At 33.1% G+C, this 61,014-nt stretch overlaps 1 protein-coding gene and 1 pseudogene across 1 annotated transcript; both read left to right on the top strand.

The window, feature by feature from the left end:
- Positions 1–21,641: 21,641 nt before the first annotated feature.
- LOC111988873 ((E,E)-alpha-farnesene synthase) lies at positions 21,642–27,280 on the top strand. The gene is made up of 7 exons (XM_024020681.2): positions 21,642–21,853; positions 23,305–23,569; positions 23,726–24,095; positions 24,230–24,448; positions 25,955–26,099; positions 26,252–26,500; positions 26,770–27,280. The coding sequence occupies exons 1-7, from the start codon at positions 21,698–21,700 to the stop codon at positions 27,079–27,081; spliced, it is 1,716 nt and encodes a 571-aa protein (XP_023876449.1). The 5' UTR covers positions 21,642–21,697; the 3' UTR covers positions 27,082–27,280.
- Positions 27,281–38,240: 10,960 nt separating this feature from the next.
- Positions 38,241–51,039, top strand: LOC111988866 ((E,E)-alpha-farnesene synthase-like; annotated as a pseudogene).
- The last annotated feature ends 9,975 nt before the right edge of the window (positions 51,040–61,014 follow it).

Below are 61,014 nucleotides of genomic sequence, written 5' to 3'. Positions count from 1 at the left end.
AAAAAAAAAATCTTAAAACCAAAACAAATTTGCATTTTGTACACTGAAAAACCTCAAAATGAAAAAAAATGAAAAAAAAAAAAGAAATAAACAAAGGTACTTGTACAATAAACTATAAGTTCATTTGAAATATTAATAAAATTATTAATTATTATTGTTTAGTTATTTCAAAAATTTGTTTACCTTTTATAAACTATTAGCCTCATCACACGTGCTTCGCGCGTGCGATGAGTTTTTTTTTTTTTTAAGTGGTCCTATTTTGTAAAAAAAAACTATGTTTTTTTTTTTTTTTTTTATATATAATTTTTATTTTGAAAATCTAATTTATAAGTGAATAAATTAATCTGAAAATTAATAAGAGAATAGTCTTATTTTTTAGGCAATATTTTATTAGGAGTTAAAGTTGCATTTTTACCGGATTGTCCTTTAGTTTTATCTCTACTTAAACATAGGGGTGTAGAGGCATTTTTGAACTAAAAAAAATGAGAAATCCAAATAGGGGAAGCCCCTTAAATAATAGTATAGATAATTTGTTGTATTGTTATTTCATTAATTATTAAATTATTAATTATTGTTTAGCTTAACATAATTTAATTTGTTTGTCTTTTATAATATATTAGTTAATTAAATTATTAATTATTGATGTTTAGTTGCTTCATTAATTTTTTTACTAACTACTAGCAGTCTAACTAGCATACACCCCCATAATTTAAATTTTTTTTTTTAATAATGTATAAAGACAATTAATTAAGCACTTGCAAAAAAAAAAAAAAAAAAAAAAAAAAAAAAAAAAAAAGACAATTAATTACGTCTCACGCCTAATGCCCTTGCCAATTAGAAAATTTCACAATCACACGTTACACTAAAACACACACCAACACCAACGGATGAGATAAACTGATAAAGCCAAATTCAAAAAGTAAAAAAAAAACAAAAAAAATTAATAAAGCTAAAGTTCAGTTCGGCCAATCATAGACAAAAAAAATTAATAAAGCTAAAGTTCATTCATTTCCTAAGAGAGAGAGTTTCATAATTTTCATTCATTTTAGTTCAGAGAGAGAGAGAGAGAGAGAGAGAGTCAGAGAGAAAAATGAAATAACTTGAGGGAGGGAGCACTGGAGCAGTCAAGTAGGGAGCGAGCGATCCGATCTCAAGCGGCGTTGACGACGATGACGCGGAGGGGCGAGCGAAGACGGGTGGGGGGGAGAGCGAGCGATCCGATGAACCTTGAGATCTCCATTGTTGCTCGGAGTGAGTGAGCGAGCGATCAGATTTGGCGATCTCAAGTGGCGTTGCAGCAAGCGAGCAAGCAAGCGAGCGATCCGATCTCAAGCGATGACGGCGTTGAAAAGAACCCGTTGCTCTGTCTTTAGGTTTGGATTGGATTTTAGTGATTTCTTTTTTTTTGATACTTTAGTGATTTATGAAATACGGCGTTGAAATGAAATACTTTAGTGTTTTCTGATTTAGACCTTTAGGACTGAGGCGTTGCTCTTTTTTTTTTTTTTTTTAATAAATTTGAGGTTATTCCTAATTCTGTGATTGAGGGTATTCCTATTACAGAGGAAATATAAAAAGTTTAAAAAAAAAAAATTCAAGATTTTTTTCAGGTCAGGGTGTTCCTAGAAACACCCTGAGTTGTAAGTGGCATCGCCACTAAGTCATAAGTGTATGGTCTTGTCCTTACCATGCAAAATAAGTATGATGGGTTTGTAAAACATCTTACATAATGTAATGAAAGTGTCTTATCTTGTATGTGGAATTCCCCTCCTTTTAAACAAATATATTTGGTGTTTCGTTTTATATATGTTTAAGTGTACGTATCCACTATGATTTTCGTACTGTTGACTTGGAACTCTAAAGTCGTGGGCCTTGTGGCTGAAAAATAAATGGCTTGAATCTTGGCTAAAACAATGAATTTCTCACAGACACCATAACAATTGGCCCTTTAATTTATATTTAAATTAATCTTATATATAGTTTAATAAATTTATACATATTTTATTTATATAGGGCTTAAAAACGTCACTATAGGGATAAAAAACGCCGCTATAGGGCCACTGAAACCTGGTATAAATTTTTTTTTTCAGAAAAACACCACTATAGGGATTAAAAAACGCTGCTATAGGGCCACTGAAACCTGGTATAAAAATTTTTCCAGAAAAACGCCACTATAGGGCTTAAAAACGTCACTATAGGGCTTAAAAACGCCGCTATAGGTCTCCCTGAATATTGGGCGATCACACTTGTAAAATTTTTTTGCATGGAACTCGATTTCCCTAAGCTCGAGTTACATGCAATTTTTTTTTTTTTTTAAGTTTGATCGGGCATAACTCGATTTTCTACAAATCAAGTATTTGATTGTAACTCGATTTTAGGGTAATCGAGTATTGAAACAGGGGCATATTCCTATATAATTTCGAAATAGGGGCAAATTGCTAAATAAAAAAACAATTAGGAGCGAAAGACTAGAATGTCCGTACTATCCCTTGGGTTTTTGAAACCATGTCAGCTAAGTCACTTTCTTTTTTTTCTTTTTTGGATAAAAGTTAAGTCACTTTCAAATTTCAATCACCACATTTCTGTACTTTTCTCTGCTTGCCACCTTGATTCAGCCACTACAGGCGGGAATTTGTTTCAGCCACACCAAGTCTCTCTAACACACACATGAGATGGACTTAGGGGTGTTTGGTGGAATAGTTTGAGTAATATTGTTTGTAGTTTTTTGAAATATGTATAGGTGAAAAAGTATGTGAAAATGTGTGTAATGTTGTTTAAAATGTGAAAATGTAAGTTTAAGCTTGCCTACCAAACAGGCCCTATCCCACAGTTATCCAATAAATAATAATAATAATAATAATAATAATAATAATAATAATCTAACAATGAATGTCACGTACACAACATACATGCAGTATAATGGAAATATTAAACAATTAAGTAACATATTTCACAAGACTCCTTTTTTTTTTTTTGGTTAGAAATACTATATAAATACTTCACCACTCTCTTTGAGGTTCAAACTAAGTCCCTCACGTTCCCTATTTGATTAGGGCATGAGGAGGTACCATCGAGTTTAATTAATGAGGCAAATCTAAAGGGACAAAGTCTAACTCTATGATCAATAAATAAAAAAAAGATGATATATGTCTCTGTCAGATTTGTAATGCACATAATTCACTTAAAATAATTGTGTAAAATGTCTTAAATCTGCTTTAACAACCATATACATTGCATCTATCTGTGCATGATTTTGAGTTATCAGTGTAGGGTTTTTTTTTGTATTGTGCGTTGGGCTGGGCTGTCTCCTGAGGTGATGGGCTCGAGTATTCTGAGTAGGAGAGTTGAGACCGGCCCAACTGTAACTCACTTTGGGCCGGCTTGTGCACAAACTTGGCCTCGTCTGCCAGGAGAGTACTTATGGCAGGCAGAGCTATTTTTTAATAAGTCACGACAGGAAGATATAATAACAACCGAAAAACAGAATATAGTGATCTTTCCTCGATGGAAAAATAAGCAAGTAATCTCTATTTTTATGACAATCACAGTAATGATAATAGCTTTATGAAAGAAGTGAAAGATTAAGTGACGATATGAATTAATCAAAGAAATAACATCAAGTCAAGTTTGGGTTCGTAGTGACAAAGACAATGAATCAAATCTCCTAGGAAAATATCCTACCGTGGGGATTAATAATTTTGAGGGAACCAGACCTAAATGATTAATGCCCAAAGGAATCCCTGTTGTTTAATCGTCTCCAAGAGAGTGGAATTTCGAGGGGGAGAGAAGGGAACTGACTTACTGGTGCATGCCCATTATATTATCTTTTCCTTTCTGTTTTCTATTTTCTCTCTTATCTTTTCTTCTTTCCTTTCTTTTTCTTTTGTTTTCCTTTCACTTCGTGAAACCTCTGTTTTTTGATCCATTTTACAGGGCACAGCAAGGGTCCTTTTATAGAGCTTGCCGTGATCGGATTTTACCACTTTACCCCCTTAACCGCCTTTGTCTGGTGTGGGTGTACTTGCCGACCACCCAGAGGCTTGTCTGTGTACCACTTACTCTCACCAGACAAAGGCAGGTTTGTGTTGTTTGTTAGTCCGTCGTGGCACTCTCTCCTGCCATGGCATAAATGCTTTTTTTCTCTCTCCATGGCATGCACCCAACGGTTCCTCCCTCAACGTTACCTCTTTTGGGCGGTCTGTCATACCAGCAGGACGTACCTCCCAAAAGGGTTTGGGCAGGAACCGTAGAATAGATCTTTTCCCCTCTCCCCACCACCAAACCACACCCCCCTTACCTCTTACCTCTGACCCATGGCCCCACCACGTCCCATATTGGCTGGGTACAGGCTGGTGGTGCTTGGGCCTTGCACGTGCCTTCCTGATATGTATGTTCAAAATCTGCCTGCTGCTCATGCGTTTGCTGCGATCTGGAGCTTTGTTTGCACAGTCTGCCGTACTTCTTTGTTTTTTTACATGGGCTGTTTGCATAATTCACTGTTCTCTATTGGGCTTCGTTCAATACTGAGTTTTACATTTCTCTTAGCCCATTTCTTGATTGCCATTATGTCCAGCCATATTATTCTGTCATTTCTGCCGTAATGACTTGGTCCTGTTGGTCTTCTTTTAGACCTGTCGTTTACTCTCTTCCCCAAATGGCTTTGCAAGGTCATGGGCTTTCTTTCTTAGGAGCTCCTGTGTCCCCTTGGGCATCCTTGGCCCATTTACTTGTTTTGGGCATCCTTGGCCCATTTACTAACTTTGTGTTCCCATGGGCTTTTACTTACTTCATTGGGTTTCCCCGGCCCAATTACGTCATACTCATCCTTAGGGTTTATGGGCCTGCCAACAATCCCCTACTCTTTTTGCTTACATTATTTTGAGCCTGCCGCGGCTCATTCTTACTTTTTCACATCATATACAGCCCATGGGTTTGTTATTCTCTCTTTCTAGGCCTTTCGAGCCCACTTACTTCCTCAAGGCCCATCTATTTATTTTGTGGACCTGCGACTCATTATTCCTGCCGCTTGGGCTTAATGGTTTTATTCTTTGCTTGCCACTTCTATTTGCTGCCTGCGTTGCTGAGTTGGGCTTTCTTCTTGTTTTACAAAAATGACCCTCAACAATCAGAAACATATAAAACGTGTATTTGGATATCGCTTATTTTGCTGAAAACTGAAAACAATAAAAAAAATAATTTCCGGTTATTATTCACACTAAAAAATATTGTTCATATGTCTTGATGCACTGTTCATGTCCCATAAACAATGCACTAGGCGCTGGTCTAAAAAAAAAAGGGGGTTGAAATGCAAAATGTCCAAATGTGGACGTGATCCAAATGCTCACAAAGTACTGACTTTATTACATCTTTGTTCAATCAGAGGAATTAAATTTCGTTCAAAATAGAATGACACATATATAAGAGTTTGCAGGGCCTACTGTTTCATGCGCACATGTATGATATTGGCATGGTCCATGTCTGTACTTGATACATGATAGGAACATCACCGGTGAATACAATACGACTTATTTAATAATTATATCAATTTTTTATTAATTCTTTTGTGAAAGGACAATACTCAAAATCCATCAACCTAGAAGCTCATTTGGAATTTGATTATAACATTTTGGAAGTTTTTGAACCAACGAACCATATTTCCTCAACCCACTGAAGATGATGTTCTTATATAGCTACTAATAAACCCGGACCAACATTTCATTAACCATGATAATGACATTTCATTAACCATGATAATGACACAGGGGCGGTGGCACTCTGTTTTCATCACCCATAACTTAAAACTGGAGGGTCCCACAGCTGTTTGGTTTTTTTGGGATTTGTTTTCAGTTTTTGTTTCCATCACTCAATTATCTGATTTTTGAGTGATGAGTTATAGAAACTGAAAACAATTTTTAAGTGTTTTTGAGTTATGGAAACAGAGTTATGATGACATTTTGGTAAATACATACATATTTGAGGGAGCCATAGTCAGAGAGTAGTCAAATCTGGTCTGGTCTTTTTTTTTTTTTTTTTTTTTAATCCATTCCTTTTCACTGGGTTTAGTGAGTTTGGGTATTGGGGATTGAAGGAAAAAAAAAGAAAAAAAGAAAAAAGAAGTAAAAGTTGAACCAAGTTAATCTGTGGGTCCCACAAAAAGTAAATTTTTTTGAGTTATCAAAATTGGAAACAAGTGCCAAACATGCCACCTTAGGAAGTTATGGTATTTTCAATGATAAATGATGAGTTATAGAGTGACGAGTGATGAACATTGAGTAAGGAGTGATGAGTGATGGTTTTTTAAAAACCAAACAACCCCTTATTTCTTGAATTTGAGTTTTAGTTGGTTAGGACAAGTGTCACTCTTTGTTGTTAACACATCATAGTTTGGAGACTCACGTGTTTGTTCAATCAGAGGAATTAAATTTCGTTCACAATAGAATGACACGTATATAAGAGTTTGCAGGGCCTACTGTTTCATATGCACACATACCAGATTGATATGGTTCGTGACTGTACTTGATACATGATAGGAACATCATCGGTGAATACAATATGACTTATTTAATAATTACATCAATTTTTTATTAATTCTTTTATGAAAGGACAATACTCAAAATCCATCTACCTAGAAGCTCATTTGGAATTTGATTATAACATTTTGGAAGTTTTTGAACCAATGAACCATACTTCCTCAACCCACTGAAGATGACGTTCTTAAATAGCTACTAATAGACCCAGACCAACATTTCATTAACCATGATAATGACACAGGGGCGGCTACACTAATGAACCCCGACTTGAAAAAAAAAAAAATTATATTTATAACTTACTTTTTTTATTAATTTAATTACCCTTAAAAATATATTTGCACAACTTGGCTTAAATCTTGCACACCCTGATCACAAATCAATGCCCAAAATCAAACAACATTGATAAGCTCAACCCAAAACTAATTAACAACACAAATCACTCTCCCTTTCTCTCGTGAATCTCATCTCATCTCTATTCTCTATCTGACTTTCTATGTATCTCTGACTTTAAGAGTAAAATGTGAGTGTTAAGAATAAAATGTGAGTGTTTGTAAGTTTTATATGTCTCTCTTTATTATAAATTTATATTATATATATGTGAGAGTGTGTGTGTTTGATACTAATTGTGTGCATTATTTTTTATTTTTTTATTTTTGATATAATGTTATTTGTGTGAATTGTGAAGTGTGTGAATGTGTACATGGTATAAATATAATATAACTTTATATAATTTAATAACCAAGAAATACAGAGGATTTGTTACATATGTATATTGTTATCATGTTATAATAACTTTTTGTTATAAAACTAGTGATTCAAAGAAAAAAATAGTAAAGTTAGTGATTTTTCTTTTAGTAAATAGTAATACTTATTAGAACACACATGAAAAAGTAATACTGGTGTTTTTATAAATATGTGTGATTATGTGAGTCAATAATTTATAAAAAAACAATAACAAATAAATAATGACAATTACATAAAAATAAAAATGTTATACAGACTTAACAAAATAAAATGGTCACATCTACATTGACAATAGATAATCACAATTGATAATAAACTATCATGTAATGATTTCAAAATATGAAAACTTGTAAAAAGAAATTATAAAATTTCATGTATTTGTGTGTGTGTGTCTTTTTTTTTTGGTTTTTTGTTTTTGTTTTTGTTGTTGTTGTTGTTGTTGTCGTCGTCGTCAATAACACAATATATTCAAGTTCTTTTTTTATTAAAATTTGTTTAATTTAAGTTTCTTAACGACCCTCTTCAAAAAATTTTCTGGAGCCGCCACTGCATGACAAAAGGGGAAAATTTTATTTTCTTAATACTGTGTCTTTCATTCAACTCGATTATTTAGGATATACTAAAATGGAACTCTATGTTCTTTTAAATTCTAGAAATCATCAATGATTGATGTTATATGAAATCTTGCAACAATTTTGTTTTAATGGACAATATCAAAAAGTTTATCAGAATATCATCTATTATTTTGTTGTGAGATCTAGTTTTGATTTTATATATATATATATATATATATATTATATTCATGACTGAAAATTTCCATTTCAAAGTTATGATAGAAATTGAAAGAGTGAGAATAATCTCTCTATAAATAAATTGCTAGACTATTGATTTTTTATTCATTACTGGCCATATTGGCATGATCATGATGCTAGAGATTTCTCAATAGAAGTTCTCAATGAAAGCAGTCCTAATTTAGATTGTGACCTTGTCATCACCTATTCACCTTGCTGAACAATGAGCTTCCATCACAGTGGAGAGTGCAGTGGTTTGACATCAAATGGTACATCGACGCATATGAGAAAGACACAATTATGAATGCTATCTTAAGGACCATGCCATGGATTATTCTTTGAACTTGCTAAACTTCATTTCAACATATATAGCTCAAGCCCAACTTCAAAAAAGATCTAAGGGAATCATTCAAGGTAGCTACCAAAGAAAGTGATACGTCATACGTCATACTATATTATATTCATGACTGAAAATTTCCATTTCAAAGTTATGATAGAAATTGAAAGAGTGAGAATAATCTCTCTATAAATAAATTGCTAGACTATTGATTTTTTATTCATTACTGGCCATATTGGCATGATCATGATGCTAGAGATTTCTCAACAGAAGTTCTCAATGAAAGCAGTCCTAATTTAGATTGTGACCTTGTCATCACCTATTCACCTTGCTGAACAATGAGCTTCCATCACAGTGGAGAGTGCAGTGGTTTGACATCAAATGGTACATCGACGCATATGAGAAAGACACAATTATGAATGCTATCTTAAGGACCATGCCATGGATTATTCTTTGCACTTGCTAAACTTCATTTCAACATATATAGCTCAAGCCCAACTTCAAAAAAGATCTAAGGGAATCATTCAAGGTAGCTACCAAAGAAAGTGATACGTCATACGTCATACATCACAAAAGAAAAGAACTCACTTGTACTTTTATGTCATTTAGGTGCTGGTGGAGTAATCTGGACCTCACAAAAAACTTGAGCAAGAGACAGATTGAGATCTGTATAAATAACTAAGGCTATTGCAGCATACAATAGCAATGGTTAATTGCACGGCGCAATAGTATATTGCTATCGCATCGGATCTCAATCAACAATAGACTAGCCAAATGTAATGTGTGCACTCAGTAGACGACTAGATGTTGCTTTCAAGCCTAAGTACACACGAATTAATAAATGGCTTACAAAAGTCACATACTAGTAATTGATGATATTTACTGTTTAGTTCATTAACATCTGATGTTCTAAAAAAAATCAATTTTTACAAATCAAAAAGTTATTTTTACTATTTTAGCACAGCATTTAAATTAAAGATGTACACATTATATCCAATATGCTATTTTAGCATACAACCCATTAAAATAACCTAAGATAACTTGTATAGCATATACATACATACATATATATATATATATATATAGATGTACATGGGTTAGATTGAGTGGGGTGGAAAATTTTTTAACAAATCCACCATTGGTATGTTGGAGAATTCCAAACCACTGCCCAACCTGCTTGGAACATATCATATCCATGCGGAGCATGCGGTGTGGAGCGGAACAGAACAGGGACATTGAGTAGGTTGTTGCAAACACATAAAGTTGCCACCAATATAAATTTGTCACCGTCGCACATGAGAGAGAGAGAGAGAGAGAGGAAAAAATAGTATTGTTACAGTGATCTACTACTAGCAAACGCTAAAAAAATTGGCAAATATCACATTAAATGGAAGTCATTTTTTTGGTATTTGGTAAACCAAAATAGCATTTTGGATGTTTTGGCACACCCAATTCTAGTGCTCTTATGGTACAATGGAAGAACTAAAGCATTTCACAAATGCCATAAACAATAAATAGGTTTGTGTTGCAACATAACCCCCTTGAAAATGTTTGAGGCATTTGGGCTCATGTTAAGGTTGCATTATGGGTTCGTTTGATTAGGCATTTTGAGAGTTTAAAAAAGCATTTTTAAAATCCAAAATTTTGTTTTGTCACCCTAACTTCTCATAACGTTTTTACAAATGCTCATTTTAAACTCAAAATATAGTTTTCCAACAATTTATACGAACACACCCTAACCAATGAATTTGTGTGTTATAAATAACTATGCTACACACCTAATATCACAACTTAACAAGGTGGTCAATTGTGAATGGTAGAGAAAAAATATTAACCCCTTGAAAAAATTGGTGGATAGAAAATTTTCATAATTAACAATATCAACATGTGAAAATGAGTGTGAAATTTGTGTTATAAAAGCATAGTCGAAAAGGGACTGCAGGATGATTCTAGCACGCTCTATTAAGTACTTCTTTATCCATTGCCTTGGGACACCCATTAACCGACCCAATTATCAATATAAAATATGCACATGTTTGTTTTAGAGTAGCAAGAATTCTAACAATATTATTTAATTCAAGTCGGGTGTAAGTGAAACTCAACAACTTCTAGAGTGTATGGAGATTCGCTTCGTAGCTAGTACTCTACAATACGTCTAATGAAATTCAACAACTTCTAGGGTGTAAGTGAAACTCAATAACTTCTGGTGTATGGAGATTTGCTTCCTAGTACTGTACTACGTCTAATGAAACTCAACAACTTCTAGAGTGTAAGTTTCACTCAACAACTTCTAGAGTGTACGGAGATTTGCATCCTAGTACTCTTCAATACGTCTAATGAAATCGCTAATGAAATTCGAAAGGAGATTCGGGTTGGAACCAATTATTACCTTATCTTAAAAAAGCGCTATGCTCACTGTTCATTTTTCATCATGTGAAATATAAAATATAGGTAAAGATTATTGTTATTAGAACTTCTAATGAAAATCTTTTTATTTTTTGGTTAATAGTGGACAAATTTCTGTAATACATTATTTATGGAGGCAAAGTGGTAAAATAGATTAGGATCCTCTAGAATTTTTAGGATAACTATGTAGAGTTTTTAAAATTTTGATATCCATTAATTTTAAAAAAGTAGATTATATTTAACTTCAAAGATTAAATGATAGACACATTAAAAGCTTTAAAGACTATTTCAAAACACAAGCCAAACATTTAGGAACATAATAGTAATTAACCCACAAAACAAAATAAAAACAATCCAACGAATTTCAGAGAACTTCTACGTTCATAATATTTTCATAATACTTTCATAACAAATCTTAAATGACATATCTTTCTTAGAAAAAAAAATTCACAATTGAAATTACTTTTTTTGCCTTCCTATAACAACAAATAACAAGTTAACAACCTGCTACATAACACTTATTGTAAAAATGTTGTGAAAATACTATAAATATAGCATTTTTCATTAATTTTACTTACACAGCACACATGGTGACCAAGCATTTAATATCACGTGGACGGTTAAAAAGCAGGTGTATGATTTTGAGATTTGGGAAACATTGTATGTTTTACTTACTTCTTGTTCAATCAGAATTAGATGTACTGCGAGCGTGACTGTTTGTTTCACGTACCCATGCAAGTACGCACTAGACATAAAATTAGCAATTTCAATTGCTCCTGTAATTAATGTGCTCCTATTTCACGTGAGTTCTAGTTAACTTAACTGATAAAGTCTCTGATGGTAAAATAAAATATTTGAGATTTAATTATCTCCTACACTAAAAATCGATTGGTATCTTAGTCTGATGATAAAGAACTATTATCATGAGTGGATGCTATAGGTTAAAACTATCTCAAAAAAAAAAAAAAAAAAAAAACCTTGCCAATATTGCACTTGGTACTGTCAACTGTCGTACATGCGTATATGACACAACTATTTCATGTGTCAAACTTGTCAATTTCGTACTCATACGTGCATGTTGTTACTCGTACATGCATACTTTTATGGAAAAAACAATGTGCCACACCCATGTGCTCAAAAAATTAATGAATGCTCTCGAAACTAGTGGCGACGCCATGTTCAGGCCAGGGTGTTCCTGGAAAAAAAAAGATTTATATATAATAATTAAAAAAAATTTATTTGTTTACCCTTAAAAAAAAAAAAAATTAGGAACACCCTCAACCAAAAATAGATTTCGGGCCTAAACAAAAACTCTTGATTTCCCATACAAAATAATGAAAATATAAACTTATAATCCAAACAAAGCAGATATAGATCAGTAATGGAGGTGAGAAAAAGTTGTGCTGGGTAGAGGCAGCTTGAGAGAGGAGCGTGGAGGTGTTATTAGGGATGAACGATGCTTGTTGAAAGAAGCATGGTGGCGGCGTAAAATGATGCTTGAGGAGAACATTGAGAGAGAAGAAAAGCTATAACTAAAAAAAAAAAAAAAAAGTTGTGACTAAGAAATAAGGACGAAGAAAGAATAGAAGAAAGAAAAGAAAAGAGGAAAGTGATCTGAAGAAAAATCTAGAAGAGATAGGCACGTGAGAAAGGAGAGGAAAAAGGTTAAAGGAAAAATGCACATAAGTTAAAAAAAGAAGAAGAAAAGCTTTGGGGGTTTCTGGAACTATAGGTCCAACGTTTTCTCTGGGCCGAGTTTCTTTTTGTTTTTTCTTTTGTTTGTTTGTTTTTTTTTTTTTTTTTTTCCCATCTAATTAATATACTTCAACCATTTCAGTATAAGAACAAAAAAAAAAAAAAAAAAAGAGACCTGACGTAGAAAACAAAGGAATAGAGAAAAAAAGTTATTAAAAATTAAATTAAATTAAAGGGAGGGCCTTGGTTTATGGTTTGGGTTATGACATGGGTATAATTTAAGGCTTAGGTTTATCACTTGATTGACTCACTCGACTTTTAATTACGTTATATATATTAATTATACACATAACAAATTATAGAAGACAATTGATAAACAAATTAAACAACTAAATTATGTTAGACTAAACAATAATGAAACAATACATTATAAAAGACAAACAAATTAAATTATGTTAGGCTAAATAATAATTAATAATTTTATAATTAATGAAACAATAATATAACAAATTATTGTTTATAAAAGACAAACAAATTAATAAAACAACAATAATTAATAATTTTATTTATATTTCAATGAACTTATAGTTTATTATTTATTCTTTTGCTAAAATTATGGACAAATATTTGATAAGAAAATCACGTAGAAGGCAATTATAAACTTTATGTATTTGCATGTTTTTTTATTGTTGTTGTTGTTAATATACAAATTTTTTTTTATTAGATTGTATAATTTATGTTTATTGAGGAACACCCTGAAAAAAATTTCTGAAGTCACCACTCCTTGAAACATGATGATGCAGTAGTTCTTTATCTCACATTTATAATAAACCTCACCCATTTGTGAGATTCTTTATAAAATGTAAAAGGAGCGTGTCACTATGCTCCGTAGCACGTAATAATTACTCAATTCATTTTCAGGAGTCAGGACAGCCAATTTATCCATCAGTTGACAGGCCCACAAACACAAAAAACTCAAAATGTGATTGGCAACATTGACACTAATTAATTTTCATGCATCTTTTCTTCCTTTTTCTAAAACAAAAAAAATAAACAAAAAAACAAAAACAAACAAACCAAAACAAAACAAAAATTGCATGTGTATTCGACTTACCTCTCTATATGATGGGAAAACCACCCGTGAATATATAGTTCATGACTCATTTAATAATTATGTCAAAACTCATTATTATTACTATTATTGTTGTTGTTTTGTGGATAAATGGTCAAAATCCATCAACCTACAACCTCATTTGGAAGTTGATAATATTTTGGAAGTTTTGAACCCATATAACCACACTTCCTCAACCCGCTAAAGATGATGTTGTTCTTAATTTTAAACAACTACAATAGACCCAATTCAACATCTTCTTACAGGGATCACTTATGACCTCCTATGCACATCGTCAATCTCTACTCAAGCTACTAATCTAGATCCAAATTTCCATTATTGAGGGACAAAATTGCCCTTTGCCCTTTTTGGGCAAATTAAATAGCTTTATACTCTCCATTCCCAAACTAATTAGGGAAATGCCTCATTTTTAGAACTCAATTTATGATAAATCGAGTTAAAAAAAAATAATTTGAAGCCCTATAGTGGTGTTTTAAGGAGCTTATAGTGATGTTTTAAGGACCTATAGTGATGTTTTTTAACTCGATTTCAATGAAATCGAGTTATAGGTAAAAAAACGCTACTATTGGTCAATTTCATTGCCTATAACTCGATTTCATTGAAGTCGAGTTAAAAAACGTCACTCTAGGTCCTTAAAATGTCACTATAGGCTCCTTAAAAACGCCACTATAGGGCTTAACTTGATTTATCATAAATCGAGTTTTAAAAGAGGGGCATTTCTCTAATTAGTTTGGGAAGAGGGGCATAAAACTATTTAATTTTTCCAAAAAGGGCAAAGGGCAATTTTGTCCCATTATTGAGTCTTTGAGTTATGAAGCCTCCTTTGTGTTTTTCGTCAAGGATTTACCACACAATGAGTATAAGTATATAGGTCATGTTAACGGGTGCTCTTAGAACAATTGTTAATAAACTATATTAGAAAATTTTTAATATCAATTTTATGAAAAATATAAAAAGCCGTAAACAAAATTGCTTTATCATTTTCCCATTAAATATTTCTAAAAATAGTTCCTAAACCAATGCCCTTAGGGTATTCTTTAACATTTCTCTAAGTATCTTAAGCTTTACACATCTCCATTGTTTCAAAAGGCAGGAGTGCCCCCATGGTTATTGACAATGAATGTGCTCTCAATATTTGCCCTGGAAAACAAATTGTTTGAGCATTGGAGTGGAAGAATTGGCACCATCTAGCCAAAGTGTAAGGGAGTAAAGGTGTATGACAATACTAAGAGTCCATTTAGTTGGGAGAATTAAAAAGAGATAGGATAGAAAAGTGGAAGAATAAAAAATCTTTAGTTTTTTCTCACATTATTTTATTTGGTCGGGGGGTGTAAAAATGAAAAGAAAGAAAATGTGATCTTAATAAATTTACTATTATACCCTTATTACATAAGAAGATGATATTTTAAATTGTAAGTAATATGGGTAAAATAGTAAATCACATGTAAAAATACATTTTCTATCCACTTTTCCTCTCAATTTGGGAGGATGGTTTTTGGTGGGTCAAGTAAAAAATCCATTCTCCCTCTTTTCTATCCCCTTTTTTCACTATATAAAATAAGGGAAAACTCCACCGTTTTCCATCATTCCCATTTTCCATCCAACCAAACAGACCATAAGAGAGAATCTTTGGGAATAGTATTATTGACATAACAATTCGGGTAGTTGTACAAAAGATATAATTTCAAGTAATGCACATCCCTGCTTGCTACAGCATGCTTTTAGGCTGACCTCGGATTCATGAGCATAAATTAAGTAGTTCCATCATTGTTAAACCAGAAAGTAAAATTTCCTTACAAGAATTATGTGGTGACAATCCATGGAGGTACTCAAATAAGTAATTATATGTCCATTCATATAGGATATATTTTAATTTCTATAAAATTCACATAATGAGCCTATTTGATGTTTTAGCAAGATAATTGTAGGTATCCCATTTTGAAATCGGGCATTCTCTCAAGGCAACATTGTAATTTTAAAACAGTCTTGGTGTTAGAATGTCATTGTGACCATTCAATGAACAAAAATTCTATTCCAAAATACATATGAGTTCACAACGATAAAAATGACATGCTGAATATGATGATCAGATCATTTGATCAAAAGATCAAGCCATATCAAGTTTCAACGTTTGATATGCATTCTAACATTAAAGGCTAAAACCATGTAATTATGATTAATTTATCATGATTGGTCTTTAATTGGATTAAATAAAATGAATTATATATTAAAATCCCATTGAATTAATTTTTTTTAATCTATTTAAGACCCATTGAACATTCATTGTTATTGCATTCGGTCAAATAAAAAACTTTCCATTCTCTATGTTGGACAAAAGGGGCTTCTGCCCTTTTCAAGAAAATTAAATAGGAAAATGCCCCCCTTCTCAAACTAATTAGGGAAATGCCCCTATTTTGAAAATCGAGTTTTTAAAAATCGAATTAGGCCCTATAGCGACGTTTTTAGAGAGCCTATAGTGATGTTTTAAAGATCTATAGTGACGTTTTTTAACTCAACTTCAATAAAATCGAGTTATAGGCAATGAAATCAACCTATAGTGGCCTCTTTTTTTACCTATAACTAGATTTCTTTAAAATCGAGTTAAAAAACGTCACTATAGGTCCTTAAAATGTCACTATAGGCTCTCTAAAAAACGCCGCTATAGAGTTTTAGAATTTTTTTTTTCTAACTCGATTTTCAAAAGAGGGGCATTTCCCTATTTAGTTTGAGAAGGGGGGAATTTTCCTATTTAATTTTCCCAAAAAGGGCAGAAGCCCCTTTTGTCCCTCTATGTTTGGGGTAATTCACAATTTCCTCACCTATCTTTGAAAACAATTAATTTTCCCTTTATCTACATTGGTAAAAATATAGTTGTTACACTTTAACAACATGGGTCCTTCTATTTCCACTGTCTCTATCATTTTACTAAATCAATTTTATTTCCTTAATTACTTTAGTTTCAACATATGTTCTTTTGGGTTGGTGAAATATATATCTCCAAGTACATTGGGTGAAAGCATCCTTATGTAAAACCTTTACCAGCAAACATTTTGTTATTTTTGTAAAAGTGGAAGCTTTAATACCAATTTGTTGAGAATGGTAGAAGTGTAATTAAATATCTATTTGTTGCATATATAACCAAATAACAATGGGTAGTTTTACTCACTTTTACATGGTTCAGCTTTTGGGCTACACGGTGTTGAGAAGAAAATTTCACTAACAAAAGAAGGGGATTACAAAGCCAAAAGGCTTTCAATCACCAAAATCAGGTGACTAGAGAAACCTTAAAATCTCAAGATAAAAGTCACCACTTAGAAGTTTATACAAAAATACCGGCCAAAATGAGGATATACCCATTTCGCTGAAACTTTCCAGTAAAATGCCCCATGTTTGAAACTTGATTTTCTAAAAATTGAGTTTCAATGAAATACTCGACTTGGCAAAAATCAAGTTATAGGCAATCAAACTTTAAAATATATATATATATATATATATTAAAAAAAAAAACTAGCATGGAACTCGAGTTCCATTCAAGGAACTAAGTTATAGGCAATCAAACTTTAAAATATATATATATATATATTAAAAAAAAAACTAGCATGGAACTCGAGTTCCATTCAAGGAACTTAAGTTCCATGCTGGTTTTTTCAAGAGACTCGATTTTTTCCAAATTGAGTTTTTCATTGAAACTCGATTTTCCAAAAATCAAGTTTCAAAACAGGGGCATATTCCTAAATAGTTTCAGACATGGGTATTTTGCTGGAAAGTTTCGGCAAAAGGGGTATTTTGCCATTTTGGCCCCAAAATACCAAAGAATAGAGAAGCATACTCTAATACTGCAACACTAATATAATTGAAAAAATATATATGTGTGTGTGTGTGTGTGTAAAGTTGTGATTTACAACTATGTTTTATATTGGCTTTATTCCATGACAAAATGTGTTGTAATTACTACAATTTTGTTCCTTGTATTTTGTGGGATTTTAGTGTATTGGGTTTAGTATGAAGTTGGTGAAGACGCAAGCTTAAATGAAGAATCAGTGGATTTCGCGAGAAGCTAACCCGCGAAAGAGCCATGTGAGGAGTATATGACTGAAAGCTGAAGAGTCATGCCAAGCTATTGTTTTTGTGAGTGTCTGGCGGGTAAGGCCTTCCCGTGAGGTAGTTGCGAAACTCTCTGCCTAGAGGATTTTTAAGAGTGACTTTCTTACCCTTCATCCATACTATATATACCCTAATTAGCCATAAATGTATGAGAGGCCATTCAGAGATAAAAACCCTAGATAGGTTTTCAACAACATGCATCCATCCTTTTAGAGAGAGAGATACTCATCCTTAGTGAGAAATCATTGTAGCATCTTCTCCTTCTCTCTCTCATTGTCATACCTTGAGAGGAGATTTGTACCCAAACACAACCCACACTTTTTTAGAGTGTAGAGAGTGTTTTGGAACTTGGGAGGCTTTGGGGAATTGCCAAAAGAAGTCGCTGAGGCTTGGCGAATGCAATCGGGCATATTGCGGGATCCGGAAAGTTAGACAAGACACGGTTCCGAGAAGCTTTGTTAGAGTAGGAGCTTGAAGGGTTTAGGCACATTGGGTAGATTAGGCTTTGAGAGTCTATTGCTAACCCATATATCCCAACTGATTATTTAGTAGATCGATTATCGCTTGAAGGGCGGCAGAGAGGTTTTTTGCCGAGTTCTTCGGTTTCCTCTTTGATAACACATCGGCGTGTATCTTGTGTTTGCATTCTCTCTTCCCTTACTCTTGTGCTTTACTTTTAATGCTTATTGTTCATACTTATGCACTAGAGTAGTTTTATCAGTTTATTGCGCTTCATTTACTTTTGTTTCGCACTTAGATAAGTCAGATTACAAGCAATCTAGTCGTAATCTTTTAATTAGGAGTCTAAATAAGCTCTTGTGTTTTAACACAATTTCAAGCTTTCAATATATGTATGTATGTATGTATTAGGTCTTGCTGAAGTACGTACAAGTGCCCTATAAGGAATAATATTCCTTAAGTCATTTAAGGCGTAATGCCTATTCAATTGGAGTCCATTACATGCCCAACATAAAACCTATGTGGCACAAGTTGATGCACCTCAAATTTAAGCCACTAGTTATAACAATTATTATCATTATTTCCCAAAAAAAAAAAAAAAATTCCAAGTTTGAAAATCCTCAAAATCTCTCACCATACACTAATTAAAGTATTTCCCAACAAATACCTTAATTTCGAATAGTTTTGGGTCGAACATGTCTGTAAAAGCATTCCAACAAATGCCAAATTAAATTTTCCAGGAAAGTTAGGTTAAAGTTTGTTAGGTTCTAAGACTTTAGGAACTAAATGTATTAGAACGTTATTATATATTATGTTAGCAAACCATGATGAAAACATTGAGTTTAGGTTTAGGCTTGCTCAAAAAGTGTTTATTTGTAAAGTTGGAATTAAGTAATTGCAGGATTTGTTGGTTTAAATCTGCAAGGCTCGATCGATCGAATCTCGTGCAAATTATTTTTTTTAGAATTTCCAACTCAGCTCAAGCCCGTTTGATGTGTAGGATTTTATGTTTTACTCCAAGTATAAAAGGAAAAACCCTAGCTACATTTTAGAAGACTTTGATGTGCCGTGTGTTGAATCTCTTGTGAGATTTAGAGGTGTTTACCTTTATACACACTTAGGTTATCAAGATCAAGATTCATGTCAAAAACTTGGTGATCTCTTCAGTTGTTGCATAGAAAACTTAAAGAAGATTTGAAACCTTTGAGTAGAGTCTCAAAGTCATAAGTGGGAGTACTTGTAATTGCAATGGATCAAGGAAAGAAATAGTTCGTGAACTCAGAGCTGTCACATGGTCGTGGTAGTAAGTTTTCTATTCGAGGTAGCAATAAGATGTTAGTGGTCAAAGTCTTATTGTACAAACTTCAATTTTTTTCCATAGTGGATCTGTTTTACATTGAGAATAGCTAGGTTAAATCCTCCCCAAGTTTTTTACCAGTTTGGTTTTCCTAAGTTATCATATCGTGTGTTCTTTATATTTCTACATTGCTTACATGATATGATTTGAATGTGTTAACCTAAATTTGAATAATTTATCCAAGTAATCACTTGGCTAAATAACTAGGTTAAACAACTTATATTTTAAGGGGTCTAAAAACGTATAAAGTTTCCTCCCCAAATGGATTTAAAATGTTTTCCTTTTAGTAAACTACAGTTGCAGGACGCTTAGGAACTTAAAGAGATCTCTCAAGATTCACTAGTCAACTAAATTGGGACAACATATAGAATTAATACATACTAGGGAAGTATTACGTTCATAGCATTTTCACAATACTTTTGCAACAAATCATAGGTGGTTAGTTGTTATTGTTTCTCATTTGAACTTACAACTAAAATAACTTTTTTACTCCACCAATAAGAACCCGTAACAATCTGTTACTTAGAATTTGTCACGAAAGTATCATAATACACGCCACTCACAATGAGTGGAGAGAGGGGGAAGGGACAAATGTTGAGTAAGTAACAAGTTTTTTGTCAATTTATCCCTGTTTCTCTCTCTTGTTTGACTGGTGAGAACATTTAGATTTTTTTTTTTTTTTGGGACCACTTTTACAAAATATAAAAGCAAAAGATGTGTCTTTTGTTTTTATTTTGAGAATAGAGATAATACGTGTCCCTTAATTTGTTGGCTTTAAGTGAGGAGGTCATATTCCATCCCATTGAACATTGAAGTAAGAATTGCGTTTCCAACTTTGACAACTATTTTTTCCTCAAAAAAAACTTGACAACTATTTACTCCTTCCTTTCTTTTTCATCTACTTCAAGGAGACCACGGCTCTGTGCTGACTGGAACATAAGTCTTACAACTTTGGTCTTTTATATATGTAAACATCTATGGTTTAGCTAGAGAATTAAGAATTTTTATTTTTATTTTTTATTTTTTTTTATACAAAATAGAAATTCTACTCTAACTTAATCTAAATATTTATGAGAGTGTATAAGCAGAATCAGTAATACACATACAATAACTACATAAAACTTAGCTAAGTTCTACAAGAACTTGGAGTTCATAAACAAAAGAATAGAGAAAACCTTGCAAATTTAACTTTTATTGATAACAATTTAATAAATCACCACCTCCATGTAATTAAGGAGCAATTATTGAAAAAGTTCTCCTAACTCCTTTAAGAAAAAGAAATAATAAAGTGCTATTCTCTACTAGAGAAAAGAAAGCAACTTAATTAGGGAAATAAAAATAAATAAAATCCTAATTCAACTAGGAAGAGAGAAAAAAAATGTCATAACTGATTTGCATCATCTTCCCTTGGGTTGGAAAAAAACTCGTTCTCGAGTTTTGAGTCTTCATTAGAATTTAAATGTCAGATGTATAGATATGACATTGCAAGCTTCAAAAGGTAGGTATTAGAATTAAATTTATATAAAATTTCCAAAGGATAATTTTTTGAAAAGCTAGCTTGTTTTACTCTCCCATGAGAAAGCTATGAAAATTGCCCAAACAAAAATGTTAGAAATATGTGTTTAATGATTAAATTTACCAAAATTTTTTGCTATTTATTTTCAATTATTACTGAAATAAACTTATAATTTTTTGCTACACACAACAAATACATATCGATCAATAGTACCAGTATCTCAACAGGATCCTTATTTAAAAAATAATATTAAAAGAAACTCACAATTGTTTTTTTTTTTTTGAGAATAAAAAATCTCATAATTGATAGCACAAAATTTATTTAAAAGGTGGTATAACAAGATCCAAAATTCTCCATAATTTGAATATACCATGCCTTTTTCAAATTTGAGTGGGTGCATTGCACCCACTCAACTCAACAGTATGTGGTTCCGCCACTTCCTTCTAAGATAGAAGGTCTTCCGTAGTTATTAGTTATGGCCTTTTCTTATTTTTGTCATTTTGTACGCCTCATTGCCTATATAAAGCAGTCCAAAATAGGTTTCGAAAATCCATCAACCCTGCATTCCTCAACTCAAACTTTCTTAAATTTTCCTTTAGCTTTTCCTTTTAGGTGATTCCATCACTATGGATAGTAAGAAACAATTGCAATCTGTGCAGAAAACTTCATCATCCGAGATGAAGCCTCAAGCCAATGATATCGTACATGAACGACGATCTGCCAATTATAAGCCAAACATATGGAACTATGATTGCCTACAGTCTCTTTCTAGTATATACGACGTAAGAATCCTTTCTAAATATCTTATATGAGAATATTATTGTAATTAGAGTTCTTGCGCCACAACTTTTACAACTTTTATATGGTCAATATTTAGTAAACGTTTGTCCCTTTCATAAAGACTTACTATTTTTTTTTTTTTTCACAACTTTGATGTTGTGTCAACAGGTCCTCTCATCTTCTATTTCGAAAAATAATTATGGCTTCTTTTTCTGTTCTATTTCATACTCTACCATAGAGAAATGATAATAACTTCTTATGCAATTAGTTTCTATAGTGTAAAATATGACTCTTAACACGTTATTGTATTTGTTTCTCGAATTGTAACTCATCAATAGGGAATATAGGTGCGCAGGGGCGGAGTTAGAAATTTTCGTTTGGAGGGCCAAGTTGCAACTCTAATATATTTATTAAGACAATCCTCACATACACTTATACACACGCTTTTTTATTATATAAACACGCTTTTTTATTTGATAAGTTATATATACACACACCAAACAAAAACAAAAAGAGCTTAGTAATTTTAATCAAAATTATATTTGATGGCGATCTTTCATAAAATAAAATTCATTTTTACTATTTTTATATAGTGAAATTCTTAAAAAAATTTCATTTTCGATACAAATTATCAAATTTTATACTAAAGTAAAAAATATTTCAATTGAACTAATGAAATTTTTAAAAACATAAATGATCCAAAACTTGGAGGAATAAGTTAAGTTTTAAACATATTTGATGCTATCTTGCTCTAACCCATTATGTAGTAACTAAAAAGACATTTCATATATAGTTTTAGCGACATTATTTTTTTAATGAGTCAATAACTTGTTAATTGTCACATAACTGGTTGAAAAAGATATAGATTCAAATATGTTTAGTGCAAAACTTTATCAAATATTTAACAGATATAAGAACATATTTTACAATAAAAAAATAGAATTGTGAAAAATAATGTTATGTCTCTATAATTATTAGACTAATTTTTTTTTAAGAGCATCATTGGACTAAATCAAATATTTGGGGGGGCCAACTCTTATTTTTGTAGACTAAATTTTGAAAAAATTAAAATAATTATATATATATTTAAAAAAAAATTCAAAATTTTGGGGGGGCCACCACCCTTACACGTAGCTACGCCCCTGTAGGTGCGTGTAAATAAATCCCAAATATTCAAGTTATTTCATTATAGATAGAGTATTTTTCCAAATCAGTTTAAATGAATTTTTTCTTACTTATTATATGACGATCCGTAAGATCATTCACATGTCATATTTTAAAACTTTATGACTTACTAAATCAATGGAATGACTAAAAATGAATGTGGAGGTAATTGGAATTTTGTTTCCTAAACTCTATTCTTTAATTATTGTCCATTTTCATCTTCAGAGAGCCCCTCTGCACGTAATTTTCACTAACACGATTAAGTTTTGGGACGATGGTGTTTTTGCAGGGCCAAGAATACGAAAGACGGGTACAGAAATTTAAAGAAGATGTAAGGATAATATTTGCGAATGCAGTGGACTCTGTGCCAACGTTTGAGTTGATCGACAGCGTAAACAAGTTAGGCCTAGCAAGCCACTTTGATATGGAAATCAAAGAGGCTCTAGACACCATTGCATCCACTAAGAAGAAAATGTCTAGTCCAGAAGAGGATCTCTACACTACTGCACTATGCTTTAGGCTTTTTAGGCTGCATGGTTACGAAGTTTCTCAAGGTAAAATAATCTTCGAATTTAAATCATGTCATTTATGTAACCAATCCTAACTAATCTGTTGAAAATCCATAACTGACCCCAAAAAACTTAGAAATTAAAACTTGGTTGTTGTTTGAAGTCCTAATATCTAACAACAGTACATTCTGTGCAATTCAGATATGTTTAGAGGCTTCATGGATGAAAAAACTGGTTTGTTCAAAGAAAACACAAATATCAAAGAAATGCTTGAGCTTTTGGAGGCTTCACACTTGGGTTTAGAAGGTGAAAACATTCTGGATGTGGCTAGAGATTTCTCAACTGCAACTCTCAAAGAAAGCATTTCCAGTTTAGATAGTGACCTTGCCAAGCAAGTGGTTCATGTTTTGGAACTTCCATCACAAAGGAGAGTACAGTGGTTTGACGTCAAATGGCACATCAATTCATTTGAGAAAGACAGTCACATGAACTCTAGCTTACTTGAACTTGCTAAACTTCATTTTAACATAGTTCAAGCCATACTTCAAAAAGATCTAAGGGAATCATCCAGGTAGCTTCCAAAGAATAATGTGATTTGTGAATATATATACATATATCTTATACACCAAACTACTTTGCATTGCACAAAATATTAATTAGCATGAAGAAAAAGAACTTAATTACTTGTACCTTTGTGTTATTTAGGTGGTGGAGAAATCTGGGGCTCACAGAGAACTTGAGTTTTGCAAGAGACAGACTAGCCGAAAGTTTTATGTGCTCAGTCGGCCTTGCTTTCGAGCCTGAGTACACATGTTTTAGAAAATGGCTTACGAAAGTCATTATTCTGATGCTGATAATTGATGATGTTTATGATGTTTATGGCACATTGGAAGAACTAAAGCACTTCACAAATGCCGTAAATAGGTCAACATTGCAAAATATCACTTCTGAAAACTTTCAATATAAAATAGGGTTAAATATACTTTTAGTCCTAAACTTTTGGGCTAGTTTCATTTTGGTCCTCACACAGTTTTTTGTTTTACTTTGGTCCTTACTAAGTTTACTCTAAAAATAATTAAATGAAAATGAAAGTAATTTTCTTTTCTTTTTCTTCATCCCTCCCCCCTCTTAGTTTCTTTGCAACCAGACCGCCGGGGAGCGGGGTGTGGTAAAATAAACAAAGGTCATGCGAGTAATTATTGTCAATTAGGTGTTGGCAAGGATAACAATGAAGCACACAAGTAAGAAAATGAGACAAAAAATTGTGTGAGGACCCAAATGAAATCATCCCTAAAAATTGAGGACCAAAAATACTTTAAGGCCCTGTTTATTTCATTGTAAAAACATTTAAAGGAAAATTATTTGTTTTCCAATGTTTAGTTATTTTCCTGAAAATGCTCAAAAAATATTTGTAGGAGTTGGTCTCATATGAAAAATCATAAATTTTATATTTATATTTAATATAAATATAAAAATAAAAACTTTGATTTCCCACTTTAACATATTAATAAAATAACTTAAATCAACCTGCACAATCAGAATAAAATTTTTAAAAATTACACTAATAAGCATATTCAAAATAAGAGTGTAACAACAAAAGTAAATAAAAATAATAATTAACAAAAGCTATCAACTGAACTAGCATTCACAAGGATAATTACATACGTACAAACAATTGAAACCTCTAAGTGATACTTATAATGTTTTTGTTGAGAAACTATTAAATGTTTGGAGTTGATTCCCATAATTTTGAGGCTTATGTGGTTATTTAGGAGGTGTTATAAGGTATTTTCATCATTTTAATGGTTTTTTAGGGGGTATATTTATTATTTTATTTTTTTAGAGGGTATTTCAATCATATTAGATTTGAAAATATTTGGGTCGACTTTTAGATTCAAGGCTATTTCAGTCATTTTGAAGGTTTAATGGATAATTTGGTTGTTTTAAAGGATTTAGAGGTATTTCAGTGGTATTTTGGTTAATTTGGAGATATTATGAGTATTTTTGCCATTTTAGATTTTTTTTTATGGTATTTTTGTCATTTTAGATGTTTTAGAGGCATTTTTGTGGTTAGTCGTTATTTTGATATTTTGAATGTTTCAATGGTGTTTTGGAGGTTTAAGGGTATATTTTTCATTTTGAAAAATCTGGTTATTAATTTTTATCTTATTTTTAGTTTTCTATTCTTTTAATTAAGATTGAAATGAGTCAAAATGTTTACTCATCCCCTAAAATGAGTAATATATTTTCAATTGAAGAAAATATTTTTTTTGTTCAAGGGAAAATGATTTCGATTTTAAAAGCTTGAAAAAAAAAACATTTTTCAAAAGATATTTTATGCCAAAACAAAAAAGGGCCTAAATCTATAAAAATTGGCAAATAATTGTTTTACAATATTAAGAATTATTCTTACCAAAATATTTAATTCAGGTGGGATGTTAGTGAAACTCAACAGCTTCCAGAGTGCATGAAGACTTGCTTCCTAGCTCTCTACAATACTACTAATGAAATTGCTAATGAAATTCAAAAGGAGAAGGGTGCTTGGAACCAAGTTTTACCTCATCTTAAAAAAGGGGTACTCATCTGTTCATTCTCCATAATAATTGGAATTTACTCATTTGGTCATTTTTCATCATGTTTAATTGGAATACATATATACACAATAGGTAAAGATCATCGTTATTGAAATTATAGTGAATATGTTTTTCTTTTTTTCTTTTTTGATAGTGGACAGATTTTTGTAATGCATTATTTGTGGAAGCAAAGTGGTACAACATGGGCTACACTCCATCCCTGCAAGAATATCTAAGTAATGGATGGATTTCATCGACCGCCCCATTACTTTTGGTCCACGAATTCTTTTCCATGGGACATGAGGTAACAAACGGGATGGAAGATTTTCTGGAGAAAAACCAAGAAATTGTGTATAATATATCTATAATAATTCGACTCTGCAATGATTTGGGGACTTCAGTGGTAATTACTCTTTTCATATACAACATTTTTACAAACTACTGATGTAGCTTTAGTATTTTCTAAATAATTATTGGTAGATAAAAATGTGATGTCATTGGCAAGTCTAGATTAGAACTAGTAAGAATTTGTCACATCAATAATTTGTAAAAATATTATAAAATAGTCTAGGGCTGTAGTAGTATTACTCATTCTTTATTGGTTATAGAGAACATTGATTAATTATTATGTCCATATTAGAACAAACTAATTGGAATAGTGACTTGAAACAGGCTGAGAGAGCAAGAGGTGATGTTCCCTCATCAATCCTATGTTATATGAGAGAAGCTGATGTTTCAGAAGAAATTGCACAGAAGCACATCAAAGACATGATAAACAAGAGTTGGAAGAAAATAAATGGGCAATGCTTCAACCAATTGCCAATGCTGCAATCATTTGTCAATATTGCAACAAATAATGCTCGTGTGGCACATAGCCTTTACCAATATGGAGATGGGTTTGGGGTTCAAGACCGAGACACTCGGAAAAATATCGTGTCCTTACTGGTCGAACCTCTCTCGTGCTCTACTGAATTGAAATGTTAAATTATGGAAAATGGGTCAATTTGTCAGCTATGAATCTATGATGTTAGAACTTAGAACTTAGAATTTGCAATAACTCACAGGATGGTGAATTTTTTTTTTTTTGGAGAATGACACAGGATGGTGACTTGAATGGCTAGGTTAAGTGCATGGCTTTGTCTCTACAATAATGTGATGAACGAGTGCTTGGATTGTAACGTGTAATCAATATCCGGTTCATAATTAAATAAAAGTGCTTTTTGAGTGTCTGTGACCACTACTTTTTCCTCAATCTTGTTGATGTTTGTTGGGAAATTTAGACCCCAGTTGATAGAATTAATAAGTTTTAAACCCAAGTTGTTAATTAGATTTATTACGAATAAACTTTGTTAAAACAATCAAACATCAATATCATTTCAAAATCATACAGCGGAAAAAATAAATAAGACAAGATATGATGACCTAGGAAAACCACTGAAACCAACCAGTTTCACAGTAAAAAACCTAGGGGGAAACTTTCCCGAAAAGCAATCCACTATAGTAAAGAAAAGTTTCAGATCTAGTACAAAACCTTTGTCCCTAGACTCTACAATCCCCGTAGATGAACTCACAGCAGAAAATTTCTACTGTTTCAGAACCTCTAAACTCTTTAATATATGAACGCCACCCTTTTATGATGCACGGATCTCAATACGTGACTAACTCCTTTGCATGAATCTCAGTATGTGACTCACTCACCAACTTAAGGAAGAAGAATGTTGGTTGCAAAGTTCTTTACTTCATCAACAATGAAGATCAAGAAGCATTTGGTTACAAAACCCTAAGGCGCAAAGACGCAGTAGCTTCTTTCAGAGAGAATAAGGCATCGGTCACCTTTTGCATATGTTCTCCTTGTATTCTCTTATGTGACGGCCTTTAAAATAAGCCTTATATAGGTCTAGGGTTGTGAGAAAAGAAACCCTACACAAATACATAAGCCTGGCCCAAAAACAGAAATCTGAATTCCCGTAACCTCGACAGATAGTAGCTATCGAGGAGGTGTCGAGAAGGTATTGAAGTTTAATGAATCTCAACAGATACAACTATCGAGAAGGTGTCGAGAAGGTGTCGAGGGGATAGAAGCTTTCTCAATCGATCGACCAGCTATCGAGAAGCTATCAAGATTGCGATAAGAATCAGCTGAAGAGCTCGACAGATAGCCAGATGTCGAGCAACTATCGAGTTTTAAAATTCAGCACTTTCTTACTTGATTCTTGGACAGACTTGCATGGCTTTAATACTTGAACTTAAAATAAGGTTTCTTGAAGTATTAAAAACACCTAGTACTACTCAATTACAAGTAGAGTGCGTTTTGTCAAAGGATTAGCCAATTTACATAAATAAGTGACATATGTTCTTAACAAGTGAAAACACATATGTCCTAACAATCTCCCTCTTTGGCAATCCGTGACAAAACCACAATAAACAAATAAACATATGAGAGAAGTCATAAATCACTCAACTCATACTCACTTGTTGAATACAATAAAATCTATCCTAACACAAACTCTTGAAAATTTTTGCAAGAAGAGAGTTTATGACAAGTAGACTTTGACAACCTGTATTTCTGAAATACTTTAAACAAAACTCATTAAGGCATCTTTGTATGAAACAGAAATAATAGATTGCATACAGATATAGAAAACATGTGTATAAAGATAGAACAGAAACAACACATGTAAAGGTAGGTGAAAGAAAACATACATCATCATATATATATCAAAGATAAGCACAATGTATGTAAACATGGTCACAAGACCCAAGGTACAAGAAGAAGGAGGTAAGCACTCCCCTTAACAAGATGAAACACAACTCCCCCTTATAAAGGAATGTATTTCTCCCCCTAACATGTAGAACCTTAAAAAGAAACCACATATTCTCCACAATTTCTCCCCCTTTTTGTCATGATTGACAAAAGGTACAAGAAGCTAGAAAGCTTCACTTGAGAAATATAAAGATGGTCAAGGATGATCAAGGGGGCACAAAAAATCCATATAAATGCATGAATGTAATGAAACAAGATGCTATGGATGACAAGATAACAGAAAGATGCAAAACATGTGAAAGACAAAACTCTTAATAAAAATATTAAGCACATAGATCCCAAAACACACACACACACACACAACAAGTCTAACCAATTTTATATTTCAAAAACAAGTCAAGACAGTTTAGTGAGCATACATTAGCACATGTAAAACCTTTGTGATTGCCAAATCACATTGTACCTGCACATGTATTAAGAGTAGCAAAGAATATTACGTGTTGTGTGTGAAAAACATCGCAAGATTGCATATGTGTATACATGTTATGACGATCTGAGATATGAGAAAATAACTTTAACTCACACATAATCATAACTGTTTGATGGGGACTATCACCTTTGAGGTACATCCTATAACTCCCACATCTCCTAGAATACACGCTTGCAACCATATTTAAAGCATTTTTGATCTTTTTGCTTTTTATTTTCTTTGCATGTTTTCTTTTATTTTTGCATATCATACATGGGCATATAAAAGAGAGAAAAGAAATACCCAAGATGTTAAGCATTTGACATCGCACTTTTGCTATGCCGAAGCATACGAATGTCTTTGACACTGCACTTTTGCTATGCCGAAGCATACAGGTGTCATATTATGATTGGCGGGCAACAGTGGTGAGATGGTTATTTATGCCTTTCTCTTAGGATTTTCTAGTCCTACCCGTCAAAAAGAGTGATATGAGTGTTAAGTTTTAAGAGATAACCTAATCTTACTCATCACAAACAAGAGCCACAAAGCTCACTTGCTTAGTTGTGCATAGAGATGCTCATCTAAGCTACAAGAGATACAAAGTTTAGAAAACTTTGTTTCATTGGCCATCCAAGGTACACAAGTACCAAAGTACACAAACACACACTGTTTTTGTATTTTTCTGATTTTTCCATTTTATTTTTATTTTGAAAAGAAAACCAAATAAAAACTAAACAACCAAACAAAAACAGATAAACAACATGTATGCATGAAAGAAAGATGCATATGCATGAAAACATGATAGAAATATGCAGATGCATGAAAGCATGATTCCAAAAGCAGATAAGAAATCAAGCAAAAAGTCCTACTTTAGATAGAAAGAATCAAAGCAGAGGACAAACAGAAAAGACAATTAAGTCTTAGGCTCCTTTCTCACCCACACAGCACGAGTCTTTGGCCGTGAAGATGAAAAGGCACGTGTCCTAGTATGTCTACTAAAGGACATAGAAGAATTAGAATTCTCTTGAAATTGAGTTAAAAAGCTCAAGACTTTTAATAACTCTCCAAACAAAGGTGTAGGTCCTTGAGAGGAAACCTGTGACCGTTTGGACAATTGCTTATGAGGATACAACTTAAAGCAATTAGGACGAATGTGTCCAGAAACACCACAATGGTGACAAACATGAGGTTTAACAAAGGATTTAGAATTAGACAAATCAGTTTTGGATTTCATACCTTTATTACCTTTCTCAGATTGTGGCACAAAGATAGTCCTTGATCCAGAAGCCGTGGATGAGGAGGGGCTGGAGGAAACAGCATATCCTAAGCCAGTCTTATCAGAACTAGGCTTTTGAGCACTCAAGACCTCATCAAGCTTTGCACTAGACATCCTCTCTATTTGAGTTCTAGCTTGACTAAGCTCAACCTCAAGATTCTTGACCTTCTCTTCTAATGAGGCGTTCTCCACAATAAGAGTCTCAATTAACCTTGTAGTCTCATCCAGTTGGACTAACATATTAGCTTTTTCAGTTTTTACCTCATTAAGCTCTTTTCTACAAAGATGAGAAGTCTTTTCAGATTTTATGAATTCAGTGCATAGCTTATCATAGGCTTCTTGAAGGGTCATCTTCTTAGGTACTTCATCATCAGAAGAATCCTCACTGTCACTAGCACTCTCCACAATCACCTTATCGGTTGTGGCAGCAAAGGCCATAACTTGACGACATTCATCCACAAACTCATCAGAAGAGTCATCCTCAGTATCACTCCAGGTAGCAACCAACCCTTTATCTTTTGACTTCTTGGTCTTTTCCTTCATGAGGTAGTTTGGACACTCTATCCTCATATGACCAAAACCTTTGCACTCATGGCATTGGATGAGGGGTTTCTCATTCTTGCCCTTCCTAGAGGATTTAGGTTTCCTAGGAGGTTTGCCCTTATCCTTTTTCCTAAACTGAAGAAGCTTGATAATCTCATCAGTTATGAAGGATAGATCCTCATCCTCATCTTCACTTTCATCTTCATCTTCAGAGTCCTCAATCTCTTCCTCTATACCCTTGAGAGCCAAGTTTTTACTCTTTCCACCTTTTCCCATTGAGCCTAATCCCATCTCATAGGTTTGAAGGTTCCCTACAAGCTCAGTCAAAGGAATTTGATCAATGTCCTTTGCTTCTTCAATGGCAGTGATCTTGGCATGGAATCTTTCAGGTAAGGACCTAAGGATTTTCCTAACAATTTTGGATTCTGCAATACATTCTCCAAGGTTGAAAGCAGAATTCACAATATCCTTGAGTTTGGCATAGAACTCATCAAAGGTCTCATCCTCCTCCATCCTTATTTCTTCAAAACTACTAGTGAGTTGTTGAAGCTTCACAGTCTTTACTGCCTTGGTACCTTCATAGGTGGTCTCAAGAATGGTCCATGCTTCCTTGGCAACTTCCGTGGATGATATTTTCTTGAATTCTTCATTAGTCACCCCACAGAACAAAGCATTCAAGGCCCTACTATTGAAATTTGCAGCTACAATTGTTGCATCATCCCAATCCACAGGTGCTTCCTTCGGCTTAATCCAGCCAACTTCAACAGCTTGCCATACCTGTTCACCTAGAGCCTGCAAGAACACTTTCATACGAACTTTCCAGTACGCATAATTAGTTCCATCAAATAAAGGAGGTATAAATAAAGATTGTCCTCTATCCATGACAACAGGGGTCAATGGATCACACTCAGGAAATTAATCCAATCAGAGTGAACCCGCTCTGATACCACTTGTTGGGAAATTTAGACCCCGATTGATAGAATTAACAAGTTTTAAACCCAAGTTGTTAATTAGATTTATTATGAATCAAACTTGTTAAAACAAACAAACATCAATATCATGTCAAAATCATGCAGCGGAAAAAATAAATAAGACAAGATATGATGACCCAGGAAAACCAATGAAACCAACCAGTTTCACAGTAAAAAACCTGGGGGGAAACCTTCCCGAAAAGCAATCCACTATAGTAAAGAGAAGTTTCAGATCTAATACAAAAATTTTGTCCTTAGACTCTACAATCCCCGTAGATGAACTCACAGTAGACACTTTCTACCGCTTCAGAACCTCTAAACTCTTCAATATATGACTGCTACCCTTTTATGATACACAGATCCCAGTACGTGACTAACTCCTTTGCACGAATCCCAGTACGTGACTCACTCACCAACTTAAGTAAGAAGAATGTTGGCTGCAAAATTCTTCACTTCATTAACAATGAAGATCAAGAAGCATTTGGTTACAAAACCCTAAAGCGCAAAGACGCAGTAGCTTCTTTCAGAGATAATAAGGCATCGGTCACCTTTTGCATATGTTCTCCTTGTATTCTCTTATGTGACGGCCTTTAAAATAAGCCTTATATAGGTCTAGGGTTGTGAGAAAAGAAAACCTACACAAATACATAACCCTGACCCAAAAATAGAAATCTGAATTCCCGTAACCTCGACAGATAGCAGCTATCGAGGAGATGTCGAGAAGGTATCGAGGTTTAATGAATCTCAACAGATACAGCTATCGAGAAGGTGCCGAGAAGGTATCGAGGGAACAGAAGCTTTCTCGATCGATCGATCAGCTATCGAGAAGCTATCGAGATTGCGATAAGAATCAGTTGAAGAGCTCGATAGAAAGCCAGGTGTCGAGGAGGTGTCGAGCAGCTATCGAGCTTTAAAATTCAGCACTTTCTCACTTAATTCTTGGACAGACTTGCATGGCTTTAATACCTGAACTTGAAACAAGGTTTCTTGAAGTATTAAAAACACCTAAAACTACCAATTACAAGTAGAGTGTGTTTTGTCAAAGGATTAGCCAATTTACATAAATAAGTGACATATGTTCTTAACAAGTGAAAACACATATATCCTAACAATGTTGACTAGGAACTCTAAAGTTATGGTTGTGAAAAAAAGATAAGAATCTCTGTAGTAATCTCGTACTACAATAACCACCAAAAGTATCATATTTGATTCCTTGGATCCTTAAAGAATAAAGATAGGCTGGCCTTTCTCTCCAAAAAATAAAAAAAAGGTAGGCAGGCCGTAGTTGATTTGTGTTTTCAAACAACAATTTTCAATTTTTTAACAACATTATACGTATTTTTACACACTTTTTCACTCACACGTATTTTTACAAATATTTTCAAACAACAATTTTCAGTTTTTAAACAGATGTACAAAACAGGCAATCTCTCACACACACACACACACACACACACACACACACACACACACACACACACACACACACACACACACACACACACACACACACACACACACACACACACACACACAGAGAAGAAGAAGAAGAAGAAGAAGAAGAAGATAACCACTGATGTGGCAATGTGAAACCGACTTTGGTTTTTTCTTTAAGGATCAAAGGAATCAAATATGATACTTTTGGTGGTTAACCACTGATGTGGCAATGTGAACTCGACTTTGGTTTTTTCTTTAAGGATCAAAGGAATCAAATATGATACTTTTGGTGGTTATTGTAGTAGGCAGGCCTAATTGTTAGAAAATGCCTATTTTGCTAAAAGTTTGGTTTTTGTGAATTATATTGCTAAAAAACCTAATTTCCAAGTTATTTAATTATATAATCTCTTTTGGAACTCGATTTAACCAAAGTCGAGGTATATGCAGTAACCACTGATGTGGCAATGTGAACTCGACTTTGATAAAATTGAGTGCATAGTATTTAACATTTATTTGGTCTTCATTAATATGTAATGTGTATTCACTATTCACAAAGTAGTACTCATGACTAATACTTTGTACGATATCGCCAAGATATATATAATCTCTTTATTGAAAATTTTCTTTTTATTTATTTATTTATTTATTTATTTTTCAGTTTCTTCAGTTTTTTAGTTAGAGCTAATTTAGCTAAAATTGGGTCTAAAAAATTGAGTCAACATTGGCCTTACTTTTAGTTAGCATAAACAATTACTGATGGTGGCTATGGGTGGCAGCAGTGGTTGGTACTTGGTGGTGGCTTTGGATTTGTATGGTTATCATTGATGGTTGTGGCGGTTAGCGAGGTCAGTGAAGAAGAGTGAGAGAGGCAAGAGATGAAGAAGTAGAGAGAAAAATAATAACTAAAAAGAAAGAATAATTAGAACATTTAATTACAAATATAGAAAATAAGAGAGTTTGATGCAGGACCACTTGACAATGTGCCAAATAAAATAGAAATCATAAATGCTCCTAATTTCAAAGGGCTGGCCAGGCAAAGGGGACCACGAGGACCATGGCCATTGCATTAATATTAAGAATGGCAACAGGCCGAGTTTGGGCTGGGCTTTTTCATACCCGAACCCACTCCCCAAGCCCAGACCTGTTACTCGAATCCAGCCCATTTAATAAATGAGTTTTTTATACAAGGCCTAGACCAGCCTCGTCAAGCCCCGTGGGTCCTACGGGCCCCGTTTAGCCCAACCAAAGTTGGACCCATTCCACGGCCCAAATCGTGGCTCAACCAAAAAATAAATTTTAAAAATTGAATTGAAGCCCAAATTCATTTTTGCCTAGATTCAAGCCCTATGATGTGTAGCTTCAAGCCCATATAACGTGGCCCAAATGTTAAATTAGTCCAAATCATAGGCTATTCATCATAAATCAATAAATCACTGTTAATTATAAATCTATAAATCAATAAATCATAACTAAATCATACATCAGTTAATCACCTATTAATTATAAATCTATAATCAATAAATCATAGCTAAGATTATAAATAAATAAATCACCTAGCTAAGATAACTATTTAATCATAAATCAATAAATCATAGCTAAAGTCACCTGCTAAATATAAAAAAAAACAAATAGTATCACAAGTCCAACAAATTTGTAGCATTATTGACTCAGCGGCTGAGAGTGAGAATGAGAGTACGGTTGTGTGAGTGTGAAGAGTGAGGGAGAGGCAAACAGAGAAGCGAGACTAGGGTTTGAGAGAAATAAGGTATTTATACTAGGATCTTAGGGTTCAAAAAATATATACATATTAATATATATATATATATATATATATACAAGTTGGGTTTGGGTCGAATATGCCTAATACCCGAACCTACTTCGGGTTTTTTAATGAAAATCCAAACCCAACCCTAATGTTAAACGGGCCAAGTAAAACCCGACCCATTAGGGTCGAGTTGAACCGGGTACTTGCGGGTTGGGTACATTTTGCCATCCCTAATTAATATTGAAAAAGGAGTCTCATTTGGTCACTATGAAATTGACTACAATCTTTTTCTATTTGTAGGGATCTCTGAGTTGTTCTTTGGCCTTGTCATTTTGGCAAATAAAATTTTCTACAAGTATATTTAAGGTTCATTCCAAATTTGGGCCCAATAAAATTAAACTTGGCCCGCCAAACAAAATTCTTGGCCCCTTATATCAAAAAATATCCCAAATAACAACAAACAATCATCTAAAACATCCAAACATTTAACAAGAAGCCGTAGTTTTTAGCCTTTCAAAAACAAAAACAAAAACAATAAGTTTAAAAGAAAAAAAAAATAATGCTAAGCTACAAATTTGTTCCCTATTTTTTACACCATATTTTAATTTGGTCCCTAACCTTTTAATTGTGTCAATTTGGTCACTAATCTTCCAATATTGTGTCAATTTAGTCTCTACTGTTATCTCCTAAATAGAAATTGCTAAAGTGGCTAGTGACCAAAATAAAAAATTAGTTTATTACCACATCAACGAAAACTAGTTTTTTTTTTTTTTTTTTTTAAATTTTATTTTGGTCGTTAGTCACGTCAGTAATTTTCACTAGAAAAATAACGGTATTGATTAAATTGATATGGTACCGAAAGGTTAGAGACCAAATTAACACAATTAAAAAGTTAGGAATCAAATCGAAATATGACGTAAAAAATATAGACCAGTTTACCCCAAAAAGACAATCTTTTAAATGGAGTTGCTGAAGAGAGAGGGTGAGCTTGAGTGTGTATTGGACACCACGCCGTTGCTATCAACTAGCCGATCATATGCTTGGTATCATCTATTTTCTCGCTTCTTTGATCTTGCCCTCTTTCTACTCATGTCTGCGTATCTTACTATTGTCTGAATGTATGGAAGCAAATTATCGCTCAAAGGGCTTTGTGGAAAAAATATTAAAAATAAATAATGAAAAAAGGAATTACATTCATTATCAAAAATCAAAGCAAAGAAAACCTCAAAGGTCATGTTTTGGAGGTGTGTTAACATAAAATTAATTTGTTTATCTCTTAATTTTACTTTACTAGTTCTGTTAATTAGTCTCATATTTCCACATCATTTTTAACCTACTTTCTCAATGGTATATGTTAAGATAAAATAATTTATAATTATGACATTTTAATTTGAATATAACACATTTTTAGTATGAATTAGAATGTTATTTTTATAAAATTTCTTAAAAAAAGACTTTGCTTATACATATGTTTATAAAATTATTTTATTTTATGTTTATAATAACATATAAATTAAATAAAAAAAATAATATATAAAATAAAGTGTAAACCTATTGGATCCATTTTACTATTCTAGTGCAAAAACTTTGATGACAAAAAATTATGAAAAGTTCATGTACTAAAAATATGACCATTTGTGAAAATTGAATTATTTTTATAAACTCAGATCGAATAATTTGATTATCAAATTGTAGATAGTGATCGCCTAGTTTGCGTTGTTGCTCTAATGCCTTCTTTTCTTCGTTGCTAGCAGGGAGGATAAACAATTTTGGAGGGAGATGGCTGAAAAACCAAATGAGAGTTGTGGAGTAATACATGTTTAAGTTTAACTAGATAGTACAAGTTAACCACCATCAAAGTTTTAATTTTGTTTTCAACTATAAGAAATTTCTTCAGGAATACATTTTTTTTTCCTTTTCCAAATTTAAATATAATCCTCCCTTCCTTTTTCTCTCCCACTTTTTTTTCCTCCATTTTAGTGATAAACAAAAGGGTTTGCAGCCGAAACAACTGCCAGACTGGCAAATCAATACTAGCAAGTGCAAAAAATTTTAACTCCACTTAAATATGTCGTTTAAATCCTCTCGTTCACTTCCTTTCTCACGACTATTTTTGGTGTTAATTATTGTCTTCTCCTTCCCAAAATTAAATTTTATTGCAAATTGCTTTTTTCTTTTTCTCAAGGGGGGTCCAACTTGAGTTAGCCCCCTCCATATGGTTTTCATATATAAATTTAAATTCATATAATTATATATATATATATATATATAGGGTTTTGTATTGTACATTTATATTACTTTATAAATTTAAAATGAAATTTTATAGGAATTATATTATGTTATATTAACATAAAAGAATACATGTGCTTAAAACATATGTACATAATATACTTTCTCAAGGGCATATGTTAACATAAAATAAATTATAATGTTAATTATGACATTTTAATTAGAATTAAGCACATTTTTAACAAAATTAGAATGCTATATTTATAAATTTTCTTAAAAAATACTTTCCTTATAACATATGTTTATTAATTTATTCTATTTTATGTTAATAATAACATATAAATCATATAATACTATGTTATAGCAGAATGAATTATAATTATAATACTATGTTAATTCCCAAGGGTGTAAAGAATATAGACCAGTTTACTCAAAAAAGAAAATCATTTAAACAAAGCTGTTGAAGAGAGAGGATGAGCTTGAGCATGTACCGTACACCACGCGGCTGCTGCCAACTAGCCGATCATATCGTGCAAAGTCAAGGATAGCAATATATACAGATAGACTACTTCCTAAAGGTGCCATAGTTCAAGGATAGCAATATTTGTACCATGTCTGCTTCACATTTTCATAAATTATTCTTATTGTAAACCAAGGCCGTCAATGGACTTCAATTGAGGTTTGTGACCATGGTGATTTTGCAGGGGCAGGAATACGAAAGACAGGCACAGAAGCCGATAGTGAATGTAAAGGATTGCGGAAGCAGTTGACAAAGTGGCAAAGTTAGAGCTGATTGACAGCGTTAAAAAGTTAGGCCTAGACAGCCATTTTGATGCGGAAATCAAGGAGGCTCTAGACATCATATCATCCACTAAGAATAAAAATCCTAGTCCAAAAGAGGATCTCTACACTACTGCACTATGCTTTAAGCTTCTTAGGCAGCTTGGCTATGAAGTTTCACAAGGTAAAATAATCTTAGCATTTAAAAAATCCTGTTATTCTTATTCAAGTTCATCTCCAATTATACTTTGCTTTCTAAATCCAGTACATCATGTGGAATGCAGACATGTTTAGAGGCTTCCTGGATGAAAAGGCCGGTTTGTTCAAGAAAAGCACACGCACAATATCAAAGAAATGCTTGAACTTTTGGAGGCCTCATACTTGGCCTTAGAAGGTGAAGATCTCATGGATGCTGCTAGAGATTTCTCAACAGAAACTCTCAAAGATTGCATTCCTAATTTAGACTGTGACCTTGCTGAACAAGTGTCCCATGTTTTTGAGCTCCCATCACAAAGGAGAGTGCAGTGGTTTGACGTCAAATGGCACATCAACGCATATGAGAAAGACAGACATATGAATGCTATGTTACCTGAACTTGCTAAACTTCATTTCAACATATATAGCTCAAGCCACACTTCAGAAAGAGTTGAGGGAATCATCCAGGTAAGTATAGCGACAAACAAATAGTAATCTGTGAATATCTTAAACATGGAACTCACCATGCACAACATATATAATATAGCAGGAGAGAAATTGAGAAAAGTAGTTGTTCCTTTTGTGTCATTTAGGTGGTGGAGGAATCTGGGCCTCTCAAAGGATTTGAGTTTCGCTAGAGAAAGACTGGCTGAAAGTTTTATGTGCTCGGCGGGCTTTACTTTCGAGCCTAAGTACACATATCTTAGAAAATAGCTAACAAAAGTCACTAATCTGATAGCGATAATCGATGATGTTTATGGCACACTGGAAGAACTAAAACTGTTCACCAATGCCGTAAATAGGTTAGTATTGCAGCATATAAAATAGGCACATGTGGTTGTTTTAATTCTGACCAAAATATTAAAATAGGCACATATGTGTGTATAACAACATGTGAATAATTGCTTTTATCCTTCTAATAACGCACGACATTCTGATCTAGGTTAAGTCATAAGCGATGGTCTTGTCCTTACCATGCAAAATAAATATAATGGGTTTGTAAAACATTTTACATAATGTAATAAAAGTATCTTATCTTGTGTGTGGAATTCCCCTCCTTTTAAACAAATATATTTGATGTTTCGTTTTATATGTTTAAGTGTATGTATCCACTATGATTTTCGTTCTGTTGACTTGGAACTCTAAAGTTGTAAGCCTTGTGGCTGAAAAATAAAATGGCTTGAATCTTGGCTAAAACAATGAATTTCTCACGGGCACCATAACAATTAGCCCTTTAATTTATATTTAACTTATTTTTATATATAGTTTAATAAATTTTTACATATTTTGTTTACATATATACACACCCAGGGATAATGAGGCTAGCTCAATACAATTTGAATCCTAAATCAAAAAAATTAAATGGGCCGTTATATATTTGAATATCACTTAAATAATATTTAATTTTTTTCATCAATTTAGTTAATGTTCTATATTATTATTTTTATTTAAAATGCATTATTCTCATGATTTAATATAATTAATTCATTTGAATGATACTAAGGATTCTATAAATTTTACTACATAGGCATTATTTAATGTGTCAATCTTATCTAGTTTGATATATATATAACCCACTAGAAAGGAGGCTAAAAAGAGGCCTTCTTCCCCGATAATGGGCTAAATTGAAAACTAAACCTACATTTAAGTTTCCTTTTACAACATTTAACTAAGCTAAGGATTTTCTCAAAAAAAAAAAAAAAATGAAAACCAAAAAACAAAAACAAACAAAAACAAAACAAGACAAAAAAACTAAGCTAAGGATCCTAGGTATCTAGTTTGGCCATGCCACCATGCCCATGCTAGGTTTTTCTTAAGAATAAGGTAATCCTAAATCCTAAACCTGCCTTCCCCACATCTTCATGAGACAAATAATAAATTAATTCATGTGAACCAGCCTCACTTGTTGTCACCACTAAACCCAATGTGAGATTTGTTACTGCCATTACCATTGGCCCATTGCCAATTCTTGTAGCCAATCTAATCCTATTGCATGGATAGCCCATCAACAAAGAGGCCTAAGTTGTGAAACAAGATTGACCCATTTGATGTAGTTCAAGGCCTACATATAATCGATTTTAACTTTAAGGCCCCTCGACCTCTTGGCCTAGACAAAACTAGGTTGTAAGAAAAACCAAGATAAGACAAGGATATCATGTACAATCCCTTCAACTATCCATTGAGTCACTTTCCATCACCACATTTCTATACTTTTCTCTAATTGTCACCTTGATTTCCAATCTAATTAATAGATAATGCTTAAGCTACACCAAGTCTCTAACATGCACATGAGATGGACTTAATATCCAACGGTTTCAATTAATCTAGTTGTCTGAACGCAAATTTAGAGGGACAAAGTCTAACTCTACGACCAATAAAAAAAGATGACATATATTTTTGTCAGATTTGTAATACACATAATTTACTTAAAATAACTGTGTAAAATATTTAAAACCTACTTTAACAAGCCATATGCATTGCATAAATTTACTGACTTTATTACGTCTTTATTACGTCTCTATTTGTTCAATCAGAGGAATTAAATTTCGTTCACAATATAATTATACATAGATAAGATTTTGCGGGGCCTACTGTTTGACATGCATGCACTAGATTGGCGTGGTCCGTGTGGAAGACAAATTTTTAGAAATTTCCATTTCTTGTGTTTCACGTGGCCTGCTTCTATCAAACGTCCAACACGAGATTAGAGAGACAGAAGTGAGAGTGAGATGTCTTACAAACCCCAAAACAACATGCGCCGTGGCGCTCTCTGTATGGATGTGGTATTAATTATTAGCATCAGTTGTATATATCTATATCTCCCTAACTAAATTAGGTTAATTCTATTTGAAAAAAATGAGATATATGGGTAGATTTTCTTTTCTATATGATAGAAATATCATCATCAATACAGTACGACTTATTTAACAATTATATCAAATTTTTTTTCCCTTCTATGAAAGGACAATACTCAACATCCATCAACCTAGAAGCTCATTTGTAAAAAAAAAAAAAATTGTCCTTATGAAAGGACAATACTAAACCATACTTCCTCAACCCACTGAATACAAATATGGGTCCGATTAATGTGTGCCCTAAGCCATCCATTTTTAGAAACATTTTTTCGAGAATTGAAAAAGCTGTCAATACTTTTTCAATTCCCGAAAAAATTATATCTAAAAATGATTAATTATTGTGTGCCCTTAGGGCACACATTAACAAAATCCTAGAAATATCACCATTGAATACAGTACGACTTATTTAACAATTATATCAAAAAAAATTTCCCCTTTTATGAAAGGACAATACTCAACATCCATCAACCTAGAAGCTAATTTGGAAAAAAAAAAATTGTCCTTTTATGAAAGGACAATACCAAACCATACTTCCTCAACCCACTGAATAGAAATATCAACATTGAATACAGTATGACTTATTTAACAATTATATCAATTTTTTTTTTCCCTTTTATGAAAGGACAATACTCAACATCCATCAACCTAGAAGCTCATTTGGAAAAAAAAAAAATTGTCCTTCTATGAAAGGACAATACTAAACCATACTTCCTCAATTCACTGAAGATGATGTTCTTAAATAGCTACTAATAGACCCAGACCAACATTTCATTAATCACAAAGTTGTCAAAATCGGGATCTTAAGTAAGATCGTGAGAAGTAGATGGGATCGTGGATCGTACAATCAGATCATAGATCATAAGATTCAACATATTTTCATATTTAAAGCAAAAAACACATTGATAATGACTTTGTATGTTGAATAATCACATAAATTGTGAATTTATCCATAAAAAAATAAAGATTTGCATTATACGGTGTAATTTGCATGTTTTACATCGCTACGTCTACTAACGAAACAAATATATTTACGTTTTGATCCAATGTATCTAAAAAGTTCAATAAATGTTTAATTAGCAACCAAATACCAAAATATTTATCAACAATATGGAAATATTTTCCAAGTTCTAAGTTCCAAGTTCTAAGTTTAAAATCCAAAATAAGTTATGAAATGGAAACTAACTAACTAAAATATGAAATCCAAAAGCAAGATTAATATTAAGGTGAAGTGAACATTTAATTATTCTCATTATAAGGTTCTTATGACCACCGTCCTAATTATCATCAATCATTTTATCATATATGAAAACATTATATATTTGTATATTAGAACTGCAAAGGAGATCAAAATACAACTTCACACTCAACTATTCAAGTTATACCACTCAACAACAATTACAGAGCATGCTCAAAAAAAATCAATCAATCAATATACAAATACAAGCATACTAATAAAATTATATATAAGAAAAACATTTTAGTAATATTATAACACAAATTAGTATACTGATAAAAAAACTTTTAACAACATTATAGCTTAAAATGTAGCAAAGCCAATATAAATTCTTCATTTAGAAATGATGAAGTATTCCTTCATTTTTATTACAAGCGAACTAAAAACTAGAAAACATTTGCTTAGGTTAACATAATTTTATAAAAAATAAAAATAAAAAGTCATACTATCATAACATAGAAAAATAAAAACCCTTAAAGTTTCATCAAAACCAAAAATTTACCCCTTAAAAAAAAATTAAAAAAAAAGTAGGATCCCATACGATCCTACAATCCTATACAATCCTACAGGATCCTACATACGATTCTACCATTTTTACGATCCTAGTGCGATTCTAGGGCCTTGTTTGGTTGTTGAATTACCTATCACTCATCACTCATCACTCAAATTTCATCATTCATCACACATCACCTATCACTCATTTCTCATAACTTAAAAATTCTCAAAATACACCCAACCTTGTTTGGTAACTAAACCCAATTTAGTTTCCTTCTTAAAAACTCAAAAAAACTCACATTTTATGGGACCCATGGACTGACACTGAGAATGGTTACCCGCGGTTAACCTTTGATTTTTTGTTTGCATTTCATCTCTCAAAATGCTTTACCCTATTTCCTTACACTTACTTTCACACTTCAGCTCTCAACCCCCAAAGCCGCCGACCACCCTTGAGCTCACCTCCTCCATCCTCGCCCAACTGCGCCGCTACCATGGTTCCTTCGTATGTCATCTTCCTCATTCCTCGTCCCTGAAACTGAACCCACAACATGCCGCTACACCTCCGTCCTCTTGCCTCGTCCTTGAAACTGAGCCCAGAAATCCACAATCTCTCCTCTACTCCTCAAGGCTGATCGGCGATGGGTAAGGGCATGACAAATTCGACTGCTTCTCTGAAGATTACCAACACCAGTGTGTGTCAATTTTTCCCTCATTTTATATATGCAATTTTCGGAAAAAATGAGAATAAATTTGCTTGGTATGCCATGGTGTTGAATAAAATTATTTCTTTCTTGTTGCAAGCTTGTTTATGTCCTGGGTTCTTGTTTTCCATGTGGTATTGTGGATTCGTGAGGGATTTCAAGTGGGAAGGGAGTACTGTTAGACCCCTTGACTCATTTTATTTTTTAATAATCTTTAATGTCATTCAAATCGGAGATCAGCTTCAGTGATCAGCAACGAACTGAAGTAGCGGAGCTTAGGTTGTTCAAAGGCTGGAGCTTGAAAGATCGTAGATGGGTGTGCAAGATCGGAGTTTGTGGATTTAGTTGGTGTTGCTATGGGTTTGGATAATGAGAGGTGAGCTTTGTTGTTTATGGCATTGATGAGAGAGTGAAGAGGGTAGGTTGAGTTAAAGGTATGTGACTGTTGGTTCAGGCGTGCGAACTGAGCAGGTGAGGGGATAAGACACTGCCGTGGGGCCCACACGGGTTCAGCTATTTACAAGTTTGCCATGTAAACTCAGTTTTGGTGTTTTGAAAACAAGCTTTGAGAGTTTCCGAATTTGTTATGAGTTAACTCAAAACCCAAAAATCTTAGTTTTATTAACTAAGTTAACATCCGGGAAAAAAAAAAAAAAAAAAGCCAAATAGACATTATACATGTGGGGCCCACAGTTTTTGGGTTATGAGTTAACAAAACTCAGTTTTGTTAACTGAGTTTGGCAAAATCCAAACAACCCTTAAACATTTTGGTGAGGTGGGATCGTAAAATCATGCGATACTACGATCCAGATCGCGATTTTGACAACCATGATTAATCATGATAATGAAAAAAGGGGAAAATTATTAATACTATGTCTTTCATTCATCTCAATTATTTAGTTTCTATTAAAAAAAAAAAAAACTCAATTATTTAGGTTATACTAAAAATGGAACTCTATGTTCATAAAAAATCTATCAAAATATCATCTATTATTTTGTTGCGAGATCTAGTTTTGATTATATATATATATTCATGATTAAAAATTTCCATATTCAAAGTTATAATAGAAATTGAAAGAGTAAGAATAATCTCCCTATAAATAAATTGCTAGACTATTGATTTTTTATTCATTACTGGGCATATTGGCATAATTCAAAATTATTTATCAAGTCCTATACATGGTTTAGTTATGTCATCTGTTTTGTCTTATTTTCTATGTTTTAGGCCTACTCTTTAGGGTTTTGACCCATTATATGTTGGTATGCCTTTTTTTTTTTTTTTTTTTTTTTTTTTTTTTTTTTGTGGGGGGGGGTATTATTGCATTTTTTTTTTTTATTATAGATATCATGCGACCTCTTTTTGTTCTCATTAGAGATATTATGAGAATGAACCTACTACTGAATTTAGTGAGGTCTAAGCATCACTCTATAATAATTGCTTTTATCATCAAACTAAGACATCAATCTATTTTTTTAATATAGACAGTGTTTATACTCCTAATATTTTATTTGAGAAACTTAATTATTTGAGTTAACTGGACTCACTTGTATTTCTACATTCGTTCAGCCTAGCTATGAAGTTTCATAGAAAAGCTAGCACACATGAAAATATCAAAGAAGTGCTTGAACTTTTGGAGGTCTGAGGCCTCACACTTGGCATTAGAAGGTGAAGCATATATTGAATGATGTCATGATCATGATGCTAGAGATTCCTCAATAGAAGCTCTCAACGAAAGCAGTCCTAATTTAGACTCTGACCTTGTCACCTTGTTGAACAATGAGCTTCCATCACAATGGAGAGTGCAGTGGTTTGACATCAAATGGCACATCGACGCTATGAGAAAAACACAATTATGAATGCTATTTTAGGGCATGTTTGGTAGGAGGTGAAATAGATGATGAAAAAAAAAAAAAAAAAAAAAAGAGAAAATAGGAGGGAAAATGAGAAAGAGTATTGTTTGGTAAGGGGGGAGGGAGAGCAATTTTCTGGTGGGCCCAAAATTTTCCATGCGGGCCCTGTAGGGAATTAATCCGAAATTCCTAACCTGTGAGAAACAAAAAATAGAAAAACATACGCCAAAGAAAAACAATCACATGCACAAGACAATATTACGTGGTTCACAATTTGCCTACGTCCACAGAATTGCAGAGATTTCACTATTATCAAGGAAAAAAATACAAAATCCACAACATTATTTCGGTCAGGTTATCAACCGGATTAAATATAACTAGGTCCACAAAACCAATAGGCCACACAAAATTTGTCTCTCCAAAATGAAAAGAAAACCGGGTGGAGGGAGTTTGATGGTCCAATTGGCCTTTTTTTTTAACGGTTTCCTGGCGTGAACTTGCCTCCCTTTTTTTTTTCTTTTGATTTCCTAAGTGTGGGCGTGGTGCTTTGTGGTTTTTTTTTTTTTTTTTTTTGGTTAACTAGAAATGATTTTTTTTTTCTTGGAAATGTTTTTTTTAATAAATTTGGGTGATCTTTTTTTTTTTTTTTTTTTTTGGTTTTTTGGTTGCTTATCATTTTTTGTTTTAATTGTATATCATTTTTAACAAGGGTATATGAGTAAATTTATACAAAATCATTTTTCCATCGTTTCACTTTTTCACTTCAAACAAACAAAAATGAGGGAAATTAAAATCTTTTTTATCATTCCACTTTTCCACCCTCTATCCAAACACACCCTTAAAGATCATGCCATGGATTATCCTTTTGAATTCGCTAAACTTCATTTCAACATAAGCTCAAGCCCAACTTCAAACAGATCTAAGGGAATCATTTAGGTAGCTACCAAAGAAAGTGATACGTCATACATCATACATCATAAAAGAAAAGAACTCACTCGTATCTTTGAGTCTATTTAGATACAATTTATTTTACTGAAAACTGAAAACATTATAGCAAAATAATTTTAAATGTGTGAATAGTACCGTGAGACCTATTTTTAATGAAAAAGTTGCTAAAAAAGTGGAGTTTGTGAGTCCCGTAAACAGTGCATAAGCCTTCGGATGTGGCTGAAAATGGGTTGAAAAGTCAAATAGTGCAGCTACTATTCATGAACAGTAGCCGCACAGGGTTATTTGCTCTGCTTAAAAAAAAAAAAAAAAAAAAAAGAGGTGTAAAACGTGCAAACACGCAAACATGGACGCAGTTTCAGTGGATCCAAACACATACTTTATGTCATTTAGGTGCTGATGGAGTAATCTGGACCTCATAGAAAACTTGAGCAAGAGACAAATTCAGATTTGGTTAAATAGTTAATGCTATTGTACCATGCAATAGCAAATTAAAAGTTGATTTAAAACTTTTAATTTCAACCCTTGAATAAAAAAAAAAATTTAACCTTCAACTTTTTATCATTTTATTTTAACACTTTATTATTTAACTTCTTTCTTATATCCAATGATTAACTGCACAGTGCAATAACATATTGCTATCCCACCGACTCTCAATCCATAAGATACTGGCCAAATGTAATCACGTCTTAATATATGGCTTACAAAAGTCACTAATTTGATACTGGTAATTGATGATGTTTGCTGTTTAGTTCATTAACATCTGATGTTCTTAAAAAAAATCAATTTGTAACATATATATATATATATATAAACCAATATCCAGACTACATAGTAAAAATGTAGTCATTACGCTTTATCAACATGGGTCCTTCTATTTCCACTGTTTCTATCATTTTCCTACATCAATTTTATTTCCTTACTTTAGTTTCAACTTGGAATCATCAATATATTTAACGATACTAATATTCTTTTGGGTTGGTGAAATATATATCGCCAAGTACATTGGGTGGGAGCACCCTTCTTTAAAACCTTTACCAGCAAACATTTTACTATTTTTGTAAAAGTGGAAGCTTTAATTCCAATTTGTTGAGGATATATAGCATAAGCGGAAATAGCTATTTGTTGCGTATATAACCCAATAAAAATGGATAGTTTTACATGGTTCAGCTTTTGGGCTATGCAGTTTTGAGAAGAAAATTTCACCAACAAAAGAAGAAGATTACAAAGCTAAAAAGCTCTCAATCACTGGAATCAAGTGACTAAAGAAACCTTAAAATCACCAGATCAAAGTCATTGCTTAGAAGTTTATACAAAAATACCAAAGAATAGAGAAGCCTATTCTAATATTGCACCACTAATATAATTGACAATATATATATTAGGTCTTGCCACAGTACAAGTGCCCTATAAGGAATAATATTCCTTAAGTCATTTAAGGCTAAATGCCTCTTCAATTGGAGTCCATTACGTGCCCAACACAAAATTACAGCTTACCTCCCGTTCTTTTTAAAAAATAATTTCTTTTTATTTTTAATGATAGACTGTCATATCACCCATTAACTAAATAAAAAGTGGAAATTAAAACTTACTACCACTTGTCATTGTATATTTAAAACAAAAGAACATGTCCAGTTAAAAATGTACTTGAGGTAAGCCAAACTCCAAAAGTATAACTTGGGAAGGAATAAAACATATGTCGCACAAGAGCACGTCAAATTTAAGCTACCAATTATAACAATTATTATCATTATTTCCACACATCAAAAAAAAGAATTCGTCACATCAAAAAAAAAAAAAAAGAATTCGTCACATCAATAATTTGTAAAAAATATTATAAAATAGTTTGTGTTTATAACATTTTGTGTCTGTAACATTACTCATAAGAAAAGAGTAATGTTACAGACACAAACTAATTGAAATAGTAACTTGAAACAGAATGAGAGAGCAAGAGGTGAGAGAGAAAACTAATTGGAATAGTAACTTGAAACAGGCTAAGAGAGCAAGAGGTGATGTTCCCTCATCAATCCTATGTTATATGAGAGAAGCTGATGTTTCAGAAGAAATTGCACAGAAGCACATCGAAGACATGATAAACAAGTGTCGGAAGAAAATAAATGGGCAATGCTTCAACCAATTGCCAATGCTACAATCATTTGTCAATATTGCAACAAATAATGCTCGTGTGGCACATGGCCTTTACCAATCTATGATGTCAGAACTTAGAACTTAGAATTGCAATAACTCACTGGATGGTGACTTGAATAGCTAGGTTGGCTTTGTCTCTACAATAATGCGATGAAGGAGTGCTTGGATTGTAACGTAATCAATATTAGGTTCATAATTAAATAAACGTGCTTTTGAAACATTTATATTTGATGTTTTGATAGATATTTGGCGAAAACATCATTTTTGTTCTTACATTTTGTGGTCATAATCAATTTAATTCCTACATTTTGGTAGCAGTTAATTTAGTCTTTACTATTTTCAACTTGCAATTAATTTGGTCCTTACTGTTAAGTAACTAACGAAGTAACAAACGGTTTGCTTTGTAAGCACACTTGAAGCTGACGTGGCAACTAAAATAATAATAAATTTTTTTTATTGACATTAAAAAATGTCACTTCAGATTTATCAATATTAGAGATATTAAAAAAAAAATTTATTAAAAACCAAAAAATAACATGAATTCAAATTTGAGAAGTGGGAACACAGATCAAATATGAGCCCAGAAAAATATATAATTAAATTTATTTTCAAATGGGAAGAACACAAACCCAGTACATGCAGAATTGAACGAAATAGAAAAGTTACAAAACAAGTCAAATCAAACTCAGTACATTCACTGATTCACAAAACAAAATAACTCTGAAACTCACAAGTCACAACCAACCTCTAAAGCTCCAATATCATACACAGATATAAAAGGATAATATCAAATAATTCAAAGCAAAGAAAACAAGCATAGAGTAAAAGAAAGTCATGGATCTAAAGGATTGGACTGGAACGACGACCTTTCTGGCTAGATCTATGTTGACATTGGGAACAGTGGCTGTGACGCTCTCATTGGCCAAGGAAGTATCCCTTTTTTTTTTCTGCTCAAGGGAAAATGATTTCCATTTTATCAAAAATTTCAATCGTTCTAAAAGCATGAAAAAAAAATAATTAAAAAAAAAACTTTTTTCGAAAGATATTTTATGCCAAAACAAAAAGGGCCTAAATCTACAAAATAGGCAAATAATTTTTTTACAACATTAAGAATTATTCTTACCAAAATATTTAATTCAGGTGGGATGTTAGTGAAACTCAACAGCTTCCAGAGTGCATGAAGACTTGCTTCCTAGCTCTCTACAATACTGCTAATGAAATCGCCAATGATATTCAAAAGGAGAAGGGTGCCTGGAACCAAGTTTTACCTCATCTTAAAAAAGGGGTACTCATTTGTTCATTTTCCATAATAAATGGAATTTACTCATTTGTTCATTTTTTATCATGTTTAATTGGAATACATATATACACAATAGGTAAAGATCATCGTTACTGAAATTATAGTGAATATGTTTTTCTTTTTTTCTTTTTTAATAGTGGGCAGATTTTTGTAATGCATTATTTGTGGAAGCAAAGTGGTACAACATGGGCTACACTCCATCCCTGCAAGAATATCTAAGTAATGCATGGATTTCATCGACTGCCCCATTAGTTTTGGTTCACGAATTCTTTTCCATGGGACATGAGGTAACAAATGGGATGGAAGATTTTCTGGAGAAAAACCAAGAAATTGTGTATAATATATCTATGATAATTCGACTCTGCAATGATTTGGGGACTTCAGTGGTAATTACCTTTTCCTTATACAATATTTTTACAAATTGCTGATATAACTTTAATATTTTTCAAATAATTATTGGGAGATAAAAATGTGATGTCATTGGTATGTCCAGATTAGAACTAGTAAGAATTCGCCACATCAATAATTTGTAAAAATATTATAAAATAGTTTATGTCTGTAACATTACTCATAAGAAAAGAGTAATGTTACAGATACAAACTAATTGAAATAGTAACTTGAAATAGAATGAGAGAGCAAGGGGTGAGAGAGAAAACTAATTGGAATAGTAACTTGAAACAGGCTGAGAGTGCAAGAGGTGATGTTCCCTCATCAATCCTATGTTATATGAGAGAAGCTGATGTTTCAGAAGAAATTGCACAGAAGCACATCGAAGACATGATAAACAAGTGTTGGAAGAAAATAAATGGGCAATGCTTCAACCAATTGCCAATGCTACAATCATTTGTCAATATTGCAACAAATAATGCTCGTGTGGCACATAGCCTTTACCAATATGGAGATGGATTTGGAGTTCAAGACCGAGACACTCGGAAAAATATCGTGTCTTTACTGGTTGAACCTCTCGAGCTCTACTGAATTCAAATGTCAAATTTTGGAAAATGGGTCAAATTGTCAGCTATGAATCTATGATGTCAGAACTTAGAACTTAGAATTGCAATAACTCACTGGATGGTGACTTGAATAGCTAGGTTGGCTCTGTCTCTACAATAATGCGATGAACGAGTGCTTGGATTGTAACGTGATCAATATTAGGTTCATAATTAAATAAACGTGCTTTTAAAACATTTATATTTGATGTTTTGATAGATATTTAGCGAAAACATCATTTTGGTTCTTACATTTTGTGGTCACAATCAATTTGATTCTTATATTTTGGTAGCAGTTAATTTAGTCCTTGCTATTTTTAACTTGCAATTAATTTGGTCTTTATTGTTAAGTAACTAACGGAAAATAGCTACGTAGCAAACAATTTACTTTGTTGACACACTTGAAACTGACGTGGCAACTAAAATAATAATAAAAAATTTTTATTGACATTAAAAAATGCCACCTCAGATTTATCAATATTAGAGATACTAAAAAAAAACTATTAAAAACCAAAAAATAACATGAATTCAAACTTGAGAAGTGGGAACACAGATCAAATATGAGCCTAGAAAAATATATAATTAAATTTATTTTCAAATGGGAAGAACACAAACCCAGTACATACAGAATTGAACGAAATAGAAAAGTTACAAAACAAGTCAAATCAAACTCAGTACATTCACTGATTCACAAAACAAAATAACTCTGAAACTCACAAGTCACAACCAACCTCTAAAGCTCCAATATCATACACAGATATAAAAGGATAATATCAAATAATTCAAAGCAAAGAAAACAAGCATAGGGTAAAAGAAAGTCATGGATCTAAAGGATTGGACTGGAACGACGACCTTTCTGGCTAGATCTATGTTGACATTGGGAACAGTGGCTGTGACGCTCTCATTGGCCAAGGAAGTATCCCTTGCTGTTGCGGAGGTGGAATCTGATGTTGAAACAGTTACAGTGATGGTAGGTTTAAGACCCATCTCTACGTTTCTCTCTTCTTCTCAAACAAGCACAAGATTTAGTGATTTCTTGCAGGAATTTCAATTCGATCTTTGTTTTCCCACTTCCCAAATAGGCCAAATCTGAATTCATATGTTTTTTTTTCCCTTAATATTTTTGTTTTTCTTGTTCTCTTTTTTTTCTAATATTGATAAACTATTTTTTTTTCCAGATGCTGAGATGGCATTTTTCTGACAACAATAACAAACTTTATTATTATTTTAGTTGCCATGTCAGCTTCAAATGTGTCAACGAAGCACATTGTTTGCCACGTAGTCATTTTTCGTTAATAATTTAATAATAAGAATTAAATTGATTGCAAGTTGAAAATAACAAGAATCAAATTGACTGCTAACAAAATGTAATGACCAAATTAACTGTAACATTAAAATGTAATGACCAAAATGTTATTTTGACAAGATATTTTTGAGAGTTTGTGATGTGACTACTACGATTTCCTTAATCTTGTTGACGTTGACTGGGAACTCTAATAAAGTTATGGCTGTGAAAAAAGATTTAGAGACTGTTTGGTACCACTTTCTTCATCACTCAATTTTTGTCACTCAATTTTCATCACTCATTACTCATCATTCATCACTCTAAAATACCATGTTTTTTTGGCACCATCACTCATTTCCCATCCCTCAATATTTTTCACACTATTTATGGGCCCCATTTCTGTCACCCACTGCAGCTTTTTTTTTTTCACTAGGTTCAGTGAGTTTCCCAGTAAAAAAAAAAAAAAAAAAAGAAAGAAAGAAACCCAGGGACGGTGAACCCAGGTGGAAAAAAAAAAAAAGGAAGAAAGAAGGACGGTGAACCTAGTGAAAAAAAAAAAAAAAAAAAAAAAAAAAAAAAAAAAAAAAGGAGGAGTGGAGAAGACAACCTAGGAGGAAAGGAGAAAAAAAAAAGTGAAAAGGGAGTCAAAAGGTGCAGCTGAATTTATGACTGTGGGTCTCCCTTGTTTGTTTTATTACAAAAATGCCATTGAGTTTCCATAACTCATAACTCAAAAGTAGAGAATTGAGTGTTGGAAACAGAGTTATAAAAACAAAAAATTGTGCAGGCAAAGAGTATTTTGTTATAGGTCCCACCATTTTTTAGAATTGAGTTATGAAAATAAAGAATTGAGTCATAAAAACTAGTGAACCAAACAGCCTCTTAGAATCTCTGCTATAATTTCGTGCTACAAGAACCACCAAAAGTATCATATTTGATTCCTTGGATTCTTAAATAATAAAGATAGGCAGGCCTTTCTCTCAAAAATAAAAAATAAAAGATAGGCAGGCCTACTAGAAAGGATGACGACGTGTAAAAAATTAAAAACAGAAAAACAACAGAGATAGTGAGATGCCATTGGTATTGATTTCAGAGCTCTAAAGATTTTTTCTTTTATTTTTTCCATGGAAAGAAAGGAGGTTTAAACAAATCGTTTTTTATTTGAATGGAACTCCTTAAATTTTGAAAAAAAAAAATGCAACAATGGACACTTGAGAATTGCTGTAAAAAAAATAAGGAGATCTTCTTATATCAAACATCAATTGAAAAAATCATAAGAAAATTCTTGTACTACCTAGTAAGAATGTGGAATAAGGAACCTCGAGAGGAGGCTACAAATGTTGCAGAATGAGCAGCAATAGCTAGTTGTGGGGGAGATAGGTGCAAGGGTATGTATATAAAATATAAATAAATAAAAAACTAATGCAACGATGGACATTGTTGAGAATTTGCCATCAAGAAATAAGGAGAACTTTTTATATCAAAACATCAATTGAACAAATTTTAGGAAAAATTCTTGAACTACCTAGTGAGAATGTGGAATAAGGAACCTTGAGAGGAGGCTACAAATGTTGCAAGAGACTAGATAAGAAAGAAAGAATTAATTAATTACAATATCTCTTCCATCTTCCGGATTTTCCAATTTCAGGCCTATTGTTTTGTGTTATCACGTTAGTGCAAATATTTGTAATCTCTAGGTCTCTAGTAAATTAATTCTCTTATCGTTTCATGTACATGAGCCATCATCAAACCACTTAAATCCTTGATATTCTCCTTTCTTATTAGACTACTTGTTCTTGGTTTAATAGTTTTTTTTTTTTTTTTTTGGTGTAATCTTCTAAAGTTCATACTTTCTAAGTTTCTATATGCACAACCTTGAGTAACAGGATCCTTGCTTTTCTTTTGAACTTGATTTTGTTGATAATTATTCAATTGCTCAATCTAGATTGCAATAAATGAATGCCTCACTCTCTCACATACTAATAGATCTTATTAATTAAATTTATTATGAGTTCATCAACAAACAAAAAAAGAGTAAACTACAGCCACAAATTATTTTACTGATGTGACTTTCATTTTATTGATTTTCATTTAAGCACACCATTAATATCACTTCTTCATTTACCAATAAACATTCACTACATTAACAGTTTGTAATTTTTTTTTTTTTATAAAATAGTTTATATTACTAACATTATTCAAAAAAAAAAAATTATACAAGATAAAAATTCTACTCTAACCTAATCTAAGTGTATATGTATGTGAAACTTCATTTTCGATACTTAAACTCCAACCCTTGTCCCACACTCTACAAACAATTATACTTGTAAGATTTACTAATCATATGAAAGGATCGTGTACATTTATTACGCTCTGTAAAACTACTGAATAAATTTTTTTTTTTTAAATAATTACACTTTTGATTGCATGGTTTTGACCCTCAATTATTTGGTTGGTGGACTTTTCTTTCTTTTTTCATGCCGTCCTTGACTGGTTGGGCTGGCGCACTTAACTTATTTGTTTGATGTTCACTCGTTGATAAATACCTCTGAAGCAAATCAATCTCGTCCAAAATGAATAGCATTACAGCAAATCTTCTGATGGATTTTTTTTTTTTTAATGATAATGTGATGGGAAAAAATAAAGGGTTCACGCGGTTTGTCCTTTGGGCCTATTTATATGGAACAAGAGTCTAGAAAGCTTATATTTTCTCGTTCACTCCTAGCTTGTTTGAAGACCAATTTTAAAAATATTTTTCTTAATTTAAAAACAAAAAGTATTGGTCCCACACAAATACAATTTGTTCGGTAAGCTGTTTAGATAAAATAATGAAAAGTTAGAAAATGCCTATTTTGCTAAAAGTTTGGTTTTTGTGAATTATATTGCTAAAAAACTTAATTTGCAAGTTATTTAATTATGTAACCTCTTTTGAAACTCAATTTAACCAAAGTCTAGCTATATGCAGTAGTTATTGATGTGGCAATATGAGCCCGATTTTAACAAAATTGAGTTTTACTTTAAAATTTGAACTCAATTTTGGCAAAATCAAGTTCCAATAATTAAAAAGATGCTATATAAATAAATAACTTGTTGAAGTGGCTTTTTTAGTTATATAATTCAGGAAAAGCTATTATTTAACCAAAAAAAAAAAGTGTTTAGAAAATTATTCTCAAATTTATTGTGCAAGACAATATTTAAAAAAAAAAACACCCACTCTCCTCAGTTTTTATGATTAAAATCACTCATAATTTTTTTTTTCATTTTTATTAAGATCTCTCTCTCTCTCTCTCTCTCTCTCTCTCTCTCTCTGTGGGTTTTTATTGTTAATTGTTAATTATGTTCTATTTTTGTTAGTTGTTAATTGTTAGTTTGCAATTGGTGGTTTTGGACAGTTGTAAGATGGACTACTGAGTTTGTTTATTTATTTATTTATTTTAATAGTAGAAGGATTGAGTTTAAAATAAATAATAAACAAATAAAACAAGTGCCAAACCAATTGGGGGCGTGGGAAAACACTAGAAAATTAGTTTTGAGAACAAATTCTCAAAAACACTTAGAAACCTGATTTTGAAAACTGATGAAGCGTAAGCTTGCCAGTCAAGTAAGTTTGTCAGTAGAGTAAGTTCATCAGTAGAGTTAGTTCGTCAATAGAGTTATACTGATGAAGCATAAGCTCGTCAGTCGAGTTGGTCAGATGGAAGCAATCCTCAGCTTGTATGAATGTACTCTCAAAGGTGGTCATCGATGTGGTGCCTGCCACAATGCCTCCGATGCCAAAGTCAGTATAAGAAGCTCTCTTGGGAATAAACAATGTAATTGAACAGAATGAAAGAGATCTCTTAGTGTCTATATGTGTATCTACCTTGTACTTGGCAATGTGTGGCCTTTATATATGCTTTCATAACTTCTAGCCGTTGGGGTAGTTATGGAGTTCTTAATGCTCCTTTTGGTAACGTTAGGTGCTGTGTAATGTGGCTTTAATGTGCTTTAATGATTCATACAGTTGGCCTTGTAACCGTTCTGGGTCTAATTATGCTGCATTGACTGGCCTTCTTGCCTTCATCAATGACGTGGGTATTAATTTGCTCGTCCAGGGATATCTTCGTCGGTATCATGGTTGTCGTCTTCGGTAATTGAGTTCGTCAGTCCCGTCAGCTGCCCCTCGATTCTGTGGTCGTCGTGACTTGTAATGTCGACCGTAGAATGTGAAAGGTTTTGGGCTGTAAATAACTCCAGTTCGTGTGACCATTGGGTTTCCCGTTGGTTTTCAGTTTTCTGAGCCTTTGTTTCTAAACTTCTCCCCTTCTCTTCATCAGTACCTTTTGTCTATAACTTCGTCAATACCTTTTGTGACTTACACCCTTTTAAGTCATTTTTGGCTTAGCCATTTTTGGCTTTTGTGTCTTACACCCTTTTAAGGATTTTGTCATCGTTAGTAACTTACATCCGTTAAGGCAGAATTTTGTAACTTAGCCATTTTTGGCTTTTGTGACTTACACCCTTCTAGGGATCTTGTTATCGTTAGTAACTTACATCTGTCGAGGCGGAATCTTGTTATTTAGCCATTTTTGGCTTTTGTGACTTAAACCCTTTTAGGGATCTTGTCATCGTCAGTAACTTACTTTCGTCGAGGCAAAATCTTGTTACTTAGCCATTTGTGACTTACACCCATTTAGGGATCTTGTCATCGTCAGTAACTTACATCTGTAAAGGCGGAATCTTGTTACTTAGCCATTTTTGGCTTTTGTGACTTACACCCTTCTGGAGATCTTGTCATTGTCAGTAACTTACATTCATCGAGGCAGAATCTTGTTACTTAGCCATTTTTGGCTTTTGTGACTTACACCCATTTAGGGATCTTGTCATCGTCAGTAACTTACATCCGTCAAGGCGGAATCTTGTTACTTAGCCATTTATGACTTACACCCATTTAGGGATCTTGTTGTCATCAGTAACTTACATCCATTGAGGCGGAATCTTGTTACTTAGCCAATTTTTAGACTTGTAGCTGCTCAGACCTGCTTGTTATGGAGACATTAGCTAAATAATTCATTTATTAATTTCAATGACGAATACATTTTCTGTTACATCTATTGGTGGTATTTCTTCAAGTGCTCGATGTTCCATAGCCTCGGGAGCCTCTGTCCGTTTAGGGTTTCTAGGTGATAGCTACCTTGTCTGGAGTAGTGGGTGACTCGGTAAGGTCTTTCCCATGTGGGCTTACAGAACCACAGCGAAAACCCCGACGGGAGAAACCCCCTTTAGACTCACCTTCGTCACTGAACCGATGATCTGGGCTATCCCTTTTCTATCCTCTACGTTCGTCCTCCTTCCTTTCCTTGTTCCCTGGTTTTTCCACATTCTTTATGGCAGCCAGTGCTTCTTCAGCGTTCATGTACTTCTGTGCTTTCAGGAGCATCTCCACCATCGTTTTTGGAGATTTTTTACGAGTGAAGAAACGAACTCCTTGGATTGCAGTCTTGCTTTGAAGGTCTTCAACTGCACCTTATTGTCAACTTCGCCCACCGCCAGGGTTTTTCGAGTGAAGTGTTTCACATAGGACCTCAAGGTTTCTTTCTCTCCTTGTTTGATGGTGAGTAAATGATCCGCCAGCCTCTTAGGACGTTGTCCTCCAATGAAATGATGTAAAAAGGCGCTGCTCAGCTATTCGAAGTTATCGATGGACGATGTTGGCAACTTGGTGAACTATTCCCTTGTTGCTCCCTTGAAAATGGTGGGGAAAGAACGACACATTATCTCGTCAGGGGGCTGTTGAAGGCCCAGTGTCGTCTTGAAGGTGTTGAGGTGGTCTTAGGGATCCTTGAGCCCGTCAAACGGCTCAAGTTGTGGCAGCCGAAACTTCGAAGGTACTAGGCATCCCAAGACCGCTGCTGTGAAAGGCGAGTCTGTTGCCCTCACCAATCTGCCCACGCTCTGGTCTGTCTTCTCTCTAATGGCATTTCTTAACTCGTCCATCTCCTTCCTCATCTCTTGAAGAAGTTCTGAATTCTGTTCTGCTGGAGTAATGTGTCTTCAATGGTCACTCATTCTATGGCTATTTCCCTTGTCCTCTACGTTGTTTTTGGATTGATTCTCCTCCTGTTGAAGTCGTAGTTTCATTTCCTGATTTTGCCTAGTAAGTTCTTCAATGGCGGCCGCAAGAGCTTGGACTTGCTGAGCCAAGGCTGCGGAATCTTAATTGGACTCCATCTGAGTACTAAAGTTGATGGAAGCAGCGTTTTCGAATATGAAAATGAAAACGTCACATCCCCACAGACGGTGCCAAACTGATGAAGCATAAGCTCATCAATCAAGTAAGTTCGTCAGTAGTGTAAGTTCGTCAGTAGAGTTAGTTCGTCAGTAGAGTTATACTGATGAAGCATAAGCTCATCAGTCGAGTTGGTCAGATGGAAGTAATCCTCAGCCTGTATGAACGTACTCTCAAAGGTGGCCACCGGTGTAGTGCCTACCACAATGCCTCCGATGCCAAAGTCAGTATAAAATGCTCTCTTGGGAATAAACAATGTAATTGAACAGAATGAAAGAGATCTCTTAGTGTCTATGTGTGTATCTACCTTGTACTTGGCAATGTGTGGGCTTTATATATGCTTTCATAGCTTCTAGCCGTTGGGGTAGTTATAGAGGTTTTAATGCTCCTTTTGGTAATGTTAGGTGTTGTGTAATGTGGCTTTAATGTGCTCCAACGGTTCATACAATTGGCCTTGTAACCGTTCTGGGTGTAATTGCGCTGCATTGAATGGCCTTCTTGCCTTCGTCAATGACGTGGGTATTAATTTGCTCGTCCAGGGATATCTTCGTCAGTATCATGTTCGTCGTCTTCGGTAAATGAGTTCGTCAGTCCAGTCAAAAACAAAAAACCAAATAAACCATTAACTTGTACAATTTTGATTACAATGACTTTGGAATAATTTAAATTTAAACAAAACTCATAATCTATGGAATCAAATTAAATGATTGATATTGTAATCGTTGTGGCATCTTACCACACATTGATTGTTGTCGAGTGCATAATCCATAACATTAATTTGGTCTTCATTAATATGTAATGTGTATTCACAAAGTAGTACTCATGACTAATACTTTGTACGATATTGCCAAGATAAATATAATCTCTTTATTGAAAGTTTTTTTTTTTTTTTTTTTTAATATTAAATCATTCTTCTTCTTCTTCCTTTTCAGTTTCTTCCGTTTCTTAGTTAGAACTAATTTAGCTAAAATTGGGTCAACATTGGCCTTACTTTTAGTTAGCATAAACAACCACGGATGGTGGCTGTGGCTAGGTGACAGCGGTGATTGGTGGTGGCTTTGGATTTGTATGGTTATCGTTGATGGTTGTGGCGGTTAGCGAGTTCAATGAAGAAGAGTGAGATAGGCAAGAGAAGAAGAAGTAGAGAGAAAAATAGTAAGTGTCTGTTTGGCATGATTAATTTTGTCAACTTATTTTATTATTTAGCTTATTTTTGCTATTATTTATGGATCTCACTACTCTTTTTGGTACTATTTATGCGTCTCATTATACTATTTCAATTAACTTTTATCTTTAGTTATAGTACTTTCAGCAAAAATTTTTTAATTTCAACAAAATAAACAGATTCCAAACGGACCCTAGATAAAAAGAAAGAATAATTAAAAATATAGAAAATAAGAGAGTTTGACGCAGGACCACCTGACAATGTGCCAAATAAAATAGAAATCATGAATGCTCCTAATTTGGTAGGGGCCGTAGGGCTGGCCAGGCAAAGGTATAAAAGGGTTAAGGGACCACGAGGACCTCGGCCATAAATATTGAAAAAGGAGTCTCATTCAATCACTATGAAACACTGCAATCTTTTTCTGTTATGGCTTTGTCCCCTGGGATTTTGGCAAATAAAATTTTCCACAATTATATTTAAGGTTCATCCTGAATTTGGGCCCAATAAAATTAAACTTTTTCCTCCAAATAAAATTCGTGGCCCTATATATAAAAAAATAGCCCAAATCACAACAAACAATCATCAAAAACATAAAACATTTAACAAGAAACCTAGAGTATGTTTGGTAACTGTCTTTTTCTTATTTTTTTGTTTTCAAAAATAATTTTCTGTTTCCTAAGGCAAAAAACTTGTTTGGTAACCTATTTTAGGCAAAAGTCAAAAACTATTTTCAATTTCAATATTGTGAAGGAAACTGAAAACTAGTTTTGAGCCGTTTTTGTTTTTTAGTTTTCAGAAGCTTTAGAAAACCCGGAATAGGTCCTCTGCATTAGACGCTTTAATGAGCTAGCACATTGGTTCGAACCACGTGAATAACTAAACATGTTTCTTTCTAATATATTTTTCACTCTTTCCTGCGCTTGCAATTTTGTCTCTTAGGGTGCGTTTGGTTCCCGTAAAATATTTTCCGAAAAATACCTATTTTTCGAAAATGCTATTTTCCGGAAAAGGAAAATATTTTCAAGTGTTTGGTTATATTATGAAAATTGTTGTGGAAAATATTTTCATGTGTTTGGTTTTATTAGGAAAATGTTATTTTCCTACAATTTTTTCACATTTTCTCAGCATCCAAACAAATTTTATTACAAAAAATTTCAACATCACATCCAATTCAACAACAAATTCCGGCAACAAACAACAACAACAACAACAACAACAACGCAAATTCTGGCAACAACAACAACAA

Source organism: Quercus suber, unplaced genomic scaffold (genome assembly GCF_002906115.3).
Source record: "Quercus suber isolate HL8 unplaced genomic scaffold, Cork oak 2.0 scaffold_209, whole genome shotgun sequence".
In the NCBI taxonomy this organism is placed as follows: Eukaryota; Viridiplantae; Streptophyta; class Magnoliopsida; order Fagales; family Fagaceae; genus Quercus; species Quercus suber.
Note: the sequence above shows the minus strand (reverse complement) of the source record. Positions and strands in the feature narration are given on the sequence as shown.

What these genes read in the sequence shown, in the direction of transcription:
- LOC111988873 (XM_024020681.2), top strand. Translation starts at nt 21,698, where the DNA reads ATGGATAGTAAGAAACAATTGCAATCTGTGCAGAAAACTTCATCATCC. An exon ending in TTCACAAATGCCGTAAATAG is followed by an intron (nt 24,449 to 25,954) that starts GTCAACATTGCA and finishes TATTTAATTCAG; the next exon opens with GTGGGATGTTAGTGAAACTC. An exon ending in TACCTCATCTTAAAAAAGGG is followed by an intron (nt 26,100 to 26,251) that starts GTACTCATCTGT and finishes CTTTTTTGATAG; the next exon opens with TGGACAGATTTTTGTAATGC.